We start from the raw sequence: 70,016 nt of genomic DNA on the forward strand, positions 1-70,016 counted from the left end.
AAATTCTTCAAATAACATAAAAATATATAATTTTAAAGTGATTTTGGAGATTGACTAGTATTTTCGGCTATAAGAAAAATGATGGGAATTAAGATTGCATTTTTCTAAAACACAAATAATAATACAACATTTTAATTTATAAATTAGTACTTCCATTAATAAATGATAATATTTAAATAAATATTAAATTAAACATTACTAAGTTAAATGAGTTTGGTTACTTGAAAATGACCTTTATCCAACACTATCATATTTAATTAAAAAGGTTGGACGTATTGATCCACTTAATTTAAATGGGTTGAAAGTATCAACCCAACCCATTTATTTTGGGTTAGTTCTGGGTTGGATAGGTGGATTGAGTTGATTTTGCTAGCTTTACATGTAGTAATAATGTTTTTGAACGCTTAAACAGTGGCGAATATAGGAGATTTTGGGTGGCTGGTATAACTTCTTAAATTTTAAAACATTGTAATTTATTTCGGAAATTTTATGTAAATTTACCACCTCGAAAATCATGTGTGCCACAACTTAGGATTTTGTTCTGCGAACACGACTACACTTAAATTAATTTAATTGTATACTTTATAAAAAATAAATTTTAATGGTAATTGCAATAAAATAAGAATGTTATTACTCTCGTAAAGTTTTGAAATTGTTCCAAGTGGATTCATAAAATTGTATAAATTTTGGCCATTATCTTTATCCAATGTGCAAGTTTGGGCCTTTTGCTTCAAAGTAATGTTAGATCATATTAATATAACTATTTAAAACGTTATATCACATCTATTTCATAATAACGTGGAAACACAGGGTCTGTACTGAAATTAACATATACCTTAAGTCCATTTATGTAATTTGAGCTAGCTTTTACCTTTCATCTCAACAAAATTAAGTCCTTGTTTTTTGCTCCTCCCTGCCTCTCTCTCTCTCATCACCATGGATTCAACACTTCTTCCCTAAAATTCATAAACCCTCAGAGAGGATTACTACGTCACACGATTTACAAACAATTAAAACCCAGAATCAAAAACGAGAATTATCAAAACCTTTTTTGTGGGTTTGATTTGTTCCAAATAGTTATCTTGATTTTTTCGTCATCTTTTTTATCGATTCGTTTGAGGAGTATTATGTACAGATCTGGAGCTGTGATGGCTTGGAATGTGTTCAAATTCTGTACGGCCCTTAGAGGGTTAGGCTCGATCATGATCTTGTTGGTTCTTGGTGTTGTTGGTGTCACCTATTACGCCGTCGTCTTGTGCAATTATGGACCTGCTTTGGCCGCCGGTGGCCTTGATTCGCTCATCGCACTTCTTATATTAATCGTATTTCATACCCTGGTAATCATATTTTCTCTCACTTCGCAGTTCATATTTATTATATCTATTTTCTTATGAACTGTTAAATTCAAGGTGTTTTTTGGCGTTTTCTGTTTGTGTTCTAGTTCTTAATCTAGCAAATTAACTTAATTTAACCAAGTTCGTAAGAGGAAAATTGGGAAATTTCAGCTACCCAAGCCATAGTTTTACGATTTATAGAGGGGTGTGTGTGTGCAGAACCCCATGATTTTAACTGTTTATATAACAGATGTTTGGCAATATAGGGAAAACTTCATTTTCAGCTGCGTAGTAGTAAATGCTTTGTTCTGTTTTAGCTCATATAGTTTACAGGTGGTGTAGCTTCACCTCTGAGACACTGGACCTCTAAGTTCTATATATGATTATAAGTTTAAAAAAGGAAATAAGAAAAAAGAAAATAGTTATCACAAATTCAAAAACAGAATCATTGTTGACCTAATTAACAACACTTGCGTGTGATCCAGTTGGTGATGCTATTATGGAGTTATTTCTCTGTGGTGTTCACGGATCCTGGTGGTGTGCCACCTAATTATAGACCACTAGTGGATCAAGAAAGAGGAGAAATCGATCCATTAGAAGCATCTGAATTTGGCCCATTGAATTCACCAGATCCAAACAATTCAAGAATCCGGTATTGTCGCAAGTGTAACCAGTTAAAACCACCTCGTTGCCACCATTGTTCTGTTTGTGAGTTCAAATTTATACTTTTATTTATAATCTTTTGTAGGTCTTGATTCTTGAATATAAAGAATGTATGTTTTTGGTGCATTATGTTATATAGGTGGGAGATGTGTTTTGAAGATGGATCATCATTGCGTGTGGGTTGTTAATTGTGTTGGGGCACTAAACTACAAGTATTTCCTTCTTTTTCTGGTACGTTTGATAATTCTCTTTGTCATGTAAAAACTGTATTGTTGGTGAAATGTCTGAAATACCCTTCAATGATGATGATGATGATGCAGTTTTACACGTTTTTGGAGACGACGGTGGTGACTTTAGCCTTGCTACCACATTTCATAGCATTCTTTAGTGATGGAGAGATTCCAGGGTCGCCTAGCACTTTAGCAACAACCTTTCTTGCTTTTGGTATATCTTATAAAATTTTAAAATCCCCCCTTTTTTTAAAAATGATTTTATAACCCCCCCTCGTGTTCAATTATGTAATGATTATTTCTTTTTGCAGTCTTGAATTTGGCTTTTGCTTTAAGCGTGTTGGGGTTTCTTATTATGCACATATCTTTGGTCTCTGCTAATACCACAACAATTGAGGTATTGTGTATTACACCTATGTACTCTCAGTCTTTTTCTTATTAAAGCATTGTACTTTATAAATATACCCAACTATAACATTGTACTTTCAAACAAAAAATTTGTTAGGACATTATACTTTTGAAAAATCTACCCATTTGGGTAGAGTTTTCAAAACACAATGTTGTGATAGAAAGAAATGGAAGCAGGATTCTATAATAAATAAGTCAACAAAAGTACATTGCTATTTCATGGTCAAATCTTGCAATTTATAATTTATTTATGTTTTCGTGATCAGGCATACGAGAAGAAAACCACTCCAAAATGGCGTTATGATCTTGGTCGCAAGAGGAACTTTGAACAGGTATTGATTATATAATGATATTATATCTACCCCTTGTTCTAAAGTAATTGATAATATTGATTTGAGTCCATGAAATTTGGTTGTTTTGTCATTGTTGAAGCGCATGTGAGATGTTTGGTTGTTTCTTTTCGACTTAATGTGGACATAATGACTTAATGGGTTAAGCCAAACTACTTGGCTTGATGTATCAAGACATTTAACTTATTTACCTATTTGCCCTTCTTTTTTGCATGTCTATTGGTTTAATTTATTGGAAAATGTCAGGTATTTGGAACTGTAGAAAAGTATTGGTTCATTCCTGCATACTGTGAAGAAGATTTGAGAAGAATGCCTGCTCTTCAGGGCCTGGAGTATCCATCAAAGCCGGATTTGGATGCCCAAGAATTCTAAAATCATCCAAAAAAAAAAAGACATGACATGTTTTTGGTTTATAGCATCACCCTACACCCCCAACACACCTCATGATGTGATTTCAACTGATTTTGGGACCCGTTTTAACTTGGTTAGAAGTAGCAGAAGGGGGAGGAGGTAAATGTTTATTTGTCGGGGTTTGTGGAAGGAAGTTAGTGTAAGAAAGAAGCTATATAAGAATGTACATTAGTAAACATTTTCAACACTTTTATTCTATTCTCCACACGTGAAATCAACTTTTAACTTTCTGTCGCGTTGACCATCAACCTTTGTAGCATTTGGCTATGGATCTGATAGAAGCATGATGGAATAGACCAACGAATGGATAGAATTGACCAAATTAGAATATGGAAAATGGAATAGAATCATGAATGCCGTTTGTCAGCCAATTTTCGGTATAGCGAAAAGGTTGTGTTTGGTTAGAATGTGATTAATATCAACCTGTGGTTACAAACTTACGATTGATTTCGTCATCATTTTGTCATCGAAACTATCCCGGTTAATACATTATGGTATTCCAGTTAAAATTTTAGCAACGTGCTTTACGACAATCATGTTGACATAGCTATCATGTTGGGGTAGTTTGCACGAATACATCGAACTCTCAAGTATTTTTATTAAAATATCCAATATTTAGAGATAGCTTAATTGGAGAGTTGAGTGAGGTGGTATGTCTAATTGTTATTTAATAGATTAAATTCTATAATTATGGGACGTCATGTTAACATTCAATGGATATGGAGTTTAATGACATTTCTAATTGTTATTTAATGGATTAAATTCTACAATTATGTAATGTCATGTTGACATTCAATAGATACTGAACTCTTCAATAGGAAAAATAAAACTTTTTAACTGCTAAAAATATATTCCATTGAATTTTATAGAGTTTGAATGCATCATAGAAAAATTAATAGAGTTGTACAGAAAATAAAATGATGATGTGTCAATCTATTAAACTCTAATAAGTTTAATGCATTATGGATACTCTCATATTAATTTGAAAGTATTAAAAATGTTGATATAGCGAGAACATATCTCAACCATATATCTAAAGAATTTTAAAAAAATCATAATTATCAATAGGACAATTTACTAATTTTGCATGCTAATTAAATAAGAAAAAAAAAACTAAATAATCAATGTTTTACAAAATAATAGGATTGAAATTAGGAGTGCAAACGAGTCAAGCTACTCGCGAGCTACTCGAGATCGGATCGTTAAAAACTCGACTCGAAATCGATTTTAAACGAGCCCGAGCCGAGCCCGAGCTTAATATTAAGCTTGTTTATTAAACGAGTTTGAGCTCAAGCCTATGTCATTAAATTTGATTAGGCTCACGAGTTATATAATATTATTTAAATATATTAAAGAGTAAATTACACGAATCGTCCCTCGTGTAGGTGTCAAAAGGCACGTTCGGTCCCTATTTTTAAAAATTAACTCATATCGTCCCTGATATGTTTAAAATGTGCACGTTTTATCCCTGACAGTCATAAAATGACTATATTGCCCTTTTCTATTTCTTTTTCATTTATTTTTTATTTGTTTAATATTTGTTTATTTATTGATTGATTTTTTTATTATCTGAAATCATAAACCCTAAGAATGCCTAAAAGCCTGTGATCCCCATCGAAGATTTCCCTCATACGCGACCGGATCCATCTACAGTTACTCTGTTTCTTCCTCCTCGTGCAAATCCGGTCACCGACTATTCTGGTTCTTCCTTATTCTACAACTTCGGTCATGGTTGCTTTGTTTCCCCTTCATCCTGATCTAATCTATTGGGATTGAGGGGCGCAAATGTCAAGATTGGGATTAAGGGAAACATATTGTAGAGGGGTGGAGTTTACATGTTCATAGTCATCCAAGGATTCATGGAGCTTCCGATATATAAGCCTTCTTCCATCACTACCACGATTACATCACTATTTGCCCAAGACATCCCCATCTCTAACCCTACTTTGGTTATGCTTGGAACAAAGTTCAGAAGACTAATGGTGATCGGAAAGTATACGATAATTCCAACCAAAGATGATAATTTCAGTGCTCAAAATCGGAAAACTGGTGGTTTTCAGAAAACTGTTGGGGAATTTTGGAAGAGGAAAGTGAGATCAATAAAGAGAAAAAGAAGAACATCATCTCAATGAAGATTTTGATGGTGTTGTTGTTTGTACAGGACATTATACAGATCCCTGAATTGCATAGATTCCAGGTATTCATTCCTCTTCTCTTGATTCAGTACCCTTTTGATTAATTTATGATCATTAAACTGAAGCTATGCACCCCCAAATTCTCAATAAAATTGAAATCAGAATAATCTTAAACGAGATTTGGTTCTTACTAGGTACCGATCGGTAGCCGAGGAAACATATTCATATATGCATACCGTACACCGGAGCCCTTGTGCGAACATGTATCATTGTTCTTGTATGTCTTAGGGTTTTCAAACATGGAATTTGAGAAAAATTAATAGATGAGTAATAAGTTGACAGGTTGTGGTGATAATTAAGAGCTCTGCAGCTGCTATCAGCATTTTTAGGGAGATTGCAATTATTGCTAAGAATTCTATCTTGTATCTTGGTCAACCTCTAATGACGGAGGTGATGCAGCTGGATGGTGGAGAAGATGAAGTGACGAAGGGTGTGGGTGGTATAGTAGATGTTAAGGGTTTGTGGTAGAGGCCCCATTTTATTTTATTTTTTAATTGTTAATAATATAAACAAACCAAAAAAAATCAAAAAAGAAATCGATAATGGTAAATTTGTCTTTTTAGGTCTGGTTAATGAAACTAGGGACGAAACGTGCACCTTTTAAACATATCAAGGACTGTCCGAGTTAATTTTTGAAAATAGAGACTGAACGTGCCTTTTGACACCTACACGAGGGACGATTCATGTAATTTACTCTATATTAAAATAAAAACATATTAGAGGAATTATGGATTTAGGGTATTAGTAAACGAGCTTCTTAACGAGCTCGAGCCGAGCTTAAGCTTATTTAGACACGTCAGATAAAAAACGAGTCGAGCCCGAGCCGAGCTTGTATAATTATTTACGAGCTCGAGCCGAGCTGAGTACAAGGAAGCTCGAATCGATCCGAGCTCGAGCTCGAGCCTTATATAACTTCAACGAGCCCGAGCCGAGCCTGGTCAGGCTCGGGCTCGGCTCGGCTCGTTTGCATCCCTAATTGCAATCTATCTGTTACCAAAGACTTAGCATTTTCTTATGGAAAAAAATCGATAAACTCACAAGGTTAAAAATGTTAATGATTTTTTATACATAACTAATAGATTAATCATACATGAATATACCAACATTTTATTTTTTTCAGCAATTGTCGCATTATTTTTTTCAGCAATTGTCGCATTACTATACCTACATGAATACACATATTTATTTTCATATATTTATATTCATACAATTATATTCATTACTAATTATATTACGAATGAATTAATACATTTATTCTGATAGTCATATTCAAAATGATCAAGTACTTCGAGACCTTGTATTCGTACACGATTACAATTGATTTATTCTCTGATACATGTAGATCGAAATATATTACAGTGTTATATTTATGAATGAATCATAAATGTATATTCATAAGCGAATCTTGGCGTGTTGCACATGAGTTATATTACGTAGTTGAAATATTGGAAATTATTTTATTTATTTAAAATAATTTATAAACGTTTAATTCATATTTTGTAAGATTTGATAAAAAAAATAGAGCAGAAGGCAAAATTAAGCATATCATAAAAATTTAAATAAATAGATAGTTACATATCTTTTCATTTACACTTTCTCTCGTAGTTGATTGCTCTAAAACCGATTTTCTAATGGCGAACTTATCAATATATCCTACATACAATACAATAAAAAAACGTAATTTAAATTTGAAATCTTTTATAATATTTATAATCATGATTATAAAATTCTAATTAACATAAGCAACAATCAATCTATTACACATTCATATCAATTTTAAATTATCAGATGAACATCAAATATAACTTTCTAATACAACTATATATAAAAAAACAAATAGGATGATAAATATTATTTACCATTAGGTTACTCATGTTGTTTTTAATTGTCAAACCGTCATTAATAATTTAATACAAATAAACAATATAACAAGTTAATAATATCAACCACTTGTTATTTACGATTAGGTTAGGCATGTTGTTTTAATCATCTCTTTCTGCAAAACAAATTTATGTAATATCAAGTATACTGCAATATTTAAAAGAGATTGATTAAAAAAAATATAAAACATAAGCGATATAATTAGGAAGTTAGTAATGTTAAGGTTATAGAGTTAGGTAGACTCAACTTTAACTAACGTCATTTTTTCTTTGCACTTATCTCACATTTACGAACCCACTTAAGAATCCTTATTCAAATAACCTTTTGAGTTGTAGTATTTAAAAGTTAAGTTGAAGAGTTGTGATAGTTTCAAATCAATATGATTCAAAGAAATACGTAAAAGATATTAACAAATTAAATACATTTGGTACCCCCATGCTACAATATGTTAAGATACTCTATTAACATTGTACTTTCAATCTTTTTCTTATTAAAGCGTTGTACATTGAGAATGTACCCAATTATAACAATGTTCTTTCAATTTTTTTATTAAGACCTTATATTTCTAGAAAGTCTATCCCATTATAGTAGTGAAAATCACTTTGTGTTTGCATGCCATTGCTATTTGTTATAATTGCGTACAATTTTCAAAAGATAATTTTGTGAGTCGAATAAAATGAAATTGGATGCTATTATAAAAAGTCAATGAAATTGTCTCGTTCCTTCTTGCACTTAAACCTAAACAATATACTTAGTCAAATCAGGCAAATTCTATCAAAAAAGTTTAGCTATTTGTCAAATAAGGAAGTCAAAATCCATAATTAAGATCTTAGGTTCAGGTTTAAGGAGGTTGTTTCTTCGACTTGATGAAATTAATGGGTTAAAAACTTAATCTCGATTAACTATACATGGTTGTTTCTTTTTTACTTAGTCTTAACAAAATGACTTAATGGATTAAGCCAAAAAAACATTGGCTCAATGTATCACGACGCTACTATTTTACCTATTTGCCCTTCATATAATGTATATGATCTTTTCTTTTTTAAATTGATATAAAGGTTTATCATGATGTCAAACAGGGTGAAATCACTACCACTTACAAATCATTCAAAGTATTTTCTGTGGCTTTATTCCCACTCCATAGAATGATCTGTTCATCTTTATACAATATAGGCACACAAGGGACCAAATCCTGTGTTAAGAGAATTTCATTAAAAAAAGACATAATAAAGATGGAAACTTTCTATCACAAATAAGAAAACACAAAATACATACCCTTAGCTTCACAGCGATCCTTTTGGAGTCACTCATACCCACATGTGCACAACAGAGCTTCACTACTTGTTCAACTTCAAAAGCCTCTCTCACTTTTTCAACCACATTAGCATACACACCATTTCTTGCTGCACGAATGTCAAACCCCTATTAGTTGAAAACTTCCCTAATTTTGTCATTTTTGAAGGGTATATAAGACATTTGGCTAATGAGTAATGGTCATGTACTTAGTTTCATTAGTGGAGGAGAGTTAAGTCCTCGGTTTCTCAATTCTTTTGTTTCTTCAAATGTCAAGCCATCAGCAACATTCTTTATGAGCTTTGGATAAATCGGTGGATATGGCTTCCATAGCATTAAAGGAACAACAGGTCTATTTTTGGGATCATAATTTCGTCCACGATACAGCAGCAAGATGTTAATCTGTCTGTATATGATCTTCCCACCCGATTTTTCCTGCAATTATTGTATGTAAGCTAATAGCTTTGTTAGAGGATCCAAATTAGCAAAACAAGTGTGATTTCAAACTTCAAACCTCGAGGTGGAAGCAGACATTGTCCATATCAAGAGTCGGGACTCCTAAGCATTTGATCCTCACAGCTTCGGCTTTCTTCCAATGGTTTTGGATGTCATCAATCATGTTGTGTGTAACCCCACCCTTTCCTACCACAACAATTTTAATAAGATTTGTCTGATTCTATTATGGAAACAATTTTGCAAAGATTCAATGTTTACCCAAATTGATTTGGCGAGAGCAATCACTGTGTCGATATCTTTCAACGAGTTCAGATACTTCTTCTTCTGATAACGGATTCCCAAGAACCGCATTCCTCTCTTCTTCAACCTTGGCCATGTCGGGTGCCTGCTGCAATGGAGCCACTGTTCCAGTCCATTTCCGGTCAAGTCGATCCGGCCCAAAAGGAGAGAATTTGGGGGTTTCTCGATACCCAATGGGTTCGAGGCTAGGGTTGGTCTCAGAGTACGAGTACCTGAAATCAAAGGGTAGATTTGATTTTACAGGGAATTTGTTTTGGGGTTTCTTGTTTGATGCGTCTTCTTTGAGTTTCTTGTTCTTCTGATTTTGGGGTTTTAGGATTGGGGAAAAAGGTGGGTCGTCTTCAAAATGGGATTTTGTTAAGTGACGGAGGATTTGTGGTCGGTTGTGGCTATGGAAGTCGTGGCGCCACCGTGAAAAAAGCTTTAGCATTTGTAATTCAAAAAAGAGTAACGTCTGTGATTCCAATTCCAACAGTAAACAAGGAATCACACTTATGAGATCAGACTTTATTTCATGGAGTATTCAATCATTCACTGGGTCTTCACTGAACTTCAAACCCCTCTCCTTCGTTGCCCAAAAACTCTCCAAAACACGTACCTGAAGGTCACGTGTATTGGTTTTCTTCCAACCGAAATACAGGTCACGTGCAAGTTGCAACTGCAACCTCGACTAGACTCGTCATCCCATTCCCATCGACACAATATGGCCCACACAGAATGCAGGTTGTGGCCCAAGTTACGTGGCCCACAGGCCCTCTCCTGCCCCAAGCTCCCAAACACCTATATACATCCTTTCTTATAAACCTCCCTCGTTTGCGAATTTTACAAAGTTTGGGTGGTTGGTAGTACTTTTTAGGAATTCAAGGGTGGTAAATGAAAATATAAAGTTGATTTTTGTGTTTCTCATGAGAAGTTGAGAACACTCTAGACCCGAAGCTGGCGACAAGAGGAATTCAAACTACTGAATTGCATTTAAACCCTTCGTTTGTTCGTTTCGTAAATCGATTCTCCCTCATCACATTTTAAATTGTTTCAGATCTATCTTGAACTGAAATAAGGTACGGTTTTTTTTTTGGAAGTGTTTTCTGTTCGTTTAATTGCGGTTTTATGAGATTGTTTCATCAGAAAAAATAGAATAATTGATGAATTTCTGTTATATTGTTGTATTATTTCTGTGGATTAGTTTGTGTGATTTTAGTTTCTGCTTATGTAATTTCTGATTTTAGTTATTTAAGTTGGAGACTTATATCGTGAATCATTTACATGCACCTTAATCAAGTTAAATTCAACTATTAATCTCTCACGGTGTTTGCTAATTTTAATTACACTGATTGATTTTGTTGCTATAAAATTCATGTTGTTTGTATATGATTAGTTTCCTGTAGGAAGATGTGTAACAATCATGAAGATATGAGAGAGGTCATATTATCATATAATAATCATAGTTTATCTGTCGACCTTTTTAGACCCAAAGAGAAAAAACTTTTCTCACATGATTTACTGTTGTAACTTTGTGCTGAATTCAGAATTTTGAATCTGTGTAGGATCTGTTGTAAGGGAATGCAGAGGGAAAGACAAACTAGAGATGAATCAATGAATTCATCTAATAGAAGCATGATGTCTAGCATTTTTGGAGGAAGGGATCCATTTGATGACCCATTTTTCACTCGACCATTTGGGAGTATATTTGAGCACAATAACATCTTTGATACACATGGTTCATCTGAGGATTTGCTACATTTAAATGCAAACAGTTCCAAGGGGCTAGTTATTGAAGAGATAGATTCTGATGATGAAAGAGAAGGAGAAGAAGGGCAAAACGGTAATTCTGGGGTTGTTACGGATGACAAACCCCACAGAGTTGCCACATCTAGCAAAGATCCCCTTATAGAACATCCTGATGATGAAGGTATCAATTTATTATCACTCAAACTTTCATTCTAATTTTTAAGTAACGACTCATTCCATTACCATGTTCATTCTATTCCATTCCAACCAACCAAATCCGTGTCTATTTTTACATCATGACAGAGGAAGTGAAGAAGGAGACACGCTTCAACAAGAATCATAACAGGACCAAGACCCAAAGCATTAGTTTTAAAAAAGTTACATATGGTGGTATAAATGGAGCATACTACACTGCAACAACAACCAGAAAATCAAACAATGATGGAGTAAGTAATATTTTGAATCTGATTTCCTGATTTTTTATATTAATTATTATATTATTATATTTGGCAATCAGGTGGTACTTGAAGACACCAAAGAAGCTGATAAAACAACAGGTCAAGCAACACATAGAATTTCTAAAGGAATACATGACAAGGTAACCAAAATTTTTAAATACAACCCCGTGTACTTGTCGGGTTTTTGCAAATGAGCCCCTGAAAATCTTCTTTTGATTTGTTATTTGAGTATGTGGAAACTAAAGTTGGTTACGTGGTTTCTCACTAGGGTCACTCTGTCACTAGGAAACTTGGTACAGATGGGGAAGTGGACACAGTGCAGACCTTACATAACCTTAACCAAGGTTAGAGTTAGTTTGTAAACTATGGTTACATTTGCTCTTATTAACAAAGGCAATTGGTTTGCTTATTGCTTAGATGAGTTGGCTAGTTTTGAAGAAGAATGGGAGGGTAATGCTGACATGCACATCCCTCCTTGGAACCAAGAATTCAACTCGTTTGGGAAGCCAAGTAAGCATCAGTAATAAGTAATCATTAAACAGTAAATAGTAAAACATCTTTTTTTATAAATTATAATGATGGTTTTATAGGGTTTGGTAGCATGGGACCATTTGGGTTGGCGCTTGAGGCAGCGGGTGGCTCCCAGAGAAGTGGGAGGTTGAGGAGTGAAAATCAAGAGCAGACAAGTTCTTCTAGAAGCCAACCTAAAAAGGTTGTTAGAATCAACATAGATTGAGTTGAACTCATTATAGTTTGGCCAATATGGGTTATAGTAATACATGTATTTTTTGGTAAATGTTGTTATACTTCATTGAATACGTTGTATGATTTGAGTTTGTGTGTTGTGGCAATAGTGGTCGAAAATAAAGGTATTGTATTTGGTCTCTGTTACTAAGAAAATCTCTTTTTTTTTTGTTAGTTTTTTGAACTTGTTCCATTGGTGGATGTTATGTAGAAAGAAACTAGGGGTGTTATCTATGCTGGAAGGAGAGCAAACAGTGGAAGAAAAAGCAAGGAACTCTATACTCTGTGTATTATTGAATTGGTAATCGAAGATTTGTTAGGGAAAGAGAAACATTGTAGTTATGTGACTCATACATATCCCAAGTAAAGAGAATTTGATTAATTTCATGATGAGATTTACAATCATATTGACATAATGACATTTATATATAGGAACTTCCTTTTTGATTTCTGATCAAGGTTTGAGTTACATTCAGGTTTGGGGAAAAAAATTATATCGAGTGTGGAGTCAAATACATTTTTTACGAACCTCGAATGATACATATGAGGAATCATTTAAAGGATATAGGATTACAACTACCTAACACTGGGGTAGAAAACCCAAATACATTTCGGTTATTTGTTATTTTTAACTAACATTGTTTTGTTCCACAACTTTTTTGTTTTTTCTGCTTTGAGAATTTAAGGCGAGTGCTTTTTAATATTTAGATATAATTTCTTTTTGGTGAAGAAATAAAACTTGTAGTGCAAAAATTGAGTTTAGGTTGAGAGAAATTTAATATGCAAAGATGAGAAAATCTCTCAAAAATGGCTTAAACAAGTTTAAAGTTTCGAAATGGCAATACAAAATTGGTAATTACTTTTGGTAAAAAAATAATCAAAATAATATTTAAAACCATTTTTTCCCATGGCTATTTTTATGGTTTTCTAAAAATATAGAAAAATGTCATTAAGAACACAAAATTCTGTAAGAATCTAGAACTCAATCACAACTTTTGGATATAAGTTTGTTCAACAAAAGTCAATATTTAAAAAGTCGGTAGGCCTAACCTTTCCTATCTTTTTTCCTTTCTGGAAGTTTCAATCACCCTCTTATTATTCTCCTATTCTCTCTTTCTCTCTTTGATTTCGAGCTTTAAAGGTAAGTTCTTCTTCTAGCTGAAATTGTTTACACTGTGTTTGTTCATCATTAAAAATAAAACTGTCAACGCATTTCGCTAACCTTTGCTGTTCTTGTTTGCAAAATTCGTTAATTGCTTAGTTTCTCAGAGTAAAATGTCAAAACTATTTCGGGGCAAAGATCCATTTGATGATCCGTTCTTCACTGGTCATTTCCATGACCATGGTGGATCTAGAAAGGAGATAACAATCGAGGAATTGGACACCGATGGCGGAAATTCAGCTCCTAACACACAAGTATCAGTCACCAAAACCCCAACACGCAAATCTCAAGGTACATAATTTGATCGTTAATTTATATTTTCCGTTTCTTAATCTTCATATGAATCTATGGCTGAACCATCTATAGAATCTGATAGCTTCAGCTTCCGAAGAGTTGCATATGGTGGTGTCAATGGAGTGTACTACAGTTCTTCTATAGGCCAAAGGACTGGTAGTGATGGGGTATGAATGATTGATTGCGTGGTTCTTGGTTTTTAATTCATCTTCTCTTTGTATTTTTTCTCCTTTGTATAGATTGTGATGTTGAAATGAAATATTTACTGTTGTACAGGTGGTTTTTCTAGAAATCAAAGAAGAAGATAAGACTGTGGGTCAAGCATTGCATTCAATTTCCAGAGGAATACATGAGAAGGTGCAACTCTTTCTTTTGTTTGATCATTTCTCCCTACACCTATTAGGAAAAAAATAACGAGATACTTTCATGGACTTGTTTATTATAGCATCCTACTTCCATTTATTTCTATTTCACTGCTATAATTGGATAGATTTTCAAAGAATGATTTCCTAATAAGGAAAAATTGACTTCAATACACCTTGATAAGAAAAAAGATCGTAATGTTGTAATAAAAACAAATAAAAGTATGTCAATGTTTCTTGTGTTTATTCTTAATGTTAAATAGAAAACTAATCATGTATGCTTGTGAAGGGTCATACACTGACAAAAAAACGCGACCCATTTGGCAAAGAGGATTCATTGCAAATTCTACATAATCTAAATGAGGGTATGTTTGATGTTTCCTTCTAAAAAGTTGTTTCTCATTGCTGAGTTGTACAAAACCTTATATTGTGTGGAATTATTTAGATGAACTAAATGCGTTTGAAGAAAATTGGAAAGTCAAAGCAGACAAGCATATACCTGGTTGGAATGACGGATTCAATTTGCTTGAGAATGCAGGTATCCAAAAGGGTTAAATGCAACGTACTTCTATTTATTTGTTTATTATAGAATTTGGCTTCCATTTCTTCCTATTACAACACTTTAATCTAAAAAACTAACCAGCAATGTCATCAAAATCGAAAACAATCTGTTTGGGTAGATTTTAAAAATTTAAATGTATATGATGCTGTGAAGTATGATGCTATAACAAACATATAATAAAAGCAGGTTGATATCTTTTTGTATCTAAAGATGGCATCTTTAAGTATTTATTGTTTTTATAGGGATGGAGGGTTATGGTGAGTTAGGTTGGAAAGATGAGGGGGGTTGGGGCATGTGGACACTGCCATGGAGAGATGAGTGGGGAACGGATGGTGGTCAACCCTCTTATGGAAGGGTCAAAAAGGTTACCCCAGTTGATATCATGTAATCAACTCTAAGGGCGAGTTCACTTATGACTCGGATGAGTTTAAAAACTATGGAGTTATACTAGATGCGCAAGTAGTTTGGTAGTGTGTTTTTAATGTTATGTGGTTATATAAACTTTGACATAAGTTTATCCTTGTTTTATTATCGTGTGTTTGTTTTCTTGTTCTCTAAATTTCATGTATGTTTAAGTCTCAAAATCTATAGACTATAATTATTAGTGATTTGGTGTGATTAGATCAACAACAAAGGCAAAAAAAAAAAAAAAAGTCAATTAGAAATCAATCATTCCTAAATAAAAATGATTTTGTCACTTGTTATCTTGTAATGTATTATGTCATATGTGTTTTTTTTTTTGTTTTTTTCCACATGTTGTTTTATGGTTTTTTCATTTTATTAAATTCCACATAATATTTAATATAATAAATAATAATAAATGCATATTAATTTTATTAATAAATTTTTTAATTTCAAAATTAATAAATTAAAGTTTTATTAGTTTTTTTGTTTATTATCTAAATTATTTGTTTAAATTAAAAAAAAAATAATAATTCAATATTTTTTTTCATTTTTCTTGTAAATTCAAACATTTCATGTGTTCAAAATTTTATATTTAATGTATTGGTCTCATATCTAGTGAAAAATAAATGAAAATTAGAAATATATGTACACCACGTGTCATCTTCTCGTTGATTAGTTGTTACATATTTTCCAATTAAAATTTATAAATTATAAATTGCATATTATTTCTTTAAGTTTAAAAGAATAAAATAAAACAAAATTTGTCATTTATTTTCTCTACAAAAAACGAATATATATATATATATATATATATATATATATATATATATATATATATATATATATATATATATATCTTAAAAAAAAGTTCATAAAGTACTAGTTTTTTAAAAATAATATATGTTTTTTGTTGTTAAAACTATTTTTTATATTTTTTATTTTATAGAATATATATTTATAATCTTAAAAACAATAAAATTAATTATAATATTAGTCTTTAATAAAAGATAAAATATTGATTTCATAAAAAAAATCTAAAATAGATAGGCTTTTATATGGATGTAAAATGATAATACTTAGTCACTACTAGGTGTACAAAAACGATAGAGAAATTAAATTGTCTCCTAGGAGGCAATTTAATTTCTCAAAATGATTTTGTACCGGTTTAAGATTGGTTTCGAAACGATATAATTTTTTTAGACCATTTCCGGAAGGTCTCGATCGGATTTTTTTTATTCGGCTCATACACGCGCACACACACACACACACACACACACACACACACACACATATATATATATATATATATATATATATATATATATATATATATGTATATATATATGTATATATGTGTGTGTGTATATGTATGTATGTGTGTGTGTGTCTCCAGTCATAGGCTTGATTCCACAGCAATATTTGACTTCGGCATAATAACTTTCTCCACATTACCATCCTTAGGAATATCAATCATTTTCGCTCGACGCTCTACATCACGAGAACTACTACCAGCCAACTTTTGCGGACACAACCGACGAACAAGAGCTAGATTCCCCGCACCCACTCCCCCGCAACACTCTTGTAACGTCCCATTTTTATCAACCAATGTTTTTTCATTTTTATTAGGTTAAAACCTCCAAATTTATAAATCCATTATTAAGAAAACCATTTATTCCAAATTACATTTATTAAAAATCAGAGTATTATAGGAAATGTTAAATCTTCAATGTTGTTAATGAGTGTGTACAGTCCTGCCTTCGTCTTCTCATAGCTACCGGTGATACTTGAAACAATAAACGACTGCGTGAGCATAAAGCTTAGTAAGTTTCCCCCAAAATACCCCATACGAATAATTATACAAGAGTGCATAACGGCCATTCTTCGGGCCTTCGACCTAACTGGACCGTCTCGCAGGCCTTCAGTCTATCCAGGCCAGAATACCAGGGTTTATTGGTCTACTGTCTCTACCCAACCGCTCCTCCCGAGCCTCTGTGCCTATGGCTTATAGCCGGCCTGCACCGGGTATCTTGGCCTACAACACAAAGCAGGACTGCCTCAACCTAAACCAAACACACATGTCGACATATAAATAATCATGATCAAGTAGGTATATAATCAGTGTTGTAAAACTCGCCGAGTTGGTCGATTACTCCTCCGAGTACTCGCTACTCGCCCCCCTTACCGAGGCGAGTTACATAATCCCGAGTACTCCCTAATCGACCCTTATTAAACTGATCAGTGTTGTAAAACTCGATCAAGTCGGTCATTACTATGTATAATATAGTTAATGATTTATTATTTAACACACATACATGTGATTATTACTACATATATACCTTAAATTTTCAATAATTATTCACGAAGTGAGACCGTTATGTGTGTTTTATTTTATGTGTTTTCACATGTATCCAGTTTTATTATATATTTTAATCAACTTATGATTTTATCTTATGATTTTTACATATATAATTTCTGTAAAAATATTTCTACATGAATTACCAAATCCGAGTACCCCCTGGGTACTCTCGACTCCTGTGTACTCGCTACTTGGTAGTCAGCCGAACAGGTACCGAGTAGCGAGTTCTACAACCCTGCATATAATACAGACAAACAACAATCATACAACTCACTATCGTCTACTAGTCCTCTCATAACATACAGTCCCGCTACTATCATTATTTAGTCATTTGTAGTCCTTGGGGTTGGAAGTGTAGAGCCAATATAAGTATAAGGGCCAAGGTTGCAACCTTGGATCAAGAAGGAGTACGATGAGCGTACATAAGAGTACACAGAGCGTACTAAGGTTCGCCTTAGTACGTTGGGCGTACTTATGTCAGGATGAAACCATAATATTTAGGGTTTGGTGCTATATAAGCAACCTTATGAGCTCATAACCCTCCCTTACCTCAGCCTCCACTGTTTAGAGCCATTTTCCCCAAACCCTAGCCATTTCATTGAGTGTGTGAGCTTATAGAGTGTATTTTGAGTGTTTTGAGAAGAAGGTGTTACATCAAGGAGTTGGAGAAGAAGATCAAGCTTGTAGATCTGAAGTTGGTTGGTGCCCTAGAAGCTCCAGAAGGTAAAAAAACTTCAAACTTTATTCATGCATCTTATATATCTTGATATTTTGGCTTTAAGGAACCATTTCTTGTCCCAAAGTCACAAGATGGTGCATGATGTGATTTGGACAAAATAAACTGTCCTTCTAGACTCTTGAAGAGGTTTTGAGTGATAAAAACGATGTCACAATGGCTTAAGATGTCCATGCATGGAGTAGGAAGGTCTTAATGGATTAAGACCAAGTATAAAGAGCTTTCTGGATATCCAAAGTGCTAAAGTTTGTGACATTATGAGTCCTAGACACATTTGGTCACTGGATCTGAAGTTTGGGCTTAAGTGCTTAAGTCATTAAGCACTTATTATGGTTTTAGCAAATCACTACCTATGCCCAACGTAAATCCAGTACACCATGCGTACTGAGTCAACCACCCCGATGGTGATCAACATCAGGAAGAGTACGCCCCACGTACCTCCTCTGATGGGCCTTTGTCATTTGTGATGGGTTTTGGTCATAAGACATCCTATGTGCTCATACAAACCCTAATGCTTGGATCTAGGTTTCTCTATTGTACATGCTTTGAATCCAAGACCATAAACCCTAATTCTAGCATACATATAATCATATTAACATGAGAATAAGTTTATAGTGTTACCTTGATTGTTATGTAGCAATAACAATCCCAAATCTCCTTGATTGTTATGTAGCAATTAACTTGTATTCGCAGGGAATCGTTAATCAAAAAGGTCGACAAGAACATATGGAAATTGTCACATTTTGTATCATCATACATTAATTATTTGAGAATGTAATATTTAATACAATACTTGATGTAAACAATGACGGTTGTATTTTGAATGTATGATAATAGTGTTTGTCATGTTTCATTTATATTCACTATGATGATATTACAATATGAAGTCACTCAAGCCCATGAACGTTTCCGCCGTTTTTTCTCTGGTTCGGGGGTGTGACACTAAGCTTTGGCTTGTATTTGTGGATTCAAATGTTTTTCTGGTACTTATCGAATTGCGAAGGCAGGACTGTACAAACATACATCAACAATTTTATGATTCGAGATTTCACATTGTTTCCCTTATAACCCTGATTTTGAATTATGGTTTACGAACAAATTATTTAACTTTAATGTAGAAAATTGTGCAAAACAATAGTTATCAATTTTTATTTTTTTCTAAATTCTTAGTAATTTTGGTATTGGAATTTTTTTATTTGTGTGAAAAATTAAAAAAAAAACTGTTGAACTAAATACGTTTTCAAAATTCATATTTTTCTTTGATTTTTTTTCTTTCAGAAAACGATATATTTTTCCATAACTAAACGCACCTTTATCACTCCGTACACAACATTTTATGTTTAATGGAGTTGTATAATATAACATTTTAAAGCATAAATTGTTGTGTATAAAGAAATTTTGTTATGTACGAATCAATTTTCTTAAACTATTGGTTAAGAATATGTCTTTACAAAAAAATGAAACCGTTTTTTTTTGTTCGACTTTTCTTAAAAGAACGAATTGAATTGGCTTTTTAACCGAAAAAACCACTTTTTTTTTTTAATGGAATTTAATTTCCAAAAAAACTAAAACGAGTATATAAAATCATTTTTTTTAATAAACCGGTTTAAAATCAGTATTTGTGCTCAAGTCTGCTATAGACTTTTTATTAGTATTAGTAGTAACGAGAGAAAAGCCCAATGCTCTTCTTACAGAATTTGGGCCGGTGTCAAAATTAACAAAGGTCCATCCAATCAAATTCCAAGAGATTGAATACCAAATTAACAAAAAATATAAATTGCAGCAAGTCTAGCCTTCTCTTCCCCATTCTGGATTAGGGTTTTGCAGCCGTCCTAAGAGCGTCAGCAAGCAGCGGCCAATTCTCCATCTCTGTCGCCATGGGTCGTATGCACAGTGGAGGGTACTTTCTTCCTCTATTCTCCTTCATCTGTCTGTATTTGCATATGTGTTTTGATGATTTCGATTTTTGATTTGTTTTGTTTTGTGATTTTGGTAAACAGTAAGGGTATCTCCGCATCAGCTAAGCCATACAAGAGGACTCCACCGAGCTGGCTGAAGATTTCATCTCAGGATGTAAGAAACTTTATTATTCCTTTGTTATATCTATTATGGTTTTAATCATCCTTATCAAGAAGTGATTTTTCGGCTAGGCTTGTTTCCGTGGTGAACCTAAAAGAGTAAAAAATACTATTTGTCTTTGTTCATTTAGGTTAGAGTCATTATTAGCTACTGAAGTATCTAACATAGCTGGATTTATTCAGGTTGAGGACAACATATGCAAGTTTGCCAAGAAGGGTCTTACGCCATCACAAATTGGTGTTATTCTTCGTGATTCTCATGGTATTGCTCAGGTGAACAGTGTAACAGGAAGCAAGATTCTGCGCATTCTGAAGGGACATGGTATGCATTTCCATCTCTTCTATTCAACAATCCTTCTATTTGGTACTAAAGTTGATTCTCATTTCTTGATTTTTTTAGGCCTTGCTCCTGAAATCCCTGAGGATTTGTATCACCTCATCAAGAAAGCAGTTGCCATCAGGAAGCATTTGGAGAGGAACAGGAAGGATAAAGATTCCAAATTCAGGCTCATTCTTGTGGAGAGCAGGATTCACAGGCTTGCTCGCTACTACAAGAAGACCAAGAAGCTGCCACCTGTCTGGAAATAGTAAGTCCAAACATTTTTTTTTATACATCTTTCATTGTAGTTGACTTCCACCTTTTTATGACTTTAATTGAATCCATCATGCATTTTGGTCCTATTTTTGACATCCAGCTTTTTATGAGTCTAGCAAACAGTCACTTTGTCATGAAACAGATTTTGCCATTGGTAGCATTTGATATCTACATATATTCATTTATTTGTGTATTATAGCATCACACACTCATTTTTTTTTTTCTATACAGAATTTAACTTATAGGATCGTACTTTGATATTTTCTTCTTAGACATTATATTTGAACCCATACCCCTAATTGTAGAATGCCATAATATAAATAATTGGATGAAAGTATGTTGCTATTTCATCCATTGATAATCAGATATGATTTATGTACTAACACAACTTTATTTGTTTATGCAGCGAGTCCACCACAGCCAGCACGCTTGTGGCCTAGAGAAGAGAAGTGAAGGTTTATTTTATTTTTGTAAAAGTTGGAAGAATGGAGTTTCTTATTTCAAGTGGGTGTTTTCTATTTTGTTATGTAGCATGAATTTCAGTTTATATGGCATTTTTTTTTTTCAATGATATTATATTTAACTTTCAAGGGTTGTGTCTTGACTCTATATGCTTTATACATGGTTTTAGACCCATGCTAAGTTTGGCATACTAGCTGTGAAAAGCTAGATGCTAGATGATAAACTAACTTCAAGATATAAATTGGCATTTATAATTTTTTTTTACATATAATTAAAGAATGTATTTGGAATATATCAAAAAAAGCTTCTAAAAAAACTAGTTTAAATAGCTTCTAAAAAAGCTTCTCCCTCTCTCTAACACACACAAGCAAAACCTTCAATTGAACTTTTTACAGAATTACAAAATTAAATAATTTTTAACAACCTATATCCTCATCGAAATATCACAACAACCTATATCCTCATCGAAATATCACTAAACATCACCTTTCATCTCTTCAATTCAATTCCAAGGTTCAAATTCATGTTTTAATTAACCAAAGCAATTCAAAAAATACATAATTGTTTACCTAAAATTTTGAGAACTATCACTGGCTTCAACTCAGACATTAGCCGTAGATCTGCTCGACGTGTTTCCTCCTCGTTTAAGGTAAACTTTGTAAACCCCATTTATAGTTTCAAGTTTTCCAATTGGAATAAAAAAAAAAAAAAAAAAAAGCTTTTTAATTTATTACAGGTTTCAAACCGGAATAAGTAAAAAACAAATGTTTGGGACATTGATTTTTCTTATCAAAAAACACTTTATTCCAACATTTTAAAGTAATTGACTAATATACCCTAAACCTAATACCAATGTTTTGAAAACCGGACTGGATATCGAACCGGCCGTGTTAAATGTTCGATGGTTCAAGTGGTCCGACCGCGTGGACCAGTCCTAATAACCATATATATATATATATATATATATATATATATATATATATATATATATATATATATATATACTATATATTATTAAACATATTGCTTATTTCTTGAAAATTAAGAGGTATAACTCTTATAACACCATGTACAATCCTATTAAGCTTACAATATACACACGCTTATCATCACGGTCTTAACTTGTCCGTCTGATGTTGGAAAACCCTAATATCTTCCCATCAGCCGTTATTTCTCCCAATCTCTTCCGTTTCCCTCCTTACTCTCTTCAATCTCATGTAGCCTCGGTTACTACCAACCTCTTGATGTTGTCGTTTCCTTCACTGACATCTGCCACCCGCTTCTACCTTATGTCGAGACGAGAAACCCTAACTCTATCTTACTGCCACCATCAACGCCACCATCACACACCGGAAACCCTAACCATAAAGTGAATTTCTTATCGACAGCATCAATGCCACCATCGACATAATCTCTTCAAAATCCTAGCTTCTACCATTACCGTATGTATGTTTCTTCGTTCTTTTTTCACATTTCCACTGTCTTTGTGTGTGTTTATTTGTTTTCATCTATTTATTTGATGTTCACCATCATCTGTTAGAGTTGATTTGAAGGTATGCTAGGTATAAAGAGAAAAGAAGGGAGTGGTGTCGGATAATATTTTGCCTCCTTCTCTTTTCTAGCATACTCGATCGTGCTGTGAGGTGAATGGACTCTGATTTGATTCATAGAGCTATGAGGTGCATTGCTATTTTTCAACATGTTTCTTGAACTCTCCGATCCATAAAGTTATGATCATTTCTCAAGTACAGTTCTCGACCCTCTCTATTTATCCGCCCAAATGTAGGTAAGAACATAATGATTATTGGCCCTATCTTTTGTTTAACCATTTGGATTTCTTGATTTGTGGGTTTTTTTTTATGTTTTTTTGTTGAAACATTGGAAGAACGAGCAAATCACTTTTATGAGCTCTAAGTCTAATTTTATATGTATTTGTTTGTGGCTGCCTTTGACCTTCTCTGCATTTATCTGTATACAACTGACGAACACATGTGTATCGAGCAATTGATCAAGAAGCAAGGGGAATCTATTTCATGAATAATAGTTTCAAAAGGTTTAAAAGAAATCTATCTCAAACCAGGAGTTAAATATTCTAACGAATTTGATTTTAATCGATTGATCAATTTTCTGGACCCCATACCTCGAGCTGTGTGTATACTCATCTATCATCGTTGCCCGTCTCCTTCCACAAAAACCCACTCTCTCTCTAACCCTTTCCATCGTGAGGTTAAATTTATCCCCAATGATTTGTCAAGAAAATGTGAGTTCATAATATGCCATCTCCATTGTCGTCTCTTCAGAATCCTATTCTTTATTGGAGAATCATTCCCAAATCCTTATTTTTAATCGAATTTACACAGGAAAAAGTAAAAGATTTGTTAACCTGTTTGTATTCATCTTTATTGTATGAACCTCACTACTTGAATTTTTAAAATGGTTCTGTTCATTGAGGATGAACAAAATATGAATCCCGGAGCAGGTGATGAAGGCACCACAAACAATGACAACAAATTTTTAGCTAATACGATAATAGCCGCTTTTTACAGAGTTTTATTCTGATTTCATGATTTAATGATTTTGTTGTGCCCTAAACCTGCAATTTTTTTTGGATTGATTGATTAAATTGGGTGATAATTGAGTTGCAGTTTCAGATTTAGATACGGTGAAGGAAAAGTTCCAAAAAATTGCTTTTAGGAGAGGATTTGTCTGGTGTTTGAAAGGATGTTTCATTAGCTCATGCTTTGTCAAATGCCATTACGAATATAGCAGGTTTTACACATACTATACTTATACGTTCTGATTTTCAAACTCATAATTCTGTTTTGATTTTCAAAATCATAATTTTATGTTTGTATGTGTGTGTGGTTGTGTTCTGATTTTCATAATCATAAATCTATGTGTGTATGTGTGGTGTGGCATGGTGTGTATCTATCTAAGAATAAATAAATTTTAAAGTACAAGGATTGAAGATTAAAGTTATTGTAGAAAGAAATGAATTTAGGCTGGTGTGTATGGTGTAAGTGGCTGTATGCAAATGGAAAGTTTAAGGTTTGGCTTAAATGCAAGAAATAACAGTACACTTTCAAGTATTTGTTTCAATTGTTTTAGCACTTAAACGATTTTGATGAAACCAAGCTTGGAATGTTCTTTTAGGCGATGAAAATGGCTTCTTGTAGACCAACGGTTCCGAGACAACCAAGAATCTCTCCAGTGGTGGTTGGGTATTCTTTCTATTTGTGGGTCTTGATATGCTTTCATTTGTTGCTGATTTTTGGAAATAGTGACACACTTGCTTCACTCACTAATGAGTAATGAATAAACTTTGTAGTTCTTTATTATCATATGGATGATCTCTTTTTAAAAAGAAACACTTTCTACCTTTGGGGCTATTTTTGCAGGTTATAATAAATTTTAAATTGAGTGTAGTTGCATGTGTGTGTGTGTAGTATTTGGTGGCATATGTTCATTAAATCCTTAAAAAAAATAATTCCTAATGTTTTTTCTGGTTGCATACAGTTTGTTTGTCTGAGCAATTCATCAAAGGGATAAACAACAACAAATCTACAAGGAACAGCTCATATTATTTCTTAACAAGTGTGTGACAGTCAAAGTCCACATGGTGATTTGGTGTTTTATTTAGACTAAGCACATACTCCTGAAACAAGCATTGAATTTTGTGCCAATTGGTTTTCCATAGTCTTAAAGAAGACGAGACATAACAAAGATGCACAACAGATATAGGATGTTATTCAACCATTTTTAATACAAGTTGATGATATAGCTATTAGTCGTACATTAGAAGCCAAGTTCCAATTATATGTGTTAGTATTCATGCTCTGTATTTTCTTTTTTAATTTAACTGATAACATGTTCTATATTTTTGTTGTATTATGGGTTTTCAGGTTCACCCCATGCGAGTTTCTAATCGAATGGTCTTTAATTTTGACATTAGATGATTAGCTTAAAACATTTAAGTTTGTGTTTCTTAAAATGTAAGGTATTAGCCACATTTTGTGTTTTAGATATGTTTACTGTTGTTTTCTTTTTTCCTTCCAAAACCTCAAAATGGTTGACTATTCACTTTAAAATGTCTATGTGAATGTGGTAGAGCATCTCAAAACTTTAAGAAAAAATGTCACATATTATTTATTTTATGTATGATTTTGCAAAGTACAAGTTTTAATCAGAATAAATGATTGTGTGGATTATCTTGATAACGGATTTTATAATTATTCATGTTAACTTGACATCTTAATTTAGAAAAAAATTAATATTTTCACTCTTTCCTATTAATCATCACCACATAATAAGAGTACACAAAAATAGCATTTGTTTTATAGATATCTTAAAGATAGATTTTGGAGTTGAGATAGATATAAAGTAGAAGGGTGGTAGTTTTAAAATGTAAAGAATAAGAACCCGTAAGTTCCAGTTCAAGAATTGTCGATTTTGCATTAGGTTTGGTTCCAAAAGTGGATAACCGATTTCAGTACACTGACCTAATAACAACGAGTCCACTAATTTGTTATGTAAGTCTCACATATTTTAATTGTACTCAATAGGGAAAAACACTATTTTGGTATGATATAATTATAAAGTCATCGTAATGAATTTCAACCAATTAGCCGATATATGATTCCATTCCTATATGTCACCTAATCCGGCTAAAGTTCCAAACTATTTAATATAGTTCTAAAGTCATCGTAATGGATTTCAACCAATTAACCAATATGTAATCCTATTCCTATATGTCACCTAATACGGCTAAAGCTCCCAACTATCTAATTTGATTTGAAATGCACAATTTAAACAATATAATTAAACGAAACAATACATGTACATAGGAATATATTCAGAATGGGTGTTGTAAAGATTATAAAACCTAAATTGTATTAATTTCGCATCACTCTTGCCGATTATTAGAGCTCAAATGTATTAGTCCAAATGTAGGTGTTTATCTTCCAGAATCGGTATTCTCACATGACCAATTTTATGTGACGTTATCCAGAGGAATATCACGTGTCAATACTAAGGTATTAGCAAAGCCGGAAAAAACGTTTGATAATGATGGAATCTACACATTAAACGTTGTGTACAAAGAAGTTTTATGTGACTAAAAAGGTACAATCAACAACTTATTATTTTACAATTTCTTCAAATATGTATCTTTGATGCTCATTTGATGTTTAATGCACGGATAGCAGATGAAGCAACATGATTGTGGATTTGTGTAATTTATATATTGGACATGTTATAAATCTAAATGACTACTTGATTGCAAATTGTTGTTTTTTATATATTGTAAAATCAAGTATGAACTATTAAATGAAATTCCAAATGTAGACTCAACTTCAGTCATATTGTATGATTATGCACCTAACAAGAAACTATCCGTTGAAATTAACTATTCAACACAAAATAATCTACCAAATGGCCGCAAAGAATAGCTCACGTCTAAAGGAAACTAATCATCGCATTAAAACTATCTTCCGAAAGAAACTCTTTGCCGCCCGGCGCTTAGCGCGGGTAAACGGCTAGTATATATATATATATATATATATATATATATATATATATATATATATATATATATATATATATATATATATATATATATCACTACTAGAAAAAAGGGTCTTTTCCTACGGATAATAGCTACGGAAAATTTCCGTAGCTAATTAGCTACGGAATGGCTACGGATTAGCTACATAATGGGACGCCCTAATTTAGTAACGGAATAGCTACGGAATAACTACAAATGCTATTCCGTAGTTATTCCGTAGCTAATTAGCTACGGAATAGCTACAGAATAACTACGGATGCTAGACCGTAGTTATTCCGTAGCTAATTAGCTACGGAATAGTTACGGATGTTAACCCGTAGTTATTCCGTAGCTAATTAGCTACAAAATGGCTACGGAATAGCTACAGATACAATATTAAACCATTAAATGAGTAAAGTATCTCGAATGCGCAAACGACTTTATGAACACTATTAATAACTATAAGTTGTTGAAAATAAAGATAATCATGTATAATAGAGGTGGAAAAAAAACGAAGAGAAAAAAACGAGGTTTAATGCCCGAAAAATAAAAAATAAGAAAAATATGTAGCTAATCCGTAGTTAATTAGCTACGGATTAGCTACGAATTTTTTTTATTTTCTATTTTTCGGGCACCAAATGTCATTTTTTTCGCTTTGTTTTTTTTACACCTCTACTATACATGATTATCTATACTTTCACCAACTTATAGATATTAATATCATTCATAAAGTCGTGTGCACATTCGAGATCAAGTATTCATTTCACAATTTTAACAATGTAATTACTATACTTTTCACCAAATTGTGATGAATTTATTTTTGTATATGTATATTCACATACATGAAAAAGTTGTGGTATATGTGTACGTGTATGTGTGTATGTATACGTGTTTGTGCGTATTTATATGTGAATGTATATCATAAGCGTGTTAAACCATTAAGCGAGTCATGGATCCCGTATGTGTACACGACTTTATGAATGATATTAATAGCTATAAGTTTGTGAAAATATAGATAATCATGTATAATAGAAGTGTGAAAAAGACGAAACGGAAAAAAACGACGTTTGGTACCCGAAAAATCGAAAATAAGAAATATCCGTAGCTAATTAGCTATGGAATTAGCTACGGATTAGCTACAGAATTCTAACGGAAAACATATTCTGTAGCAAATCCGTAGCTAATTACCTACGGATTAGCTACGGAATATGCTTTCTGTTAGAATTCCGTAGCTAATCCGTAGCTAATTAGCTACAAATTTTTTCTTGTTTTCGATTTTTCGGGCCCCAAACGTCGTTTTTTTGGTTTCGTTTTTTTCACACCTCTACTATACATGATTATCTATATTTTCACTAACTTATAACTATTAATATCGTTCATAAAGTCGTGTGCGCATACGAGATCCATTACTCGTTTAATGGTTTAATACTATAATTTTTATGAATACGTTCACATACATCTCACAAACACGAATACCTACATGATGATGATCATCATCATCATCAACATCATCATCACCAGCATCACCATCATCATCATCATTACCATCACCATCATCATCATCATCATCATCATCACCATCATCAACATCATGAGCACCACCACCATCATCATCACCACGACCATCACCACCACCATCATCATCATCATCACCACCACCACCATCACCACCACCACCATCATCATCATCACCACCATCATCACCACCACCATCATCATCATCACCACCATCATCATCACCATCACCATCACCATCACTATCACCATCATCACCATCATCACCATCACCATCACCATCACCATCACCATCACCATCACCATCATCATCATCACCATCATCATCATCACCATCACCATCACCATCACCATCACCATCACCATCACCATCATCATCATCACCACCACCACCACCATCATCATCACCATCACCATCATAAACATCATCTCCATCACCATCAACATCACCATCGCCATCATCATCACAATCACCATCACCATCATCATCATCATCATCTACATCACCATCACCATCACCATCATCATCATCATCATCACCACCGCCACCATCATCATCATCACCATCACCATCATAAACATCATCTCCATCACCATCAACATCACCATCGCTATCATCATCACAATCACCATCACCATCACCATCATCACCATCACCATCATCATCATCATCATCATCATCTACATCACCGTCACCATCACCATCACCATCACCATCATCATCATCATCACCACCACCACCATCATCATCACCATCACCATCATAAACATCATCTCCATCACCATCGCCATCATCATCACAATCACCATCACCATCACCATCACCATCATCATCACCATTACTATCATCACGATCGCAATTACCATCTCCATCACCATCACATCAACCATCACCATCACCATCAATATCACCACTACCATCATCTCCATCACCGTCACCATCTCCACCATTACCATCACCATCATCACCATCACCATCACCATCACCATCACCATCACAACCATTACCATCACCATCATCACCATTACCATCACCATCACCACTACCACCATCATCATCAACATCACCATCACCACTATCACCATCACCATCACCATCACCATCACCATCACCATCACCATCACCACCATCACCGTTACCATCACCATCACCATCACCATCATTACCATCACCATCACCATCACCATTATCATCACCATCACACCATCGGCATCACCATCACCATCACCATCACCCTCACCGTCACCGTCAATATCACCATCTCCATCAACATCATCATCAGCATCAACATCAACATCACCATCATCATCACCATCAACATCACCATCATCATCATCATCATCTTATTGATGTGTTAAATGTATTTTTTCGTTTAATCGTTTGTTTGTGTGTTGAACACATTCGTTACAGTTATCATATATTATTATGATATTTATTAGTATTATTATTATTAGCACTATTAGTATGATTGTTAATTGGTCGTGTCTTAAATGTGTAAGAAAATTATCAAAAAAAAAAAATAATACTCGAATAATGAAAAATAATAATAATGAGAGTAACAATAATAATAATATGGAAATAATAATAATAATAATATGTAAAAAATGATCCAAAAAAAGGTTTTTATACTCGAATAATAATAATAATAATAATAATAATAAGAAAGTGTTTAAAATTAATTGAAGGCACATCATCCTTAGATGTGGCATTCGTGGTAAATTGTTTGGTCGAGTGTGCTTTAGATTTGAGTTCGAATCGTCTTCCGAGCATTTTTTTAATTTTTTTTAAACATGTATAAAATACATAATTGACCAAAAATACATAGTAATGGCATCCCTGGCCTTTCGGTAAGGTGTTGGTATCTCATTTTCACTTTCCCCCTTCTCTTTCATTGTATCGCACCCACTCCCGCCTCCTACCTTTATGCCCGCTGCTTCGATCCTCTATTCTTCACTTTCCAGTTGATGAAGATGAAGCTTGCTCCGCCGGATTCATTCCATCGTTGTATTCTCTTGACGGTCGTTGCTTCGATCCTCCGTTCTTCACTTTCCAGCCGATGTAGATGAAGCTTGCTCCGCCGGATTCCTTCGATCGTTGTCTCTCTCATCGGGCGATTCGCTTGACGACCTTCATCTTTGGTCTCCTCCCTTCACGACTTTCACCGCCTGCCGCCTCAACAACCACCAATCGGTAAGATTCATATGTTATGTAATATCTTTTTTTATCATTCGGCTCAATCGTTCACCTGATAGTATTTCTTGTTGTGTGTATTGTAGTTGTCTGTAATCGGTAAGACGGGGTTCCCTTGTAACAATCTTGTCCATTTTTTTAAGCTATTATCGATTGAAATCATCTCAAGGTTAGTATTTCTTCCTAGCGTATTCTTGTAATTACTTGGACTGATTAGAATTGTTGTCCTTGACTGGTTGATTGTCATGAGGTTTTGATTCACAATATATTTTGAAAATGTCGATTATTGCAGGTATTGTAATCAAACCAGCTCACGTTCTTTTCCTCTCCATCTGCCTCTCAAATCCAAGTATGTTTTTTTTATTCAAGTTTCGATTTTATGAATCTTACTTGGTTAAGAAATCATATTGGTTATCATTGTTTTATCAAGATCCATGGGCTATTATTAGTTAATTGCTGTTTCTCATGATTTCAACGCATAACTCTTTAAGAGGTTGTGACTTTTTTTTTTTTATCAATCTGTGTTATTATAAATCTGTTTTAGAGATTGTGACTTTTTTATCATTAGAGTTATCAATCTGTGTTATGATAACTCTTCAACTAAAATCATATATAATTATCATTCTTTTATCAATCTGTTTTATGATAACTCTTGCATTTTTATGAGATTTTGACTTTTTTGGCTGATTTTATTTGATATTTTTATTTTTAATTTTTATGTACTATAATGTTATTGGTCAAATAATGTATTACTTTTGAATTTTGTTGCTCCATTTCTGCTTTATTTGGTCCTTTAGTTTGTTCTTTAATTGAATTAAAACTAAATTTTTTTTTTAAATTAAAAAGTTTTTTTTTTTTTTTTTTTTTTTCAAATTAGACCACTGAACTCTTTATTTATGTCATCTGCATTTATTTATACTGATGTTGGTTGTAGTTTGTTTCATTTTGTTCCCTGTTAGCTAGCATAACAAATTTGGTGAAGAAGGAGATGAAATTGATGTAACTTGCACTTCTAGGACCTGGTAAACAACCTCAGGTACAAAGATTTTAGTTCTTGAGTATTGATGAACTTTGGGTCTTTCATCTGTTACTTCATCTGTTCATGCATTTTTTTTCATCTATTACTTCATATATTGATGCATTTTGCTAACTCCATTGTTTATGAGTGGCTCTCTTCTGGTTTGTTTTCACCAGTTTACCACAATATCAAATGGTTTTTTATTACCATTTGTCCATATGAAAAGAAATCTTTTAAGAGTTAAAAGTTGAAAGGAAATATGGCAGGTTTCATCTTTAAAATGAATTGATAAAAAAAAAAAAGAACAGCTATATAAATAATAAGTAATAAGATACAAAGAAGAATGGAAACAAGCCCACATCGATGAAATGTAAAAGAAGTATGGAGGTTTGCCTTCATTATATAAACTTCTCCCACTCCAAGCATTTGTTAGTAGTATTGGCGTCCAACTCAAAGACAGTGGGCCATGTTACTAAAATGGGCTTGTTTCTATTTAATGGACCCAATAGTCTTTTTAATTTTTATATTTTGTGAAATCCGGTTTTGGCTGGTTCAATTAAGTCGGTTCTGACCGGTTTTTGACTAAACCGACGGTTTTTTCCGGTTCATAAACTGACGGTTTTTTAGGCTAATAAAACTGGATTCCTGTCCGGTCCGGTTTTCAAAACAGTGCCTAATATCCTTATACATCCACATTCGCCTCCATCGGCCATCGCTGCTTCTGTTGTGGACTCCTGAAGCAAAAATCGATAAGGTGCTGTTCCTTCGAACCCACAATAAAGGTTCGTTTTTCGTTTTCTCTGCCTGCTTTCATGCGTTTCTGCTAATGTCGTTTTTTTTTTTTTTTTTCTTTCTCTGTCTGCGTTTCATGCGTTTCTGTCAATCTTCTTCTTCTTCTCTTTTGTTTTTTTGGTTCTCTGAATTTTCCATGCTGTCGATTTTTCCATCTGTCCTATGGATTTGGAATTGTGCTGCTGTCGATTTTATTTATTCAAGGGCGTAGTTTACCTTGAAATGTGAATTCATACCTGATTTTAATGTGTAGTTTACCTTTGTAAGTGAAATCTGATTTTGAATGAAATGTCTTTGAACGTGTAGTGTTTGTGCTTTAATTGTGAAGCTTATATGATACCTTGAATGTGCATGTGTTTGTGTTTCAATTGTAAAGCTTAAATGATACCGTGAATGCAATTTAGGTTATGGACACCAATAATGTTAATCTTGATGATTGTGAAATATCAAAAAATAAGCTTAAGCCGAAAGTCTTTATGGTAATTTTGCACATATAAGCTGTTTTTTTTTTTTTTTTTTTTTTTTTTTTTTTTTTTTTGCTGAACACTAAAAATCACTTGTCAACTTATAACGTTTCTATTTAAAAACTCTGTTTTGAAGTGGCTATAAGTTACAAGTCAAAAAGTTAAAAGCCTTTTTAAATAAGCTTTGCCAAACACTCTGTAATTATTGTTTCTCCTTTAATTGAATACTTTACGCTCGGTTTATAAATCTTAGAGCTTCAAGATGTTGCGATATGAGTTGTCTCGTAGTAGACATAGGGCTCAAATTTTTGGGATTGATAATTCGCTGGGATTCTACTTTTGGGAGATCTGTTGTAAAGGAAAAAATCTGAATAAAAGAATTAGGGCTTCACGTTAATAAAATTCACAGGGATTCTACTTTGTGTTTATGCTTCAAAGACTTTTATGTTTGTTTTTATCTTTTCCTCGTCAAGTTACAAGACTTTTCTTTCGATGCAATGCATGGGTTCTAAAATTATATTTTGTAAATATTTAATTCTTCAGGGTCCAGAATGGATGCCATTATAATAAAAAGAGCGTGAAATATCCGCACGCGTGACGGGAGTCTGGGCAAAACGCCACCGCTGACCACCAATGATCGCAACCCTTGCCAGCAATACGTTAGGAATCCTGCGCCACTTCTGTTTTTCTTCTTCTTCTTCTTCTTCCTACTCTCTAGTCATCAAGTTTCATGCCCTAACCTCCATCATGGATTCCATTAACAGTAACAGTCACGGAAGCTCATCTTTCTCCACCTCTGCTCGTTCTTCGAGAAGGTACATCTCTCTAAAGCCATGTTTTGAAATAATTAAGCCTGTTGTTTTTAGTTTTATTAATTAGATGACATTTAGATTTTGTGCAATAGCAGTGGTTTATACGTCCAACGCCAAATTGTTTGATGGATTGATTTGGTGTTTTACATGTCTTCTTGTTTATCGTTCAGATTACTGTTTAAGCACACAGTATGTTATATAAAATTAGGTATTCATGTCTGAATTGCAGACTCAGTTTTTCCTTATGGTTTTAATAAGATGTGCCGGAACTCTGAATGTGATCATTAGTATGGGCATATACTGAAACATAGCTGAAATTAGCCTCTTATGGATACAATATTTGAAGATTGAAGAAATAAGAATTCTGACTAAAAAAAAACACAGATCAACATCCATGACATTTCAACATCTTAAATTACCCTCCCCCAAAACAAGCAACTTCTGTAACATTAACCAGCTAGTTGTAAAATAAAAGATTACAGCTGCAGTTTGTATGTATATCTTAGTTATTCTAATTTCAGCATTGCACTAGAGTAGGAGAAAAGATTATCATAAGTTGTTACTTGTTAGATTTCCTTTTCAATGAACTTGTAATTGCAGAGTACGAGAATTTTTCAGTTATATTTTAAGAAATAATTCGCTTTCACCTATCTTGATAACAAAATGCATGAGAAAAAGAAACAACTACAATTCTATTGCTACTAACCTACAAAACTCCTGAAAGTTTGTGTACACCTTCATGAACCACAAACCAAATAACAAGACATGCAGATAGACGGATTCTGTGTTGATGCAAAGCCTAGTTTTAGAACCTGATGATAAAAATTTGGTTGATTAATTTAAAATTGTTTACTCTAAATGACCATATGTGTAATTTTTAATTTGGCGGCAGTGGTGGTGGAGGTAGAGGTTCATCAATGACAGAAAGCCATGGAAGGTCAAGGGGCCGAGGTGGAGGTGGGCAAGATAGAATTGATGCTCTTGGCAGGCTCTTGTAAGCATTATGAATCTTTTCTAAGTTTTAAAAAGATAGTTTTTTTTTTTTTTTTTTCTATGTTGAATACTTTATATGCTACAGTTGTTTTTTGCAAAATGATAGCAGAAAGTAGGCTCTCATTGAAAATTATTTATTTCCATCAAATTTGTAGGACCCGTATCCTGCGACATATGGCTTCTGAGCTGAAGTTAAATATGAGGAGTGATGGATATGTAAAAGTTGAAGATCTATTAAGACTCAACATGAAAACATTTGCCAATGTTCCAATAACTTCTCATACAATCGATGATATTAAGGAGGTTTTCCTCACTTTTTTTTTTTCATCTTCATTCTGCTCTTCTTTTAGTAATAAGAGATAATTAATTATATGTATTTTCCACATTATGTTAACGATAAGAAAGAAAAAAACTTGAATTTTTGTTGTTGGTTGTAAATTTGTAATGTGTGGTTTAGGCTGTGAGAAGGGACAATAAACAGAGGTTTAGCTTGGTTGAAGAGAATGGGGAGCTTTTGATTCGTGCAAACCAAGGTCATACTGTAACGGTATGTAAACAATTATCTATTCTTTAGGGTTTTATCTTATGCAAACAGATGGCAATGTACTTTCATTGATTTCTATATTATAGCATTATACATTTGTTACTTTGAAACTATATTGCTATTTCTTGCATCCTCTTTTTAATAAATAATAATTACTCTGTTGGTTGGGTTGGCAGTTGGTTGAGACAGAGAGTTTACTTAAACCCATCCTCTCACCTGAAGAATTTCCTGGTAATGACATTTTATATATATATATATATATATTTTTTTTTTCTTAATGTTTGTGTTGATGTTTTTTTGATGTCCAGTTTGTGTGCATGGAACCTACAGAAAGAATTTAAAATCAATATTGGAGACTGGTCTTAAAAGCATGCAAAGGCTACATGTCCATTTCTCTTCTGGATTACCAACCGATGGTGAAGTAATTAGTGGTAAAAATTTCTCATCATACTTCCGATTCTTGCTATTACAACAAAAACTTGTTATTAGGACATTCATTATATATACTAGTTTGAAAACATTTACCCAATTATAGCGCATAGGTTTTCAAAACAAAGAAATGAAAGTAGTGTAGGATGGTATAAATTAATAAACCAATTTAATTGATGAAAGTATGTTGTTGCGTTTAACCTTTTGGTTGAGAATTTGTTATTGCTTCTGCTTGTATTGTTGTAGGAATGAGGAGGGATGTGAACGTGTTGATATTTCTTGATATTAGGAAAGCTATTGAAGGTACTAGTCACTACTCACTTATTGAATTAGGTTTCCTTTTTCAAGATGAAAATTACCTATTTGCCCCCATAGTGATGGAGAAAGTATTTGGCAGGGGGGATGAAGCTTTACATATCGGACAACAAGGTGATCTTAACAGAAGGTTTTGAGGGTGTTGTCCCTGTCAAGTATTTTGAGAGGATAGAGTCATGGCCAGATAGGAAGCTTATACCTTTTTAATACACTCTCATCATCCCCTAAAATTTAGCATCATGATTTCGAATAACCCACCCACATTACATGTAATTGTCATACTACTTAAATGAAACTCATTAAATAGACTTTTACCGGAAATGGGGATAAATCAATAGGTAAAATATAATGTGTTCTTTCATACGTAGATACATAATAGCTTCTGTTTTTCTGTATTTTGTCATATAAATATCTAATCTTGATACAAGATAAAATTTACTACAAAATGTGTGGCAAATTGTTAAACCAATTACAAAAGTCGGGTACCTGGTTAATTAAAACTATTCAGTTCATAGGTTAGGTAAAGTACCCAAATTTATGATCTTGATGGTTTAAACAGTTAACCTTTGGAATTTTCATTATCTAAAACTTAATCATAATCTAGTCCAAAATATGAGTTTTAACAATTTTAACAAATGTTACGTACATATAAGTTTACAACCATATCACTCTGTAAAGTTTAATAATTTCAATTTCTAAAATCAACTTTTGATTAATAGGTATCTTAAGTTAATGTTATGGGTTAGGATGTAAGTAGTAATAACACAACAAACCTTATATTTATAATAAAACATATAGTCTCACGATATAATTTTCAGATCATATATGTCAATAGTAAAAGTATAAATATTTATTTCAGATCATATATGTCAATAGTAAAAGTATAAATATTTTGAAAAATAAATGGTTCCGAGGTCAGGTAATCATGAGAGTATAACTATAATGCCATAATCATTCTAAGGCGTAAATTTTGTTTAGAAAAACCCTTACCATTTATCTATTCAAAACTCGTCTCAAAAAGATAAAAACTTGTCTCAAAAAGATAGGTTTGTGTATTTTTGTCATCCTTACATCAAATTCATTTAGATAATCACATGTTGGTCCAATGGGCCATTTCATAAGTCTTTAAGGTTCAATATTGTGAATATTCAAAACTTTAGGGTTCCAACTATATGTATAATTATTAAGTAAATGAATAGTTTTTTTTGTTACATATAATATAAATTGTAATTTTGTAGTTATTTTGAATTAATTTTTTTTTCACATGTTATTTTATGAGTTTTTTTATTTATTTATTAAATTTCACATAATATTTTAATTTAATAATTACAATAAATGTAATAATAGACTTGACTTCTAATTTCAAAATTTCTAAATTAAAGTTCATTATTTATTTTTTGTTTATTTATTTAAATTTAAAAGATAAAAAATCATTTCAATTTTAATAATTCATTATTTTCTTATTTTCTTGTAAATTCAAAGTTTTTAAATATTTAGACCTTTATATATAATTTTTTATAATTAAACCATATAATATACGAATCTTACAACTAGATAATTGATATTTATACATCTAATATTTTAAGGAAACAACACCACATATAAAAGGATAGTTTGGTTAAGTGTCCCATGAAGATTAGTTTGATCAAAATGTATGGTGGTTTGGATTTTGTTCGGTAAAGATGTTTCTTCGTAGGGATGAGGGTGGGTCCAAACCCGAACCAGTAGACCCGGACCCGGGAACCGGTTAACGATATTTTGTAGGATTGAAAACCAGGTCAGTATATAGGAACCGGTTCCGGGTAAGGTACAGGGTAAAGTGGGTTTAGAACCGGAAAAACCGTCAAATCCGAATTTTTTTGGTTATTACTTAGTGGTTGAACTTTGAAAATTTTCAACTTTGATATCCTAACATTGGGGGACTGTAAGTCATTGAATATTTAACCAAAAATGACAAAATTATAATTTAAAATCATGCACAAACTTTAAACTACATGTTGCAAAAAACAGCATAATAATCCGACTTCAAACAAATTAGATATGCATTTTTAAAACTTTACAAAATATAAAAATAAAGCTGAAAAACAGAAAATTCACAGCTTTGATATCCCGACTTTAGGGGACTGTAAGTCAATGAATGTGAAACCAAAAATGACAAAAATATAGTTTAAAATCATGTACAAACTCTAATACACGTTGAAAAAAACCTCATGTTAATCCGACTTCAAACAAATTCGATATATGCGTTTTTAAAATTTCACAAAATATAAGAATAAAGCTACAAAACAGAAAACTCACAGCTTTGGTATCCTAACTTTGGGGAATGTAAATCAATGAATATGAAATTAAAATGACAAAATTATAGTCTAAAATCATGTATAAACTCTATGCTACACTTTGGAGAAAACCACATGTTATTCCGACATCAAACGAATTAGATATGCATATTTTAAAACATTCACATAATACAAAAAAAAATCTGAAAAACATAAAATGTTTGGCTTTGATATTCCGACTTTGAAGGACTGTAAGTCAATGACTATGAACTCAAAAATGACAAAATTATAGTCTAAAATCATGTACAAACTATAAACTACACTCTGAAAAACATCATGTTAATCCAACTTTAAACGAATGAGATATGATTGTTTAAAACTTTTCATAGAAACCGGTTCCGGTTCTTAAATCCGGTTTACCTGGACCCAAAGGACCCAAAACACGGATTATTCGGAACCCGGATAAAACCATTTTTTAAACCCGGGACCCGGAGCGGTTCTACATGTTCCGATCCGATTCCGATTCTGGTCCGATTTTCCGATTCTAAATCTCATGACTACTTCGTCGTATTGAATAAAATCAAACTTTGGACGGACCTACCTAACATTATTAGAATAGGAAGGAGGTCGGGGGTCCCTCCAATAAAATCACAAATTTGAGTGTTTTTTCTAATTACTTAAATTTATATTTTTTATTTTTAATATTATTTTACCAATAAGATCAATTTTGAATCTTTTCTAATTAATCAAATGAATACTTTTTTTTTGTTACTAAATGCGCCCATTCTTCCCATCAACGTTCAAAAACTCCGTTGTTTTTTTATTTATAAATCAGTTTATTTTATTTATCTTTTTTTGATGTCTGATCGCTTTTTATTTTCTTGTTTTATGTTTAATAGATGAATAATTTAGATAGTGATTTATGATTTGATTTTTCGTATGTGCTTTTAATTTTTGCCCTTTTGTTATTTTTTAAGTGTTTTATGCAATTTTAAGTTGGTGCGTAGTGGGTATAAACTATTAAGTGGGCTATGAGTTATTGAGAATGTGGTCATACAGTAGCGAACTATTTAGGGGCTATGCGTTATTGAATTGTCGGTATCATTTCAATAAACACAATATTTCTCATAGTTTTCGGGTTTATGGATTAAAAAAAGTAATCATGTGAATTTATGATCGCCCATGCAAGTGAACATATATTCCCGTCAATCTTTGTCAATCTTCTTGTTATTCGATATGAAATATATCTCCAAGTATATTGAAGCACTGTAGACAATATATAAAGCTTACAATATAGTGGGAATCGTTTCAGAATGTGTGGAATAATTTAGTTGATTCATTATTGTAGCCATCATATTTGAAAATTTATGCATACCTCAAAACAATAATGACAAATTATTCGGGTATTATTTCAATCAAGTGTTCTCAATTATCTCAATCGAGCATGGCTGGATGCTAACCATTTATTTATTTCATTTTTGAGGTGTTCTTGATTATCGCAATCCTGTTTGGTTGGATAAATACATGGAATTGTTTGTATCCTTTTGGATTAACAAAAATATATATTTTTACAGTCACATTAATAATAGAGTTGCAAGTCAAAATGTATAGTTAAAAAACTACTTAGATTCACAACATGCCAACTTAGATAGATTTTGAACCATGTGATTGAAATCTGGAAATTTTGGACTACAAGCAATAGTTTTTCTCTTGGTCATAGTGAAGAGTATCGACATCATATTTGGTTGGATTTACATACAAGGTATTAATTAGGTGTTCTGAAGAGCATGCAATGATTGAAGATGACTTTTTAAATAACATAAGCCACTCGCTGAATTTCTTTGGAGCAAGTTTTGCGACATTTGAATATTGGCTTACAATGCTGGACAATAGTTTTTTCATTGCTAAAAAAATAGGGTGTAATCGTTCATCTAAACAAAAAATGGATCTACAAATCTACAATGGCCTTGGTCCGCAAGACATCCTAAATCACACAATTATAGTTATCACCCAGGTTCACAGTTGTCATTATATGAATGTTGATTTACTATCACAATGTAATGTAATGATGATTGAGAAAACATGTATATATTGAATGCCACCATTTCATCATGTTATATAATAATTGTAATATTTAGAGGGTTCATTTGTATAAAAATCAATAAAAGTAAAATTAGATTTTATTAGTATTATTTATTTGAATGTTATTACTACTACTACTAATAATAATAATGTTACTATTATTATTAACTACTATTACTAATAATCTAATAACTACTGCTATAAAAGAAAATTCAACAAAATTTAATAATAACGAAGCATTGTGTCAACAAATAGGATGCGGGTTGGAAACGGTACTAACATAATTTTTTCAATTAATATTTAAAATAGTCAATTTTAAGTATACTCAAATAATCCCACAATCGATGCAAATATAACCTCGTCTTACTTTGTTAAAAAATACTACTAACATTTAATAAATTTGAATTAAATCAATTGACCTCAGAAATAATATAGTTTTATATTTTGATGGTATATAATTTAAAATAAAGTTAATATGGATATGGATTTATAATATAAAATAAAGTTAATATGGATAAGGATTTATAATAAAATAATCAAAAGTTATACTATTACTATGTAGAGTAAAAGTTAAATATAGTAAATCAGAAGGGTATAAATGAAAAGTTTAGTAAATTTAAGGATTGGTTAACACAATTGACATGCGCGAATCTTGATACAATTTCAAGAACCGTTTCGTTGGTTGATAGTAGCCTAGTAATATAGCAAATTAGCAGCTCCCTTGGGTCCATGTTCGTGTAGATGGGAATAAATCAAGTTTAATTTGCATATGGAACTGGAATCGATCCCCTCCCCCGCGTGGAATCTTGTTGTTATGTCGGTGTCAACACCCGTTGACGGAGTCTAGTCAAACGACAGCGTTGACGACACCAGCAGGCAGCACTGCTTACTTTAGGAATCCTGCTTTCTTACTTCTTCTTCACTTCCATTTCGATCACACACTTGCATTGACATTACCCTTCCAACTCTCTACTCATCAAGTTTCCAGAACTAACCTCCATCGATCATGGGTTCCATTAACAACGACACTGGTGGTGGTGATGGGGAAGATAGGATTGATGCTCTTGGAAGGCTCTTGTAAGTAATCGATTTTCTTAATGTCAGCTTCATTTTTTGTATTTCTTTGACATTCTGATTTAAAAATTAGTTCATTCGATTTGGAATTAATTGGTTATACAAATCAGAACCCGTATCCTGCGACATATGGCTTCTGACCTGAACTTAAAGATGAGGAGTGATGGGTATGTCAAGGTTCAAGATCTATTGAGACTTAACATGAAGACAGCCGCTAATGTTCCAATAACTTCTCATACTTTTGATGATATTAAGGAGGTAACTCCCATCTCTCTACTCACTGTTTTTATCTTTCCAATGTTCCAGTAACTTCTCATACTTTTGATGATATTATATTTTTTCCATGTTCATGTTTTGTAAGTGTACGTTTTTATTTGTGGGGATGGTGAAAGGATTCTTACTAGGAGAACTATTGACATTAATTATTGTAAATGTTTTGGTCTTATTTATTTTATATTTATTTGTGGGCTCTACCACACTTGTCAGTTTTTTTTTTTTTTTGTTTGTCATGTGTTCTAATTCTTCTTTTGATTTTCATCTGGTTGTAATTAATATACGTTAGGCTGTCAGATTGGATAACAAGCAGCGGTTTAGCTTGCTTGAAGAAAATGGGGAGCTTTTGGTTCGTGCAAACCAAGGTCATACACTCATGGTAATGCATACTTCCATCAGTTCATTATGATGCAAAAAGTAGCAACGTACTATCATTGATTTTTTATTATTATTTCATTTCTTCTTATTACAACATTGCAATTTGAAAAAAAACCTACCCGATTATAGCAATATCATACAAATATTAAATATAAAACATTTTTACTAGTATAATTAGGTAAATTTTTAAAAATATAATAATATATTTTTTTATTTTGAAAGTACAATGGTGTAATAGAAAGAAATGGAAGCATGATGCTAGCTATAATATACAATTAAATGAAAGCATGTTGCTATTTCTTGCGTTCTCTCATAAAAGTTATACTATCCGATTGGCAGTTGGTTGAAACTAAAAGTTTACTTAAACCCATCCTCTCACCTGAAGAATATCCTGGTAATCACATTCTACTTATCACACATTTTACAATTTAGTCTCTTTTTCTTCCTTTGTTCATCGTTTTTTTTTTGTGTGTGTGTATGTGTGTGTTATTATTGTCCAGTTTGTATACATGGAACCTACAAAGAGAAGTTAAATTCAATCTTGGAAAGTGGTCTTAAACGCATGAAAAGGTTACATGTACATTTCTCTTTTGGATTACCAACCGATAATGAAGTAATTAGTGGTAAATTTCTCCGTTTTTGCATATATTTTTTTGAACGGGAAAATATAAATGTTGGTGATAAAATTTGAAAAAATCATTTTTGCAGGGACGAGGAGGGATGTCAACATCTTGATCTACCTTGATATTAGGAAAGCCATCAAAGGTACTCACTTTTTCAAGTCAAGATAAAATTACGTATTTGCCCTCTCATTGATAGAAAGTATTTGGGTGGGATTTTTTCAGGGGGGATGAAGCTTTACATATCGGACAACAAGGTGATCTTAACAGAAGGTTTTGAGGGTGTTGTCCCTGTCAAGTATTTTGAGAGGATAGAGTCATGGCCATATAGGAAGCTTATACCTTTTTAATACACTCTCATCATCAACTGAAGTAAGCATCATGATTTTGAAATTTGTACATGTCGAATATATCTCAAAAGAAGGATGTTTTATTGGTTTACACGTTTTGTTCTGTTTGTGTTATTTAATATAATATGAGAACACATAAAGTTTTGATCTTTTATCTTGTTCGAAATAAAGGGGTGAAATAAACATAAATTTTGATCTTGATGCAAGATAACTTTTAGTAGAAAATTGTGTGATAGTACTTGAAAGTTAGAAGGATAAGAATGATCAAATGGTTGTTAAACCAATCACAAAAGTAAGGTACAAAGGGATATAGCAATAGCTATTTGCTAAAATGATTATGTTTGAAAGACAAATATATCAAGATAACGCATATTTTCAATGTTTATCATAAAATAACCACCTAACTGGCAGTGACCTTGAATGACTTTTTCGAACATTAAAATTGCGAATTTTTATTATTTTTGCAAGGTTAATATATTTTTCGCAAGGATGAAATAATCTTGAAATTGGTTAACATAAATATTTCTTACAAATATAAACAAAATAAATTGTAGCAAAATGAAATGGTTAAGGTGTATGGTTTCTAAGAACATTGTTGTGGCTTCAAATCCTAAAAAAAACCTTAAACATGAAAGTCCCATGGTCTTTGTTGGATTTTGAACTCACAAATTAAGCCATTAGCTCACAAAGAAACTCCAAAAGTATCTACCATAATAAATGTAGGGTTTTTTTTGTCACATGTCCCCTTCTTATTCATTTGGATACATGACATTTTCTAGAATTTTTAAATTTTCTATTTTCCACTTGTCATTTTATTGTATTTTTCATTTTATTAAATTAAAAATCCACATTTAATATGTAAGGTAATATATATGTAAGTATTTATTAGAAATAGTTTATATATGTAATGTATTCAATACATTAAAGTTTCATTAATTTTAATAGTTCAAAATTTTTCTTATTTTTCTTATAAATTCAAACTATTCAAATTATTAAAATTTCATATTTATTTTTTTAATTAAATTCATGTAATACATGGGTCTCACACCTAGTTTGAATCAAAGAACAAACCAAAATCTATGAGTACAAACCCACTACCATTGTCATGTTGCATGTTTTTGAGTCGAACACAAGCAATAGCAACAATAACAACACATCGTAGAAATCCCATTAAAAAGATATTGAAGAAATTAGATATCGACAATCATGTCTCCATAAAAAAGCATGTACGTATCTCAATTCATGGAAGGTAGTTCCTAAGATCTACTTTTTTTTTTTTTAAATAATAATAATAATACAAGAAATATATGTAAAAAAATAAGGACCTACCTTATTATTTTTAAATGATCTATCTTTTAATCTTTGGCAAAAAAAAAAAACAACCTTATTTTATATATTCCGATCCACATGAATAAACCAAATGCTTCTATCCACTTAAAATTTATTCATATGCAATAACTGAATCTAGTTAAAGTTCAACAAAAAACGATAAAAGCTTCATCAAAACTTGATCACCGATCGATATATCCAAATATTTGTTGCCTCATTCTGTTCTCGTCGACTTAACCGATCTGTCTCACATTCCAATTGTCTGTTGTCCGACTGTTGTTCGGCCATGACATCGCCCACCGTCACCCCTCCCTAGGTGCCACCACTTCCTACCCTTTTCCCATCGCCTCCAGCAGCCCACCCTCTTGTAGTCTCGACTTATATTTTTTACTCTTTCATTTCTTTTTAGTTTCAGTTACATAAGGAACCATATGTTTTTTTAGTTCTAGATTCGCTGTTATAAAAAAGAAGGTGGGTGTGGAACGATTATATTACATACAATCACCTTCTATATCTGTAAAATGAGAACCAGTAAACGAGACAAACAAAAAAAAGAGCAAATCAAAAAGAGCACTAAGACATAAGTCAAGGAAAAATCATAACAAGAGTATAAGTATATGCATCCGATAACCAGTAAATGAGTTGAACACAAGCAAAACCATCAAATGAATGACATAATCATAAAAGGGTGTTGGTGTTTGTATTCCCCATAATTCATAAAATTCCTCCGATCACCATCTTTTTGGTTATTTTATTATCTTTAAAACTTTTTTTGATTAGATATAATTTGTCTTTTTGTTATTTTTTGTTTTATATTTTTGTTGTCTATTATTATTATTATTATTATTATTATTATTATTTTAAAAAATTGATTTGATTAGATGTCTCTTTAATAGTCTGAATGAGAAAAATAATATATAAATAGTCCGAACAGAAAAATAACACAAAATATTTGAAACAGAAAAACAACACAATGACAGTTAAAACGAAAAAGAGTAACACACTAATAGTCAAAATGAAAATAAAAATAACATGAAAATAATCTGAACTAAAGAAAATATATTTTTAATGTTAATAACAATAATAATAATAATAATAATAATAATAATAATAATAATAATAATAATAATAATAATTAATGAAAACAAAAAAATAACAAAAATAAATAAAAAATACAAAGATAGTCCAAACAAAAAAATAATATTATTTATTTATTAAAAATATTAAAAACAAAAAAATTAATAAATAGAGAAAAATACGAAAAGAGAAGTAGAAAAGGAAATTTGAGGGTGAAAAAAAGGCAGAATTTCGTATATATCCCTGCTAAACATCTAAATATCGTATTTATCCGACCTAAACTTAAAATATCGTATTTGCCCTCCTTAAATATTTTTAATATCTTATTTACCAAAATCTATTTTTCTGATAACTTTTATTGATTTATAATTATTTTTCATAATTTTAAATTATTATAATTAAAGGAACTTAATAAATGGATAATAATGCCCCTAGTCTAATTTCCAGTACATATCAATCGCGTTGATGATTGCAGGCTCCATATGGCATCACAGCTTCAGCTATGATTCAGAATTCAGGTATTCATCAAACGCACTAAACATTCAATCAGGTAGAATGCGAATTCCTTTTTTAAGGTTCCTAATTTCAATCGTTCAATTCCTTTATGCGATTGACTAGAATTAACATGAATATAGTTTCAATTGTTCAACTTCTTTCATGTCTATCTCGAGTATACTATCCCTAAGTTTAATCAATTGTTTATTTCTTTATGATTTTGTTTAAACTTGTACATTCTTGAAATTGAAATAAGTAGATTGGCCTTCAGAGTCTTGCTCAACGAGCTGCAAAACAGTTTAATTGACAAATAGAGCTAACAAATAACCTACTGATTGTATCCAATTACATGTCTGTTGATCACGCATTCTCAGGTTTTAAGTTATTCATCCGTTGTAATCATGAATTGAGTATTGAATTCACAAATGAAACCATAAATTAACCTGATAATTGTTCTTATTGCAACAAGGAAGAGGCGAGAAGGGATGAAAAGAAGGTCGACTTTGTGCATTTTTTGATCGACGAGATCTTCTGCGATCGCAGAAGCCATCAGGTAAGGGGTTTATGTGATAGAGAGTAAGGGTATTCTTGTTCATTTAGTTATTTTTTTCAATCTTAATGATTTTAAATTGTAAAAAATAATTATTAAATAGTAAAATCTATTTAAAAATTAGATTTGGGTAAATATTAAATTTTAAAATATTAAGAAGGACAAATATGTATATACGAAATTCTCTGCAAAAAACAGACTCCATCATAAAAACTCATCTGTGATACCATTTTTTTATTTTGGACAAACACAACGCAAGCAAATCAACTTGGTTAATAAGAAAAAGAGAAATTAAATTAGTATTTTTTAACTTTTAACAGATTTACAAAAACAAATAAATTTTAACAAAAGAATTAAATCCATTCTGTTTTTACAGCCAAACTTTTTAACAGATTTAAATTCATTCATATTTCAATTTCAATGAGTTTCATGATTCCGATTCCTTCCAAAAAATCGCAGCAACCTTGTATCCTCAAGGAACGTAGCTTCATCGAAATATCCATAAACAGCATCACCTTTCATCTCTGCAATTCAATTAAGGTTCAAATTGATGTTTAATTAACCAAAGCAACTCGTAAAATACCCAATTTTTTTACCTAAAATCTCGAGAATTATCACTGTCTTCAACTCAGGCATTAGCCGTAGATCTGCTCGACGTGTTTCCTCCTCCTTTAATTAGGAGTTTAGGACTCTGGCGAGGATGTGGAGGATCCTCACGAGCGCATTGCAACGGAGGCACTCTTAAGGTAAATTTCTTAAACCCCATTTATAGTTTCGAGTTTCGAGTTTTCCCATTGGAGTTGTTCTTGTTTACCTGTTAATTGAATAATTTAAGCTCAGTTTGTAAATCTTACAGCTTCAAGATGTTGCACTCTGAGTTTTCTCGTAGTAGACGTAGTAGACATAGGGCTCAAAAAGTCAAAATTATCAAGTCGGATTGATAACTCACAGGGATTCTACTTTTGGGAGATCTGTTGTTATGCATATAAGGAAAAGTTGCATTCCACATTGAGCTTGCAACAAGTTAGAAATCATGTTGTCATACGGCAATAAAGATCTAGTCTATAAATTTTGTTTTTTGGAGTTTGAAACTATTTTTGATTGCAGTTCTTTGTCCTGCAACCTATATGTCATTTAAATTTTGCCTGCCAAATCGTTGTAAAGAATCTTCAAACATCAGCAAGACATTATCATATGGGGATCTAAGCCTAGCAAATTCATGTAGGGAATTTCAATCATGTTAATGAGTGTAGTCTGTATAGAGAAAATGATTACTGTTTATTGTGTGAGCTTGGATATTTTACTGACAATCAAACTTGTATGATATTTCTGCAGACAAGTCATAGTGGATACATAACAGTGTTGTTTTGGGAACAAAGCTCCTTCAAGGATCTTTAGGGATGATAGTGTGCTTTGGATGGCGACAGTTTCTTTTGTTTGTGACACTTGTTTTCTTTCTAACACATTTTCTCTCAGGTTCTTATCTTCTTTCATCTGTTTTTTAGCAGTTAAATCATCCTCATAAACCTTTTCACCATAAATAACCAAAATCCTTTGTTCTCTTAGTTATGGAGTTGCATCAAGACTCAAATGTTAAAGATCCACACCAAAAGAAACAAAAGAAATTTAACCATCTTGTTCTTGGACCCCCTGCTGGTGAAGGTCTGCCAAATCGTTTGCAATGCAAAGGTATTTTCAACAACCTTTAGAATTACTAAAAAACCTATTACTGACAATCATCATTATATCCTATCAATTTCCAGATGTTTTTTAGGCAAGTTTTCAAGCTATTCCGTTTCCTAAGTTTCATCATCAAGGGCATTTTGGTAATTTTTACACATTTTTCTTGTAGGTACCAAGGCTCTTAACAAGATCCAAATATCAGCATCCTCCAACATTTCAAATGGTGGTGGTGGTGTTTCTTTTGTTACAATTTTCACGGTTTATAACTCTAGTGTTGATGATGTCAAATCAAGGGATGCTGCAACCATTGTGGGAAGAGTTTCATACAACAAGGTGGAAAGGTCAATGGCAGTCTTGAATACATTCATAAATTTTATACAGGTACATCTCTAAAACCATGATGTCATCAACAAAAAAAAAAAAAAAAAAACTAAAAGTATATAATGTTGTGATTATTATTATTATTATTTTTACAGCTGTCAATGCCTGAAAGCAACATGGTCATCTTAACTGATCCAGCATCCAGGCTTCCACTAAAGAGAAACAGGGTGACTGTATATTCAGTTCAAGGTGAATACTCACGCGACAAGTTGATGCTTCAAAGAATCAGGTCTTACATTGTAAGAAGAGCACCCACCCTGCATGCCTATTTTCTATAATCAGGGGCATTTACGTCTTTTGCATAGATAGACAAGAGATTATTGAGATTTGAGAAGCAGTCCCAATGCCCCCTTTTTTGGGTGCCATTTTGTCTCATTGTCATCATCTGTCACTGTTACCGACTGTTTTCTACTTCTTGCAGGCTTTTCTAGAGAAAAAGCTTGAAGACCATTCACGGGAACCAACCCAAAAAATTACTAATTTTATTTTCACGGATTCAGACATAGCAGTAGTTGATGACGTGGCACAAATATTTAACAAATATGAAAACTTCCATTTGGCACTCACTTTTCGTAACAACAAACAGCAGCCTTTAAATTCAGGGTTCATAGCAGTCAGGGGTACCCCTGATGGAATTTTAAGGTATGTATGTTTAAAAACAGCATCTTTATTAAAAAGAAAAAAATTTGCTGAATAATGGCTAATGAGACCTTCTGAAAAATATAGGGCAAAGGTTTTCTTGGAGGAAGTTTTGAATGTTTATGTTACAAAATACATGAAAGCTTCACGAATGCTTGGAGATCAACTTGCTCTTTATTGGGTTGTAAAATCTCATACTTCATTTGATGAAAAAACATTTAATAAAGCAGAACCTTTTCTTGAGGAAATTGGTGGGGCCTCTGTGCTCTTCTTGCCTTGTTTGGTTTACAACTGGACCCCACCCGAAGGTGCTGGTCAGTTTCATGGCATGCCCTTGAATGTAAAGGTAATAACTAATAAGTAATAACACTCCCTTTATACCATCTTACTTTCATTTCTTTCTATTTTTGTTTTTTTAAAACATTCTACTTTAGAAAATCCATCAAGTTATAGACTTTTTTTTTTTTTCTTGTTAGAACATTATATTTTGAAAAACCTATCCTGAAAAGTTGTTTTGTATTTGAATGACATTGCTATGATTAGGTAAAAAGTTCAAAGTAATAGTGTTATAATAAACAAGTTGATGGAAGTACATTGCTATTTATTGCATTTAATCCAAAAGTGAAAAGAAAAACAGTACTTAATACACGAATCAAAGATTTTGGGAAAAAAAGTGCCAAAGTATAATAATTCTTTTCACACTTGCATACTATATAGGAAATAGGATCCTATTTTACATTTTCACAAGAAAGATGTTAAATTTGAAATGAAAAATCAAGTATAATAGAAATTTTAATTTTCCAACAAATCTTTTGTTGGATAGGTTGAAATTGTGGGAATTTTTTATTACATATTCCTTTATGTACCAACAATTTTTTTTTTGGCCAGTCTACCTCATGTTTACAGTATTAATAACTAGTATGCAAAAGACATGAATGCCCTTTTTTATCCACATCATAATTCATAAAGAAAACCCTAAAAAGCAAGTTGATTTGATCTTTTTTTAGGTGGTTCATTTCAAGGGATCAAGGAAACGGCTTATGCTCGAGTCTTGGGATTTCTTCAAGTCTTCTTCTTCATCTACTGAGGATCATGATGTATCAGTATCAGTATCAGACATGTTGTGCCTTGTATTAAGTAGTGGACGAACAAAGTATGATTTTTAAACAACAAAAACAACAAAATTAAGGATTTTTTTTAATAGAGGAATCTCATCCTTTTGTTTTGGTGTTATTTAAGTTTGATTTGGTTGTTTATATGGATTTTTGTGGTGTGGTTTTTTTTGATTAATTAATTTATTATGTATGAATATTTGATTTATTTTAGTTAAATGAGTTAAAAGGTTGTGTTGTTTTGCTTAAAGGTCCACAACCACAAGATAGGATTATACTAAAAGGGACATGGTAGTGAGTGGTTCAGGTTCGACATAGGACCAATCTATTCTACACCCAGTTGGTATCCATTAACCATTATTTCTTTATAAACACAAACCGAAAAGGATTTCTCAAATAAAAGAATTTGATATTCTTTTAGTGTGAAATGCAAGGGATGGTAATATACTTTTATTTATTTGGTTATTCTAAAATGTCATTATTATGATATTATTTTACTTTTAACTTTTTTAACCAACCTATTGTTTTTTTTGAAAAGATAAAATTGCAAGAATGGTCCCTATGGTATGTTGAAAATTGTCATTTGTGATTTCAATGATGCGGCGTATTTTTTTTTAATTTTTTTTTTTTAAAATTTTTGTTATGCCAATCTCATTGTTTATTCTTTTTATAATGTTTTGAAAATTGATTTTTTTAGTTAAACTGGTCTAATGACGGTCGATCCGTAATTGCACATATAACGCATGTCCTTCAAGGTTTATATATCACTCAAAAACTAAGCAACATAAAACCCTATAATTTAATGTATATTATCATTCTTTCCAAAAGCCATGGACAAACTGAAAAACACTAAACAAATACTTATAAATATGGAAGAATGTAGAAACTAGAACAACATGCATGCTAAATATTCACAAACAGACCGAGAAGAGATCATAATAGATCTCCATTTTAGTATGGAATAAATGGGAACTGAGATGCAATATTTATACATGTACGAAGCCTTATTTGTTTTTTAGGTCAAACAACTAGTATTTATATCCATTGAATTCATATAACATAATGTATCAGGTAGAAAGTATTAAAATATCTATAAGTGGCCACTGTGGGCGTAGCCGATCATCTTGATCATGTGAACTACATATATTGATCGTGTTCTTTGTTTTTCGTTTTGAATTATTACTCTGTGTGAAATCGTCTATCGTTTGTTCAAATGTTTAAACACTAATAATGAGAGCTCCAAAAAGTAGGATGGTGATGAGTGATGACAACCATCCATGTGGAAAACATGGAAACTAGATTTATCCCTAGAGCATCTTTCTCTCCAAGTTTACCCGTTACATTATCATTTATGGAATGTTAAAATATACTAATAACTCACGGAAAGCCTCATAAAAAAATGTTATTCATCCCAGGGACAAGGAAATTAGAAAACTTGTCAGATAAAAAGAAAAATAAAAAAGTAAATGACAAATCTAATCACATTATCGTTTATGAATTGTTAAAATATATTTGTTAACATGTTAACTAGTAGATGATGATTAAAACCTTTTATATATATATATATATATATATATATATATATATATATATATATATATATATATATATATATATATATATATATATATATATATATATATATATATATCAAACATGTCTTATTTGCTATAGTTTATCTTCAACTTCATATTAATTTGTGTTCTTGTATATATTATTACTAACTAGATTTAAACCCGTTGAAAGCATGGTTGAAAAAGAAAAAAACACACTATTGATAATTCTAAACTATAATAGCTAATCAAATATTTGCAAAAAAAATTTTAATTTACAAAAATAGTAGTTTTATATGTAAGTTTATAACAATAGATAGTATATATATATATATATATATATATATATATATATATATATATATATATATATATATATATATATATATATATATATATATATATATATATATATATTGAATATTCGATCTACGTTTGTAAACATATTTTATAAAATCATGATTCTATAAAATACAATATAAATTTGAATATAATTTGACCGAAATAAATAATAAGTAGGTAGTTTTATATAGATTAAATAAAAGAAAATAAATAAAAATGAGAAAACATTAAGAATTTCTAAATTATACCCATGGATTTTTAAAGACTTTAAGAAACACTAGTAAAGGGAAAGCACAAAAGTAATATGTTATAAAAAAATGTTTGTTGCTATTTCTACATTATGCCCTTAAAAACATAGATAATATGTTCGATGATTAATCAAAATGCTAAAATACAAGATAGGTTATCATATTATGAAAATCTATCAAGTTATGACATCTTATTATTAAAAAACATAAAACAATAAAGATTATTAGTTTATACATGTAATCAACAACCACAATTTGTATATTTTAAAATTCCAAGAGAATATAATAAATAGATAAATATTTTGAGGTACAATATTGTAAAATAGGAAACATTGAAATTAAGATAATATAATAAAGTATACAACTATATTTTTCTAAACAAAAAATTTATGATTTAATATGTTTGTTGGATTGTATACATAAACATATACACAAACAACTTGAAAGAAAGTATGTTAAAATCACATCATTTTTTAGATTTTTATCAATAATAAAATATACCTACTATTATAAACCTAAAATAAATATACCTAAATTTTACATTGTTCTCTCTTTTTTATCCCCGTAACATGGCTTAATTTTCATCATGCAAACTATTTAATAATTATTTTAATGCCAAAATAACGTAGTTTAATCGAACTATTTATTTGGTACCATATTAATAGTTAAATTTGTATATCGACTACTATTTCGTACCGTACACAATTAGAGAATAAGATGTGGTATGATACCATGTTCACCCCAATATTCCACAAGATACGGATAACAATTTCAAGGTAAATGAAGAAATTTTTTATAGTACTAAAAACAATTAGTTTTTAAGTATTTTTTTGGTGAAGGTAAAAAAAAGTCAATTCTGAGCAAATAGTAAATTTCGCCATTACGAAATTGATGATTATTTGTGGAAAAATAATAAGCATAGCATAAAACTATAGTGACTAGATTTATCATTTTCTCAAAATAATATATAAACAACAAATGAATAAAATTTATTGTTGTTTCTCTTCATTTTTCATTTGGGGCTTCTTTTTCTTTGATAATTGAAGTGTTCTTGTAAGAAAGAAAACTTACCAATTCATTATAAAACCACAATTATAATAGAGTGACGTAATAAAAAATAAATCAATCAAACTATTACAATATGAAGACATTGTTATTTTGCTTATCGGGTAAATGGTGCAGTTCAATGAGATATGTTGGATCAGGTTTTTAATAGAAACAAAATTTATTTATAACTGAAAACAATACAAACAAATACTTATATATCGATACTTGTATCCGTTCGGTTGGGATTTCAAAATATTGACCTTACACTTTTGTCCTCGACCAAATTATGGTCCTACATACCCCAAACAAATAAAACACCACCAACATTTCTTGAAATGGACTAATCAATCATGAGTCATGACTCCAAAACAAATACATTTTCAGTTTTTTTAAACCAAAAATCCATATATGCATTATGTGAATTTGGTTCTAAGTAATTGGTCAAATTGTCTCAAATAACAATGTATTTATTTGTTTTTTTTTATCAAATAAGATAACATATTTATTTTTTACTGATAATCACAATTAACTTTTATTCAATTTAAACATGGTTCTAGTATATTTAACCATTTATAAAATACAAAAATTATATATAAACTGATATTGATTGTTTTTTCTTATTTTAAACTCTATCTAGTATGACATGACTGTTTTGGCATTCTCCTAAGTATAATATATAGACTCAGAATACGTATGAATGGTTTTTCTTATCTTATTATTCACATAACCAACAAGTACATATATAGGGTATACAATACAGGATAATTATCTACCTTCAAAACTAACTATCGGATATACACCATACAAGATATCCACAAAACTAATTATTATCTAAAAAGACTCTTGACAACACTCCCCCTCAAGCTGATGAATGTATATCGATCATTCGAAGCTTGTCCAAAGAGTCGTTGAATATTCGCACACACACAGCCTTGGTTAACATGTCAGCTAACTGCTCATTCGAATTCACATACGGTAGACTAATCGTCTTTTTCTCAAGATGATCTTTAATGAAATGCCGGTCCAATTCAACATGTTTAGTCCGATCGTGTTGAACTGGATTACTCGCTATCTTCACAGCCGCTTGATTATCACAAAATAACTCCATAGTACCCTTCACATTTATGCCCAGATCCTTTAACACCCGTTTGACCCAAAGTAACTCGCATACACCGTGAACCATACCTCGAAACTCTGCCTCCGCACTCGAGCGTGACACAAACTTCTGTTTCTTACTACGCCACGTTACAAGATTACCACCAACAAATACAAAATAACCTGACGTGGACTTACCGTCAGACTTGTCTCCTGCCCAATCAGAATCCGTATACCCTTTAACTTCTACGCTTCCATTTCTGCCAAAGAACAAACCCTTACCCGACGACGACTTCAAATAACGTAGAATCCGGAAAACAGCCTTCATGTGACTCTCACTAGGAGCATGCATAAAACGGCTTACAATGCTAACCGCATATGCAATATCCGGTCGTGTATGTGCAAGATAGATTAATTTTCCGACCAATTTTTTGATACCTCTCTCTATTGGTTGGAACTTGACCTGTCGATTCTGTAAGCTTATGATTCACTTCTATAGGAGTATCAATCGGTTGACACTCCAACATTCCCGTTTCTGCAAGAAGGTCTAAAACATACTTTCGTTGACACATTACTATCCCATGCTTAGATCTAGCAACTTCAATTCCCAAGAAATACCGTAAGTCCCCGAGATCCTTTAATTCAAACTCGCGACTCAACAAACCTTGTAGTGTGTTAATCTCGTCTGGATCGTTGCCCGTAACAACCATATCATCCACATACACGATTAGGGCTGTGACCTTATCACCGTAACTCTTCACAAACAAAGTGTGATCTGTGTCTGATTGTTTATACCCGATCTTTCTCATGAACTTTGAAAATCTTCCGAACCACGCCCTAGGGGATTGCTTCAGCCCATATAGTGCTTTGTTCAATTTACACACCTTGCCGCCATAATTCATTCCAGGAGGAGGATCCATAAACACTTCCTCTTCTAGATAACCATTGAGGAAAGCATTTTTCACGTCGAACTGCTTAAGTGGCCAGTCTTGATTTGCTGCAATTGACACAAGGACTCTAATAGTATTAATTTTAGCCACTGGTGCAAAGGTATCTTCATAATCAATACCGAACTTTTGCGTGTAACCCTTTGCAACTAACCTTGCTTTGTACCGAGCCACCTTTCCATTTGAATCGAGCTTCACAGTGAACACCCATCTACACCCTACGGTTTTCTTTCCAGTTGGGAGTAACACCTCTTCCCACGTTTGATTTCTTTTGAGAGCGTCAACCTCTTCAGACACCGCTTTTCTCCATTCAGGGTGTTTCATTGCGTCTTGTATGTTTTTCGGAATCACCACGGATGATAACTCTTCCACCATGCAACGTTGAGTGTCGGCTAGCTTGGCCGTCGAGACAAAGTTATTGATCGGATATCGAGACTTCGATGTTAGATCCGGTTGATATTGTTTACGTGGTACCCCTCTATTACGTCTAACTGGATACCTAGACGCAGGTGTCTCATGTTCCTGTTCACCCACAACTTCACCATACACGTTAGAGTTCTCATTAAAAAACATACCTTGCGACGTGTTTGGATCAGACTCGCTTGGATGAGGCTCGTTAACAGGCTCGCTTGGATCAGACTCGCTTGGTATCGGGCTCGTTGTACTATCTGTTGGTGTACTATCTGTTTGGGCTTCACTACCGTTTTGCCCATCTCCCCCTGAATCGGATCCGCCATTACCTATGTCGTTCGGCCCATTCTCGCTTAGTCCATCTTCATAAATCGCATTTCCGGATGGATCCAACTCATTGGGCTGTATATTTCCCTCATTAGATTTCTCCCCCTGAGGGAAATATTCAGGTGTAAAATATGGAATTTTTTCATGGAAGCTAACATCACGAGTAACATAAACCTTCCCACTTTTCGGATCAACACATCTGTACCCCTTCTTGTAATCAGCATATCCAATGAACATGCATTTTTTGGCCCGTGGTTCCAATTTTCCATCATTACTATGCACATAGGCCGAACACCCGAATACTCTTGGTTCGAGATTGGGTCCGATGATTAATTCCAGTTTTTCGTGTACTACTTGTAAAGGTGTTTTGAAATTGAGGACTCTTGAAGGAGTCCGATTCATTAGGTATGCCGCACTCCGCACAGCTTCTCCCCAATATTGACGGGGTACCTTCATGTCGAAAAGAGATGCTCTTACAATCTCGAGTATTTGTTTATTCCGTCTTTCCGCGAGCCCATTTTGTTGAGGAGTATTGGCGCATGATGTTTGATGTCGAATGGAGTTTGTCTTACAAAATGCCTCCATTTCCTGATTAACATACTCACCTCCATTATCGGATTGGAGCACTTTGATCTCACAATTAAATTGAGATTTAATTATCTGATATAGTTCCTTGAACACATGCGGTACTTCACTCTTGTTTTTCAATAACGACACCCAAATCATACGTGAGAATTCATCGATAAAAGTTACAAAATAACGATACCCACTTGGGGTTGCAATTTTAGCCGGACCCCAAACATCCGAGTGGATCTTCATGAATGGAATTGTTGTTTTGTTTTCACTGGGAAGATATGAGACTCTATGATGCTTAGCCAATTCACAAATATCACAACTAGAATCAAATGTTTTATTATTCAAAAATAATTCAGGTTTTAATCTTTTTAAATACCCAAACGACAAATGTCCTAATCTACGGTGCCATAACCACGCTAACTCGTTTCTTCCTTTTACGTTATACGCCTCCGCTAATCTTTCTTCTTCGAGATAGTACAACCTGCCCCTCCTAGTACCATAGCCAAGAATCTGATCCGTCGCGATATCCTGAAAGAAACATTTATTTGGCCAAAACGAGACATAACAATTGAGTTGGTCAATAACTTGGCTAACATATAACAAACTTGAAGATAAGGATGGGACAACAAGGATTGATTCAAGATTCATTGATTCCGAAATTTTTGCTGAACCTTCGGAAATTACGTCAGCCGATCCTCCGTTTGCCGTTTTAATTAAACTTTGTGTTGGTTGGGTTTTAATTTCCAATATAGAAGGATCGTTTGTCATGTGATCCGTAGCGCCGGAATCAATGACCCATTCATGACTAAAAATCGGGATATAGTAGGCTTACCGTGATCACTAAATGACTCGGTATGTGCCGCAACCGGAGTCCCATCATCACCTTTTGTTGTAGCCATGGATGTCTGTCCCACCTTCCTTCGTGGCCTCTTTGAGAAGTCCCACCATTCGGGGTACCCAACTAGTTCATAGCACCTTTGTTTTGAGTGTCCCTCTTCACCACAGTGGGTACACACAAAATTATTCTTCTTATTGTTGGAACTCTTCTCCTTTTCTTTCTCCTTCACAGTGCGACTCCGAGTAGCCAAGTTCACGACACTGTCGGTCTCGCGTTTCACGTCCTCCATTGTAGATTGTTGTTGCTGATCTTTGCGAACGAAAGCATAGCAAGCTTCTAGGTCCATTGGAGGGTCCTTACGCAAGATCTCTCCCCTCGCTTGATTGAATTCAGCATCCAATCCCGCGAGGAAGATGTGCACTCGGAGTCGTCCCAAGATTTTTTTCAAGGATACGATCTTATCAACTTCATCTTCATGACCCATTAGTCGGGTATCAATCTCCTGAAAAATTCCAACCAATTCGTTATAGTATGCTGCGAGTGGCCGTCCATTTTGCTTCGTGCTGAACGATCTCCGATTTAACTCGAACAACTGCGTTTCATCCGTTCCATCGTAGAAGGTTTTCGCCACGGCGTCCCAGATTTCTTTTGCCGTCTTCAACCGGATAAACGTCGAGATCAAGGTTGGACTCATGGAATCGATGAGCCAACTCTTGACTCGATTATTATCCATTAGCCAGGTTTCGATCTGTTTCGCGCCGGATTCAGGTTTCTTGGAGGTTCCAGTCAAGAACCCAAGTTTGTTTCGAGCGCCAATCCTCATCTCCATCAGTTGGGACCACAACTGATAATTGGTTTCGTCCAGAATGATCCCCGTCGGAAAAGGAGCATCTTGGACGATGAGACGAGGTTCTTGAGGAGCGGTGGTATCCTTATCAGTCATTGCGATTCGAGGTTATTCGTGCTTCGATTTTTTTTGATGTGGGTTTCAAACGGTATGCTCTGATACCATATAGACTCAGAATACGTATGAAGGGTTTTTCTTATCTTATTATTCACATAACCAACAAGTACATATATAGGGTATACAATACAGGATAATTATCTACCTTCAAAACTAACTATCGGATATACACCATACAAGATATCCACAAAACTAATTATTATCTAAAAATACTCTTGACAACATAATATAAACTATGATTATATACTAAAGTAATTGATACTGTTTTTGTTTTAGTGAGCATTGTCTACACCCATATTTCTGGAATAAATCAAGAAGAACAATTCCTATAATGAACGCTCTTCAAACTGATGTAACAACTTACACATGAGACGAAAGATCTCAGAGTCGACAACAAATACAAGAGTTGTACCGTAGTAGGATTCATGTACTTTCCTTGCACTTATAGATTTGGTTAACTTCATATGAGTGCCTTTATGTTATTAGTATGACTAGAAATATAGTATTGTTAGGGAAAACAGATGATACTTATCAAGACTCAGAACAAATTTGATGTCACTTGCCAAGTTCCGATGACCCTTGTTAAGAAGTAATGTGGATAACAAGCAAAACTAAAAGTACACAAGACACAATATTTACGTGGTTCGATCAATGTGACCTAAGTCCACGAGCAGGAGGGGAGTATTCTTTATTTCAAAGTTTTCAAACAAAGGTTACAAGTATAATTCACCAGAGATTCGTCTTGCTCACTAAGGATACAAAAGACAAGACACTAAATGACCAAACAAGCATCCCTATTTGTAGTTGAGGGATCAGACCTAAAACCCTAATTGGCCAAACCCATTTGCCCATAGACCCATGCAAGGTGACAACCAATCACATTCCACCATGCAACATTGTAACACCGTTAAATTTCAAACAATTTTTCATTTAATTTTAATAAAACATTTCATTTCCAAATCATCCCAAAATCATATATCCAATATTTTCACCAAAAACATAATACAAAATTCATATCCCAAGATCTCAAAAAAAAAAAAAAAAAAAACATGCCATTTGCAAGTGTGTACTAATCATGCCGGCACCTTCCTGCGATCATCACTAGTACCTGAAACCACATACAACACATACGCCTTTCCGGGCCATAACTCTATAGCATCTTCTGATCCATGTGTCTCAGGGGATTTCCAGCCCATAATTTTGTTGACCTTCTGGCCCATACTCTATTGACCTTCCGGTCCATATCGTCATACTCATATCATAACATATCACATATATAACATGCATCACATAAACATTATACACATAAGACCTTCCGGTCACACCTAGTTACCCCATCGGGTATGGCATAGTGAGAAGACTCACCTCGCTGATGTCGGATAATCACTCGAGCTCGATTCCTCGATGTATCGCCTCCTATATCATAATTCCATATCGTCATACTCATATCATAACATATCACATATATAACATGCATCACATAAACATTATACACATAAGACCTTCCGGTCACACATAAGACTTTACGTGAACTCGAGTCCTTTGAATCCCTTCTAACTCACCGAGTCACTCACCCAACTTGGCGAGTCATCCACTGATCTGAATCACGGGACAACCCGCTCCAACTTGTCGAGTCCGCTCATGGACTCGGCGAGTTCGTTTCATGCACAACCTCAAACAACCTTCTGAGGTTAGATCAATTCCTCTAATCCTTAGACTAACCTTTCCAAGCTCAATAATCACGTAAAGTCTCCATCTTGATGTACATGCAGCATCTATATGACCATATATGATGATTTAGCCCCAAATACCACGACCCAAGGTCATAACCTCCATTGCTCTCCATAAAGCTTGATGAGTGAGGCTCTCTGGACCTCTATGGATCCATATCCAAAGCCTCATCACTAGAAAGGGACTATTGGACATCAAATCAACCTAACAATGGGCACAAGAAACCCTAAATCCATATATATACTTCATAAAACAGGAGATGAGCCGAGTTAATACCTCAAATGCGATGATCTTGACTTCAAATCCACAGAATAACAACCTCCTTTGCTTCCTCTTGGTTAGGACCTCCTTCTTCTTGCTAAACAACACCACAAAGGTCAAGAATGTCTTCCTTTCTCTCTCAAAACGCTCAAATACTCTAGGGTTTCTCTCTATGGACTGGTAGCCGAAAATGAAGGCCATAAGGGCCTTTAAATAGGTCCCAAAACTGAGAAATTAGGGTTTCTTTCTTCAGCTCTGACTCGACGAGTCACTCCCTTGACTCGTCGAGTCCCCTCATTAACCATATCATCCAGTCGCGACCAGACTCAACGAGTCTGAGCACCAACTCGTCGAGTCACCCTACATAAATAAAGATTTGCAAAATAAATCAATATATCTGGGAAACTGGGTGTTACAAACATATTCTAGAACATTCTTCTATGTCATACAACCCATGAACATCAACAACATGATGCACATGTGGAGCATCAAGATCATTAATGGACCAACATCCATCATGGTGGCACAACATGGTGTCTTGAGCATCATCATCTTCTAAGCATAAGTGGATCAATATGGCACAACAAAGGAATCAAGATGACACATCATGTACCAAGATGGTCAATGACGGCGCACCATCTCCTCCATGGAGAAATTTCCCTTCTTATGGAGCAACATCATCTTTATGGCTCAACATCTCCTTGTCTCAACATCACCTTGGCGCAACTTCAGACATGATGGCGAATCATGCTATCATTTAGCGCAACATCCCTAAGGATGGATCAGCTTCCTTTTACATTTCACAATATGATGTTCCATGTTGCTTCATGTTGCTCTAAGTGATCCATGTTGATCCAAGTGCTCCATGTTGCTCCAATTTCTCCAAGTTGCTCCATGTTGTTCCAAGCTACTCCAAGTTGCTCCAAACCCCCTTTGGAAGATTTGTTCCTTTGTCACTTGATCTATTCCTTTGTCAGATGATCTAAAGCCATCTCAGATAACCTGTTCCTTTATCACTTACTCCATGAACCTTAAGTGATCCATTGAGATCTAAGTGCTCCAAATGCTCAATGAGAATGCTCCAAATGCTCGAGTCATATTTACCAAGTATCTTTTATTCCTTCATCAAATAATTGATTTGATTATTTTATTACTAATGATATAATTTCCATTTATCATAATGGAGTCTTAATGTCGATTTTCATTTATCAAAATGGAGTCTTTAATGTTAATGTGATTCTCCATAATAATATACTCGCGTTACACCTTCAGTCTATAAATGGATAACTTGTATATCTTATCTTATATATCTGAAACATCCCAAAAATACAGTCCAAAAAATTTGTTTTTAGTTCATTGATAAAACCATAAATAACATCATCAGGTGAACATCATAAAACATGTATCTCAAAAACATCATATCAACTGTAAAAATATCAAAGTATCATCTCAAATATCAAAGTAAAATATCCCATGCTATAAAACTGTGGTGTATGTCATGTGATCATCCCGAGCCCTTCCCTTTACTAGTAGAAGTACTTGAAACCAAATCTGAAAATTGTAAGCACGAAGCTTAGTGAACTCCCCCAAACTACCACATACCATACACACGACATAACTTTGGGACTACGCCCAACTGCATTAGGACGAACCCGACATTGGCTTACCCGACATCGAACTCCTATCTGGCATCAGGCTCAACCCGACATCAGACCACGTCTGGCATTAGGCCCTGCCCGACATCGGGCTTACCCCAACATACACACCGCATAACATATATCATAAACACATAACATACATCAGGCTCGCCCCGACATCATATCGAGGCCCGGAACACATAACATATAAAACATAACATATAAACGAACATACATCAGGCTTACCCCGGCATCGGACCTAGGCTCAGAACACATAACACATAACATGCATGAATCACAAAGACATCAAGCATACATAACTACTTCTCAGGACCGCCCCAGCATCGGACCGAAGGCCGGAACACATAATCTACATCAGGCTAGCCCCGACATCGGATCGAAGCTCGACACATACTAACATACATAAACGGGCCGGCATTGGTGCCTTCAACCCATTCCTACTGAAGGAAAACTCACCTTTCAAACTGGATGCTAATCTCATGAGTGAGGAATCTCTGCTGACTGCTCCTACTACTCCCCAACTAACTCTATACAATAATACTTAGTTACAAAATTGAAAATCCAGCTAAGGGTAAAATGACCATTTTACTCCTGGTCAAAGTCAATGTTATGGTCAAAGTCAACATTTTGGGTTGACCAACTCGCCGAATCAACCTTTCAACTCTCCGAGTTCTATAACTCAAAAATCTTGGAATCGCGATGTCACATCCATAAAAATCATGCCAAATTTGAACTTTTTAAATTATTTAAAAATTATTAAGTTATTACAAATTGTTTTCAAAATAGTATCACATCAGAGTTCCCAGAAATCATAAACATAGAATCGAGGAAGGGTATGGTTACGCCTTCGCCTTCCTGCGATCATCCGAACTGATGGGTTTTGGTCATAAGACATCCTATGTGCTCATACAAACCCAAATGCTTGGATCTAGGTTTCTCTATTGTACATGCTTTGAATCCAAGACTATAAACCCTAATTCTAGTATATGAAATCGATCTTGATATGTGCATATTTAGTGTGTATTAAGTATAGTTTTTTATTCATATATTAGCTAAATTATTGCATATTATGGACAAAAGGTACTTAAAAGTGTTAAATTATGTTTTTCAGTCCAAATATGAAGCTCGGAAGCGAAAGGAAGCAAGAGAAGCGGTTAGGAGCTCAAGAGTGGAATGAAGAAGGAAAACACCTAAAAAAAAGGCTTCTACTCGTCGAGTCGAGCCTGGACTCGACGAGTCCGGTCGCGGATTCAGGAGGATAATGATTCGGAAGTCAAGATAGTTATCGCAATACGGAGAATGTGAGAGGGACTCGACGAGTCACCACCTGACTCGACGAGTCGGAACGCATATTTAAAGATAACTCCACAAATCGAGAGAAGAGAATGCTGGGAAGTTTCAGAAGTGCTTTGCTGCGAATAAGAAGCCAGAAGAACCCTAGAAGTTGACCAAGGAAGCTAGAATTCAATTCCGGGAGTTATTAAGGCATAATTTCATCATTCTACTTATTCTTTTGTTTTGTCAAACATGATTAAGCAACTTGAACTTGTTTGTTTGCTGTTATTTACCTTAGTTATGAACTAAATTCTTTAGACTTCTGTTTGGGAATACAAAGTTGACAATATGGTTTGATTGATTGGTAGGATTAATTCCAAGTTGGTGAATTTTTGTTATTTTAGCTTGCTAAAGAACCTTGTGTATGAATGATAATTAATTTTCTGTTAATAGGAAGATAATTGATTAGCATGAACATCTATTGATTATCAACCTCATATGATATGTGACCACTATACCATATGTCTAGAATTAATGAATATGAAACTAGGATTAATAAGGAAATTGAGTAAATTCATGTGCAAGCTTGTAAGATGACCATCAAACAAGAGGTTAATTAAGAATAATAAATTAATTAGCTATTGCAAGTCTAACTTAACCCGAATAATTAATCTAGTAAATATAATTAAATTAAGCAATTGGCCACTGTTTGAGTTAGTTTATTTGCTAAGGATTAGGGTAGTGAACATGAACCTAATCACTTGAATCGGTAACCAACGAAAGAATTAATCCATTGCACTATTACCTTGAAATCAACCATAAAGTTAACCGAGTTGAACTAAACAGAAGTTTCTTTCCCATTATTGAATCTAGTTAAATTGTCATTTTCTAGTCTTTAATTAGTTATAGTTAGTAAGTTTCTAGTCTTGTAAAACTAGAGAAAAACCCCTATTTTCTTAATCAACTTAGATAGAATTAGTTTTTAATTTAATTTGCCGTTCCCTGTGTTCAATACCCCGCTTATTTAGCTATACCACAATTGATAGGTTCACTGCCTTTTGTGTGTTATTTGATAATTAAAGTAGGATTAAAACTAAGTGAGTTTTACACACATCATATATTAACATATGAAGGGGTTTAAGAACATACCTTGATTGTTATGTAGCAATAACAATCCCAATTCATCCTTGTAATGACTTTGGAAGGCTTAGAGTCACAAGTGTCACTCCTCTAATGGCTTACAAACACCAAGATCAAATGGAGAAGGTATAAAGAGAGAGGAGAGAGGTTAGAATTCGTCCTTAGGACTTCTTGGGAAGGGATTCACGAATTCATGAGCCAAGGGGTGTTTATATAGGTGTAGAGATAGGGTTTCAGTCATTATCCTTATCTAGTTGCTTATCCACAAAGCAACCTATAAGACAATCCTTGAATCCTTATCATAGTCGAATTCTAAGGCCTTATCACCTCAAATTCGTTCACCATATATTTAAGATAATCCTTACCTTATTTTGTAACTATCACATAATTACAAATCAGCCCCTCTAGTTTAATTAATTACACTTGATCACAAAATTAATTCCTAATTAATTATTGACCAATATTAATTAAACAAATATGATTTCTCCTTTAATATATTATTCTTATAACATATTCATAATATCCTCTCTCTCTTTATTTATTTCTCCAATCAAGTTGCTTTGGTGAAGGCAACCCAAAAGGACCATGCACCATCGGGTCAAGTACATACCAAAATAGTTATGGACTTAGATACTAATCCAACACGAACTACCTAAAACAATAATCGATAAATGTAAGATCGAAGGCCTAGTGAGTTACCGCCAGAATACCAATACCATATAGATATAACCATATCATATAAATATATAAACAAACAACATGCATAATGAGCTTTCAGCCTGACTGGACCGCCTCGCATGCCTTCAGCCTATCTGGACCGCTCTCCAAGCCTTCAGCACGTCTGGACCGTCTCGTACGACCTACAACCTAAGGATGAGCATCGTAACCGGGTACCCGCTTTCGGAACCGAAACTGCCTCGAAATTGTCGGTTCCGAAACCAGAAATGCCGGTTCCGGAATTAGAACTACCTTAAGCGGTTCCGATTCCGGTTCCTAAAGTTGTGGAACTGCCTTAAGTGGTTTTGGTTCCGGTTCTCATTTTTTCAGATGCGCTACCCGCTGGGTACCTGCTGGAACCGGTTTATACACACACACACACACACACACACTTTTTTCATTACATGATCGGCAAATATAAAATAAACAAAGTATCTACTTTAAAGCCTTAATATTACCAAAGTATCTTGTTATAGTTTAATATTAAAAAAAGGTTTATAGTATTATTTAGATCGGTTTAGAATATATTTGTCTGATTTTATCTGTCGTTGGTTCAAATTGATACAATTTAGACCGAACTATATTGCAGTTTTTATTAATAAAAAAAACAAATGTTGTTGTAACCGGGTTACCCAGTCTTGGAACCGGAACCGCCGGTTTGTAGTACTGGTTCCAAAAATTTAAGAACCGCCTAGACTGGTTTCAGTTCCGATTTCAACTTTCTGGGAACCGCCGGTTCCGGTTTCGGTTCCAGTTCTCACAAAATGAGGCGGGTACCTGCCTATGCTCATCCCTACTACAACCTATCCAGACCGCTCGTTGGGCCTTCGGCCTAACTGAACCTCTTTGCAGGACCTTTAGTTTATCCGGAACGCCCTGGGTATGTTGGCCTTCGGCACAAAGCATGACCGCCTTTACCTAACCCCCAATCAAAAAACATGTGCACATACATATCATATGCTAGCATATATAATAGTCAAACCGATCTATCCGATCACTAATCGCAACAACTTCCTATTAGCAGGATACATGCCTAACCGGTCACTAACATAGCATATCACCATCCTAACTACCAATATGCAAATCAATAAGCATATCATGCAATAAACTCGGATCTAACTCCGATAAGGTCCGACATTGGTGCCTTAGACCCAGTTGATATAGCAGGGATAAATCACCTCACAAGTAGTGTTGAAAGTACTGAAAACCTCTGATCGTTGTCTCACCGAAATCCTGAACTATTACATAATAAACACCAAGTCAATACATGAGATGTCAGTCTTAACTAAAGGTCCACTCAATCCATCATTTCCTTTCTCTTTATTGGGCCTAGGCCCAATGCCAAATCCATAATCTTGAAAGTCCTTATGTAAAGCCCACTATTGGCCCAATTTACCAAATTGGGCCCAACTCCCTAATTGGACCTCATTCCAAGCTCCATATTCAAAACTAGACCAAAACACCATATTCATAAAGTCCAACAAAGGCTCAAATCAAACTAGTCCATACATAACCCAATTCCCGAAGCCCAATTATCAAAAGCCCAATAAAGGACGTATCCGCGGCGCACTCCTCTGGTACGCTGGGCATACTCGTCATGATGTTGACCACCATTAGGGTGGTTGACCTAGTACACTAGGCGTACTGGATTTACGTTGGGCGTACGTAATGATTTGCTAAAACCTTAATAAGTGCTTAATGGCTTTAATATTTTTAGCTGAATCCAAATTTGAAATTATTTGGTAAACGAACGAACATGACAAACCCTTGTTCGGATTGTTTACGGCCCTAACGCTAGAATGAGATGTAAAAAGCAAGTGGTGGTAAGGTACAACACGGATTACACTATTGTTTTCTGATAAAAAAATTCACAATGTTTCATTATGATAGGTATAAAAAAAACAATCGTGAAAGCAATAAGAAAAAACAAAGTATTAATAAACTCGAGCTATCTCGTTCTATTTATTTGATCCCAAAATGATACAAATCCACAAGATGAAAACAAACGAATTATGGTCAATTCTTCATGAATTCTACAACAATTTTAGTACACATCACAAAAAGAGGCCCAACCAAATCAAAACCATGTCCGATTTCAGGCTTTCCGGGCCTCGTTTACATATACGAAAAACTCGATAACGAAGATAATTTGTGGGAAACGAACAGCATCGTTATAAAACAATCATATCCGAATCAAAATCAAGAATTTGAGAAAACAAAAGAAAAAAAAAATAACCCGATTTGAGAAAGAATTCATTCATCATCAATTATCGTCACTGATCGCTCTTCTTTACTGAACCATAGTAACTCACATACCATCTGACGAACTTCTTCAACCCCGTTTGAAGATCTGTTGTTGGTTTATACCCAAACTCCCTCCGAGCCGAACTAATATTCGCATGGGTGAACTGAACATCGCCATTTCTGGGCAATTTCATCACCAATCGCTTCGCTTTAACCTTCAACAATCGCTCCAAAATGCTCACCAGATCGGAAACTGGAACCGGCGAGGTGTTCCCGAGGTTAAAAACCCGTAATTGCGCAGGCGCACGTTTCTTCCCGCCGCTTCCGGTGCTCTTTTCTGCAGTATCTAACGCACCCAAACAACCCTTTACGATATCATCAATGTAGGTGAAATCACGAGCTACAGTTCCGTGATTTGCAGCTTCAAAGATTGGGATTGATTTCCCTTTTAAAATGTTTCTCGTGAAAAAGAAATACGCCATATCCGGTCTTCCCCAAGGTCCGTAAACGGTGAAGAATCGTAATCCGGTTAATGATAAACCGTATATGTGATTGTAGGTATGAGCAATTTCTTCGCCGGCTTTTTTTGTGGCAGCGTAGAGGCTCGCCGGCTGATCGGTTCGATCTTTTTCTGAAAAGGGGACTTTTGTGTTCAATCCGTAAACAGAACTTGATGATGCCCAAACGATTGCTGGCTGTGGATTCGCGCTTTTACAGACTTCAAGAAGATTAACGAAACCAGCGATGTTGCTATGGACATAAGAGCCTGGATTCTCCATGGCGTAACGAACACCTGCTTGAGCAGCTAAATGCATTACGTGAGTAAAAGGGATTAATTCGAAGAGTTTCTTGAGCAATGCGGCGTCGTTTATGTCTCCTTCCACGATATAGATCCCACTTCGTTCGAGTAGAGATTGACGAGCTCGTTTGAGTGCAGGATCATAGTAATCGTTGAAGTTATCAAGGCCTAAAACGCCATCTCCACGGCGTTTCAAGGCGACGCTGACATGGGTTCCGACGAATCCGGCTGCTCCGGTGACTAAAACGGAGAACCCGTTTCTTGACCGGATCCTGGCGGAGGATCTGACACGTTTCTCCCAAGCGAGTCCCCCCCATGAACTGGTTTTTAAAGATCTGCGAGAGAGATCTGATGCGATTGATGACGATGATGAGTATGGTGATGATGATGATGACGACAACGACGAAGTAGATGGTGATTTGAAGAATAAAACCAAGATTAATCCCAAGAACACAAAGAATGTGAGTTTTGCTACAGATGAAAAATGCCTGCATCTCTGAATGTACGACGATTTTTCCATCTTGAATTTCCCCGGCGTTGATGGGATATTATCCATATGAGATGACGACATTTGCTTCATAATCTTCAATGAAAACTTGAAAAAGTAAACACACACACCTCTTCTCTTATTTCCCCTGGTTTTCTTCTTATTTGACTAGGGTTTGATGAATAATTGGTGGGTTTTCTTCTTTTTCGCTCCGGAATCTAACAAGATAAGAAGGAACAAAGTTTCCTATGTGTTGGGGCAATTCCTCCAACTTTATTATGCTTTTTCGATTGTAGGGGAATCTGAAGGTTTCTTGAAAGAACTGTTGTTGGTATTGTGGGTTTTTTTGGTTCTACAGAGAGAGAGAGAGAGAGAGAGAGTGGTGATGAAGGTCGACCAAAATGAAGGAGTAAATTCGAAGGATTTGAATTAAATTGTATTATAATGGAGCTATCATCAAACACAAAAACATAATAAAAACTAAAAAGGTCAAACTGGGTCGTGTAATTCAGGAAATAATATACAAAATCTTTATGAATTTGATCAATGATTTGGGGTAAATTAAGAGTTTTTCTATAAATTACAGAAATTAAAAATTTTACTGGTTTGAACGTTTGATTGGTCAATGGAAACCTTTAATTTAATAGGCTTCCATCTTTTCCATCTTATGATTCTTAGTTTTTACAACATCATATGGATACTTTGGTTTTTTTTGGATAACTATTCAATTTTTGAAAATTAAATGATTGTCATGTTTAAAATGGGTCCATTTGGAATTTTGGTTTTATAAATTGTGTATTCCGTTTTCATTTGCAACTAAAATATGGGAAAAATTATATATTTCGACTTATTTGCATTGGTTTTTTCAACTAAATAATATATCATGCTTTTATATATATATATATATATATATATATATATATATATATATATATATATATATATATATATATATATAT

The 70,016-nt window shown here is 33.5% G+C and overlaps 9 protein-coding genes, 1 long non-coding RNA gene and 1 pseudogene across 35 annotated transcripts; 8 read left to right on the forward strand and 3 right to left on the reverse strand.

Moving 5' to 3' along the window:
• Positions 1-879: 879 nt before the first annotated feature.
• LOC145005640 (putative protein S-acyltransferase 14) lies at positions 880-3,644 on the forward strand. Its single transcript, XM_078964755.1, has 7 exons — positions 880-1,337; positions 1,820-2,042; positions 2,137-2,228; positions 2,318-2,441; positions 2,539-2,624; positions 2,902-2,967; positions 3,232-3,644. The coding sequence occupies exons 1-7, from the start codon at positions 1,128-1,130 to the stop codon at positions 3,355-3,357; spliced, it is 927 nt and encodes a 308-aa protein (XP_078820881.1). The 5' UTR covers positions 880-1,127; the 3' UTR covers positions 3,358-3,644.
• Positions 3,645-7,198: 3,554 nt separating this feature from the next.
• On the reverse strand, positions 7,199-10,285 carry LOC145005348 (RNA-binding CRS1 / YhbY (CRM) domain-containing protein). 2 transcript variants are annotated; one of them, XM_078964426.1, is made up of 6 exons: positions 9,480-10,285; positions 9,280-9,407; positions 8,975-9,200; positions 8,748-8,875; positions 8,573-8,664; positions 7,199-7,244 (listed from the first exon to the last, which is right to left on the reverse strand). In XM_078964426.1, the coding sequence occupies exons 1-6, from the start codon at positions 9,949-9,951 to the stop codon at positions 7,235-7,237; spliced, it is 1,056 nt and encodes a 351-aa protein (XP_078820552.1). In that variant the 5' UTR covers positions 9,952-10,285; the 3' UTR covers positions 7,199-7,234. The 2 variants fall into 2 exon arrangements, with proteins under 2 accessions (XP_078820552.1, XP_078820551.1); XM_078964425.1 differs by lacking the exon at positions 7,199-7,244 and adding an exon at positions 7,381-7,587.
• Positions 10,286-10,396: 111 nt separating this feature from the next.
• LOC145005349 (uncharacterized) lies at positions 10,397-12,697 on the forward strand. The gene is made up of 7 exons (XM_078964427.1): positions 10,397-10,579; positions 11,066-11,430; positions 11,553-11,695; positions 11,767-11,847; positions 11,976-12,051; positions 12,125-12,217; positions 12,298-12,697. The coding sequence occupies exons 2-7, from the start codon at positions 11,082-11,084 to the stop codon at positions 12,441-12,443; spliced, it is 888 nt and encodes a 295-aa protein (XP_078820553.1). The 5' UTR covers positions 10,397-10,579; positions 11,066-11,081; the 3' UTR covers positions 12,444-12,697.
• Positions 12,698-13,499: 802 nt separating this feature from the next.
• Positions 13,500-15,419, forward strand: LOC145005587 (uncharacterized). The gene is made up of 7 exons (XM_078964697.1): positions 13,500-13,592; positions 13,713-13,904; positions 13,980-14,074; positions 14,184-14,264; positions 14,559-14,634; positions 14,715-14,807; positions 15,074-15,419. The coding sequence occupies exons 2-7, from the start codon at positions 13,727-13,729 to the stop codon at positions 15,217-15,219; spliced, it is 669 nt and encodes a 222-aa protein (XP_078820823.1). The 5' UTR covers positions 13,500-13,592; positions 13,713-13,726; the 3' UTR covers positions 15,220-15,419.
• A 4,660-nt stretch (positions 15,420-20,079) lies between these two features.
• Positions 20,080-21,591, forward strand: LOC145005098 (small ribosomal subunit protein uS15). Its single transcript, XM_078964146.1, has 5 exons — positions 20,080-20,228; positions 20,329-20,401; positions 20,590-20,728; positions 20,807-20,993; positions 21,408-21,591. Exons 1-5 carry the CDS (start codon positions 20,206-20,208, stop codon positions 21,439-21,441), a joined length of 456 nt encoding a protein of 151 aa, XP_078820272.1. The 5' UTR covers positions 20,080-20,205; the 3' UTR covers positions 21,442-21,591.
• A 965-nt stretch (positions 21,592-22,556) lies between these two features.
• On the forward strand, positions 22,557-25,484 carry LOC145006336 (uncharacterized). Of its 6 annotated transcripts, none has more exons than XR_013662866.1 (5): positions 22,558-22,909; positions 23,004-23,249; positions 24,109-24,232; positions 24,617-24,861; positions 24,980-25,484. It is a non-coding gene; the product is annotated as an uncharacterized LOC145006336 (long non-coding RNA). The 6 variants fall into 6 exon arrangements; XR_013662870.1 differs by having other exon boundaries at positions 22,558-22,905; XR_013662865.1 differs by having other exon boundaries at positions 22,557-23,249.
• A 4,861-nt stretch (positions 25,485-30,345) lies between these two features.
• Positions 30,346-36,439, forward strand: LOC145004574 (uncharacterized). 6 transcript variants are annotated; one of them, XM_078963518.1, is made up of 14 exons: positions 30,348-30,711; positions 30,798-30,880; positions 31,004-31,060; positions 31,671-31,747; positions 32,357-32,511; positions 33,529-33,644; positions 33,750-33,800; positions 34,690-34,791; positions 34,946-35,093; positions 35,248-35,337; positions 35,511-35,565; positions 35,643-35,765; positions 36,010-36,066; positions 36,161-36,439. In XM_078963518.1, the coding sequence occupies exons 6-14, from the start codon at positions 33,619-33,621 to the stop codon at positions 36,283-36,285; spliced, it is 777 nt and encodes a 258-aa protein (XP_078819644.1). In that variant the 5' UTR covers positions 30,348-30,711; positions 30,798-30,880; positions 31,004-31,060; positions 31,671-31,747; positions 32,357-32,511; positions 33,529-33,618; the 3' UTR covers positions 36,286-36,439. The 6 variants fall into 6 exon arrangements, with proteins under 6 accessions (XP_078819643.1, XP_078819644.1, XP_078819639.1 ...); XM_078963517.1 differs by having other exon boundaries at positions 30,346-30,711; positions 33,529-33,800; positions 36,139-36,439; XM_078963513.1 differs by having other exon boundaries at positions 31,646-31,747; positions 33,529-33,800.
• A 4,647-nt stretch (positions 36,440-41,086) lies between these two features.
• On the forward strand, positions 41,087-43,280 carry LOC145006348 (uncharacterized). The gene is made up of 7 exons (XM_078965436.1): positions 41,087-41,513; positions 41,621-41,768; positions 42,073-42,162; positions 42,501-42,555; positions 42,662-42,784; positions 42,870-42,926; positions 43,007-43,280. The coding sequence occupies exons 1-7, from the start codon at positions 41,443-41,445 to the stop codon at positions 43,129-43,131; spliced, it is 669 nt and encodes a 222-aa protein (XP_078821562.1). The 5' UTR covers positions 41,087-41,442; the 3' UTR covers positions 43,132-43,280.
• A 2,688-nt stretch (positions 43,281-45,968) lies between these two features.
• On the forward strand, positions 45,969-50,647 carry LOC145005021 (polyphosphatidylinositol phosphatase). Of its 15 annotated transcripts, XM_078964064.1 has the most exons (13): positions 45,978-46,087; positions 46,506-46,585; positions 47,042-47,122; positions 47,215-47,328; positions 47,439-47,605; positions 47,690-47,803; positions 47,918-48,058; positions 48,149-48,271; positions 48,435-48,646; positions 48,742-48,885; positions 49,068-49,288; positions 49,373-49,631; positions 50,293-50,647. In XM_078964064.1, the coding sequence occupies exons 7-13, from the start codon at positions 47,983-47,985 to the stop codon at positions 50,449-50,451; spliced, it is 1,194 nt and encodes a 397-aa protein (XP_078820190.1). In that variant the 5' UTR covers positions 45,978-46,087; positions 46,506-46,585; positions 47,042-47,122; positions 47,215-47,328; positions 47,439-47,605; positions 47,690-47,803; positions 47,918-47,982; the 3' UTR covers positions 50,452-50,647. The 15 variants fall into 15 exon arrangements, with proteins under 15 accessions (XP_078820186.1, XP_078820195.1, XP_078820184.1 ...); XM_078964061.1 differs by having other exon boundaries at positions 47,423-47,803; XM_078964057.1 differs by having other exon boundaries at positions 47,439-47,803.
• Positions 50,648-58,264: 7,617 nt separating this feature from the next.
• LOC145006631 (uncharacterized) lies at positions 58,265-58,724 on the reverse strand. Its single transcript, XM_078965711.1, has 2 exons — positions 58,366-58,724; positions 58,265-58,283 (listed from the first exon to the last, which is right to left on the reverse strand). The coding sequence occupies exons 1-2, from the start codon at positions 58,722-58,724 to the stop codon at positions 58,265-58,267; spliced, it is 378 nt and encodes a 125-aa protein (XP_078821837.1).
• An 8,737-nt stretch (positions 58,725-67,461) lies between these two features.
• On the reverse strand, positions 67,462-69,484 carry LOC145004721 (UDP-glucuronate 4-epimerase 3 pseudogene; annotated as a pseudogene).
• Positions 69,485-70,016: the final 532 nt, after the last annotated feature.

The sequence above is a fragment of the Lactuca saligna genome, chromosome 7, assembly GCF_052625555.1.
Source record: "Lactuca saligna cultivar CGN05327 chromosome 7, ASM5262555v1, whole genome shotgun sequence".
In the NCBI taxonomy this organism is placed as follows: domain Eukaryota; kingdom Viridiplantae; phylum Streptophyta; class Magnoliopsida; order Asterales; family Asteraceae; genus Lactuca; species Lactuca saligna.

Excerpts from the sequence above, each read along its gene's own strand:
- LOC145005640 (XM_078964755.1), top strand. The coding sequence starts at position 1,128 with ATGTACAGATCTGGAGCTGTGATGGCTTGGAATGTGTTCAAATTCTGT. Across the intron at positions 2,442-2,538 it reads AACAACCTTTCTTGCTTTTG|TCTTGAATTTGGCTTTTGCT; the intron begins GTATATCTTATA and ends TTCTTTTTGCAG. Across the intron at positions 2,625-2,901 it reads CTAATACCACAACAATTGAG|GCATACGAGAAGAAAACCAC; the intron begins GTATTGTGTATT and ends TTTCGTGATCAG.
- LOC145005348 (XM_078964426.1), bottom strand. The coding sequence starts at position 9,951 with ATGCTAAAGCTTTTTTCACGGTGGCGCCACGACTTCCATAGCCACAAC. Across the intron at positions 9,201-9,279 it reads ATGTCTGCTTCCACCTCGAG|GAAAAATCGGGTGGGAAGAT; the intron begins GTTTGAAGTTTG and ends CAATAATTGCAG. Across the intron at positions 8,665-8,747 it reads GGATCGCTGTGAAGCTAAGG|GATTTGGTCCCTTGTGTGCC; the intron begins GTATGTATTTTG and ends CTCTTAACACAG.
- LOC145005349 (XM_078964427.1), top strand. The coding sequence starts at position 11,082 with ATGCAGAGGGAAAGACAAACTAGAGATGAATCAATGAATTCATCTAAT. Across the intron at positions 11,848-11,975 it reads CTAAAGGAATACATGACAAG|GGTCACTCTGTCACTAGGAA; the intron begins GTAACCAAAATT and ends GTTTCTCACTAG. Across the intron at positions 12,218-12,297 it reads CAACTCGTTTGGGAAGCCAA|GGTTTGGTAGCATGGGACCA; the intron begins GTAAGCATCAGT and ends ATGGTTTTATAG.
- LOC145005587 (XM_078964697.1), top strand. The coding sequence starts at position 13,727 with ATGTCAAAACTATTTCGGGGCAAAGATCCATTTGATGATCCGTTCTTC. Across the intron at positions 14,075-14,183 it reads AAAGGACTGGTAGTGATGGG|GTGGTTTTTCTAGAAATCAA; the intron begins GTATGAATGATT and ends ACTGTTGTACAG. Across the intron at positions 14,265-14,558 it reads CCAGAGGAATACATGAGAAG|GGTCATACACTGACAAAAAA; the intron begins GTGCAACTCTTT and ends ATGCTTGTGAAG.
- LOC145005098 (XM_078964146.1), top strand. The coding sequence starts at position 20,206 with ATGGGTCGTATGCACAGTGGAGG. Across the intron at positions 20,229-20,328 it reads GGTCGTATGCACAGTGGAGG|TAAGGGTATCTCCGCATCAG; the intron begins GTACTTTCTTCC and ends TTTGGTAAACAG. Across the intron at positions 20,402-20,589 it reads TGAAGATTTCATCTCAGGAT|GTTGAGGACAACATATGCAA; the intron begins GTAAGAAACTTT and ends GGATTTATTCAG.
- LOC145004574 (XM_078963513.1), top strand. The coding sequence starts at position 33,619 with ATGATCGCAACCCTTGCCAGCAATACGTTAGGAATCCTGCGCCACTTC. Across the intron at positions 33,801-34,689 it reads TCTGCTCGTTCTTCGAGAAG|TGGTGGTGGAGGTAGAGGTT; the intron begins GTACATCTCTCT and ends ATTTGGCGGCAG. Across the intron at positions 35,338-35,510 it reads ACCAAGGTCATACTGTAACG|TTGGTTGAGACAGAGAGTTT; the intron begins GTATGTAAACAA and ends TTGGGTTGGCAG.
- LOC145006348 (XM_078965436.1), top strand. The coding sequence starts at position 41,443 with ATGGGTTCCATTAACAACGACACTGGTGGTGGTGATGGGGAAGATAGG. Across the intron at positions 41,514-41,620 it reads GATGCTCTTGGAAGGCTCTT|AACCCGTATCCTGCGACATA; the intron begins GTAAGTAATCGA and ends TATACAAATCAG. Across the intron at positions 42,163-42,500 it reads ACCAAGGTCATACACTCATG|TTGGTTGAAACTAAAAGTTT; the intron begins GTAATGCATACT and ends TCCGATTGGCAG.
- LOC145005021 (XM_078964060.1), top strand. The coding sequence starts at position 47,983 with ATGATAGTGTGCTTTGGATGGCGACAGTTTCTTTTGTTTGTGACACTT. Across the intron at positions 48,059-48,148 it reads TCTAACACATTTTCTCTCAG|TTATGGAGTTGCATCAAGAC; the intron begins GTTCTTATCTTC and ends TTGTTCTCTTAG. Across the intron at positions 49,289-49,372 it reads ACCCCTGATGGAATTTTAAG|GGCAAAGGTTTTCTTGGAGG; the intron begins GTATGTATGTTT and ends TGAAAAATATAG.
- LOC145006631 (XM_078965711.1), bottom strand. The coding sequence starts at position 58,724 with ATGACTGATAAGGATACCACCGCTCCTCAAGAACCTCGTCTCATCGTC.